The sequence below is a fragment of the Solanum lycopersicum genome, chromosome 3, assembly GCF_036512215.1.
Source record: "Solanum lycopersicum chromosome 3, SLM_r2.1".
NCBI classification, from domain to species: domain Eukaryota; kingdom Viridiplantae; phylum Streptophyta; class Magnoliopsida; order Solanales; family Solanaceae; genus Solanum; species Solanum lycopersicum.
Genome location: NC_090802.1, coordinates 22721094 through 22782041, shown reverse-complemented (window position 1 = coordinate 22782041; position 60948 = coordinate 22721094). Strand labels below are relative to the sequence as shown.

At 35.4% G+C, this 60948-nt stretch overlaps 1 protein-coding gene across 1 annotated transcript; it reads left to right on the top strand.

Moving 5' to 3' along the window:
• The first annotated feature begins 23710 nt into the window (after positions 1-23710).
• LOC138347475 (nudix hydrolase 16, mitochondrial-like) lies at positions 23711-50773 on the top strand. The gene is made up of 5 exons (XM_069295768.1): positions 23711-23725; positions 24047-24303; positions 32306-32420; positions 43388-43471; positions 50246-50773. The coding sequence occupies exons 1-5, from the start codon at positions 23711-23713 to the stop codon at positions 50510-50512; spliced, it is 738 nt and encodes a 245-aa protein (XP_069151869.1). The 3' UTR covers positions 50513-50773.
• The last annotated feature ends 10175 nt before the right edge of the window (positions 50774-60948 follow it).

Genomic DNA, 60948 nt, shown 5'->3' with positions numbered 1-60948 from the left:
AGGTTGCACCTATAAAACCTGTGGTCTCTCCAGAAACCTTACTACCTGAAGCACATCGCAAATGCTTACACTCATGCTTGTCTCATAAATGAAGGTCATTTTTGGGAACCCTCAACTATGTTTATCTAGTAGATATCCTGTCCTCTAGGCCATCCATCTGTCTATAAAAGTCCTACACAAATTGCTTAAATCAAGTTCTTACGAAGGTCTTAGATGCCTCAATTGAGATTTTATCCATGACTTTTACTGTTGCAATAGTTGAACCAAATATTGCACTAGGTACGCTAATCACTTGGCTAGCCCAATCCCTTATAATATACTCTTTCATCATTTTGACCTAAATCAGTTAGCGGTAGGAAACTCAATATTTTTCCTCGACATCAGTCTATCATTATAATCCAGCCAAAGAAGGATAAGAGTGTCAACCCGCTCTCTACCTTCTAGAACATCTATCAATAACAGTGAACTAAAACTATGAGTTTTTTCCTCAAACTCTTAATATTGGGTTTAAATAATCGCAATTAAGCTCACATATTTTACCTGGTTCACTTGGATAAAGTGATCAATCACCTTCTAAAGCTTCTCGACAATTGACCACCAAAACGTTTTAGCAAAATTTAGCAACGTTTTTTGTTATCATGTTTCTTTAAGTTATTCACTAATCCTCCTCGTGTTTTTCAACTATTACTCTAGTTATCCTCTTCAATTGTCACATCTTATTATCATACGAAAGCCTTTTCACATTCTTCACTACGTCTACTTTATATTTGTACTCGGCGGTCCACTTGGGAGCAGTAAGCTCAAGCCCATATAAAAAACATTGGATCATTCACTTGGATATAATGACCTTTCCACCCCATACTTGTAACACTTCAAAAATTCAAGACGTGTTCTAGATCCTAACATAAGTGTCATAAGGTCTAGAACTTTTTTAAGGTCCATTTTGATGAATATAAGTCATTTAGGAAGTCTATAAACCAAAATGTCCATAACATCCGGAAACTAGTTTAATGAGGTTCTAGCGTGCCTTAGCCTATTTGAATAGCTTTTAGAAGTCAGAATGTGTTTAAGTTGATTCATGGTCAAAAATTCTGGGTAAGACTCCCCAACGACCAACCAAGGTCCCTTGAGGAGGACCTTTGCAAGAATGGGCAAAAGTTGTCAAAAGATTGTGTCACCAATGGATGCCACATACGGGCCATTGGTGAATCCATAGGGATTCGATGCCACCGTCGATGGTCATTGAGACAAAATCCTGGAGGGGGTCACTTTTAATAAACTCTGACCAAAACGATGGATCAGCTCGGAAGGGAATAGTGACCGTCGATTGACTCACAATCCATCAATCATGGTGTCGTCTGTGATCACTGTAATTTGTTACACGTTTTCACATAACTTCAATTAACCATGATATGAAGATGCTAATGTGCTAACCTCACCTATATGAATTATAACGAAAGGACAATACTCATGCAATTCTTATTGAGCTATGATGATGATGAATATACAAGGGTTAGACCGTATGACCTAAATTATGTTATAATGATTATTAAAGACATTTCAAAAAGGGACTTTAGCTTAGCACCGAGTGAACATGAAAAAAGGAGGTGACGACTCTCCATATAGAAAGATCCACCCTATAGTTCCACATGTGGTGTAGACTCCCCAATGAGGGAATCTCATCCAATGTATTCCCATGAAAGGAGGCCCCAATTGCCAAGTGGTATGTTGAGAGATTATACCTATCTATTAGTTCTTGAACTATGTTTCCCCCATAGAAAGAATATCTAGTGGATCTACCTAGAAAGGTATGTTTATGTTTGGTTTTACATTGGCCGGTAGACCACCTTCCTTCAGTGTAAGGTTTTACAACACCGGATCCACACCTAGCTCTTGTGGTCAATGTCGGTTAAGGCAAGTGTTCCCTAAACTAAAATGAAGTAATGGAGTACAAACCAACAAGGGTAACCTAAGAGGTTCGACTTAGCCTAGGTAGGGGTATGGGACTCTACCTATGCCTTGCACTAGTTTGCCTTGAGGGAAGCCTTAGGAGGTTGTTCTTATGTATGAATATTTTTATGATGATATATGATTTCTATATGATGAACTTGAACATAGTTGATAATATATGATGATTAGTTTCACTTATGGATATGTGTTGTTCTTCATTGTCAAAGTAAGATGATATATAGTCTTAAACGGTATTTTATGAGAAGTAGGATGTTGATCATGATTATTGTTGAGTTACTTGATTGAGTAAGGTTGTGGGGCTTTGCTTGGTCATTGCACTTGTTGATTTGATAAGGGTTATGGGTAATTGTCTTGATTTGGTTATATTATAATGAACTTTTATTCATGCTTGTTGAGGTTATGACTTGATGGTAGAGTTGCTTGGACTATATTTGTAATTTCATGATATTCATGATGACTTGACTAAGTTGAGATGTTGTTGATTTTGTGATGTACATGCCTATGACTATGAATATGTTTTATTGATGTGATATGGTCTTGTTGAATGTGCATGAAGGTCTTCAAAGTAAAATGCATACTTATTGAGATGTCCTTTTTTAGCATGATTTCCAAGTATGTGTGCATATGGTCTCATACTTAGTACAAGTGGCGTACTAACCCCATTTCTTCCTTTTCCCCAACATTTTAGGTTTCGGTATTTGAAGTGCTTTTGAAGAAGACTTGAAGAAGACTTGGATCTCTTGATCATTCAAGTTGGATAGGTCCTTACTTTCCGAGGGCAATGCCACTATCAAGATAATGTAGTTGTTTTAGTATTAAGCTATTATGTTTCTTTCTTTTCATTTGAAGTAATAAATATTGTATGACCTATATGTGGTCTTATTTCATTGATGTATGGGCTAAGCCAAATTTGATATACTCTTATTAGATGGTTCTTAGATGATATGACTTTTTTGAGACTATGTTATTTTCTATATATCTATGTGCCATAAAAGTAGAGGACTAAGTAATCTTCCTATACGAAGGGTCTATGTATACTTGATATATACACTATGTGTATGTAGAGGCCTATGTAAACATCCGAGTAGAAGTAATGAAAAGCTTTACATATTCCGGTAAACTTGACCTATGAATGTAATGATGTAAGCTAAGAGGCTAGTCTTAGTCCTCAAAGAGGATGACAATGTTGGTTACGTCTAAGGACTATTCTCGGATGTGATAGTACTTATGCAATAGATAATACCAGTTGAGATCTCAAGCTTTCCCTTTTTGAGGTTTTACTTTTCACTATTGTTGCGTATAATGAATGATCTCCCGTCATATAGATTGTTCATCTACTCTAGCTAGTATTTTTAAAACATATATGCAATGTTAGGAAATTCACTCAACCTGGCAGTATGGATTTGGGGTTCCTTTAGGATGTTCTGCTTCATTTTTCCCTTGATATTCAGGGCTATGTTCCGCTTATAGATTTATGGATTCTTGGAGTTGTCATCCATATCTTTCTAGATTTGAGATTTTTTATTCTAGATCTTTTGTTGAGGCTACCTCTATTCCACAAAGTTAGAGGTCTGTGAACTCTCACCTTATGAACCACTTCAAGAGTCATATTCATTGGACCCCGAAATACTAAGTATTGGGGCGAAAGAAATCTCTTCCTTCAGAGTTGTTAGTGTTATTGTTAGGTCTTTCTCCTATGCCTATATTTTAGTTTTCTTTCTAGTAGCTTGAGTCAATAGTTGGACATTGGAAGTACTACTCATCTCATCCTACATGCGTGTTTCTATTTCCTTTCCCTTCCAGCCCGGTGTCTCTTTGTTTATGTTTTCTTGGAGGCATTGTACTTGTGAGAAACACCGTTATAGCTATGATTCATGAAAATGATTAAGAAAAAAATAGTATTTGAGTTACTGACTTGACTTCTACCTATTAGACTACAGATCGTAGTAGTGAAGTATGAACTGTAGAATGAATCGTGAAACTAATATAGGAACTATTACTTGTGAGCTCAATCACTACAAGTCCATTTAAGATAGGTATTTAAGATTTATAAACTTTCATGAGGCAAACTATGGGTCGTGTATATAATGGAATTTTCGTATGAAATCTTTAATTTTTAAAAATGAAATTTATATATTTGTAAACTACGTAAAAACTAGAGAAAAGACATGAAGTGACACCTGAAATTGTTCCAAATTTTCAAAAAGACACCTTAACTATGCGGACATCCTATTACCCCCCTAAACAATTTTGATAATATATTATTACATCATTTTTCGATCAAGCCAGATTTTAAATAGCAAGTGGTTATCACACACCAATAATTGTGTGACACGTGTTAATTGAATTTGAAATATATGTATATTTTTAAAATTTTATTTCTTTATTTCTCTCTCTCAGTTTTTGAATTATTTTAATGTTATTGCTTTAATTTTAATTATAATTTTACTTTAAATTCTTTATCTTTCACCCCTACTTTCAAGTTATCCCTCCCTTCATTTTTTTATTCTTCTTCACCTCCCACCCTCACCTCACCCCACCCCTTCATCAAATTAATCTCTCTAAAAATTATACTATTTTTTAGTATTTGTGACATTGATAACAATTATTTTCTAAGAAAATTAGAATTTTGAAGGTATCATCGATTAATATAACTTCAAAACTAGAAATAATAATTTTGTAAGAATCAAAGTTCTCCGGAAATTGAAAAACTCTAAGTGAAATTTGGATTTTCAAAAATAAATAATACCTACTAATCATCTTGATCTAGTGGGTTATCAAATTGTTCAAAATTTAATAAAATATTTAGATATAATTTTAAAGTTGAAGAGAGTTAAACTAATAGTAGTAAAAAAAGGAGGTGGAGTTGTGATAAAAAATGATATTAAAGGTGAAAAGTTAACATGAAAATGATAATGAATTTTTGAAGAAGAAGGAATAAGAAAAAAAGAAAATTAATAAAAAGAAAAAGTTAAAATAATAAGAATAACAAGAAAATATATTTTATAAAAAAATACTTGTAAAAATAAAATTATATTCATTTTTTTAGTTTCTTCATGCTCTTTAAGAGAGTGCATACACTCTACATGCCAATTGGACAAAAAATGATGTAATAATATCATTTCAGGATTGTTTAGGGTAATAGGACGTTTGCATATTTTAAGTGTCTTTGAAAAATCGGGACAACTTCAGATGTCATTTTATGTATTTTTCTCTAAAAACTACTATAAGTTACAATAATTAATAATTCAAAATGTTGAAAGGATCTATGAAAAACTTACAGTCAAAGATAGACTTATTTGAATCTCGAAATCTGAAAAGTGTCACATAAAATGGGACAGGCAGAGTTATACGCCCAAATTACACCTCCCTAAAGAAGTTTAAGCGGTTGAATTCAAATAAAGAACCTAACATTAGGTTAGAGTCGATACCAAGAGGAATATGGTCTAGACTTAGGCTTAATTTATGGTCATTTATAATTTTCATCAAATTACTTCTGCAAAAGGGAAAAGGGGGGATTTATCATTAAAGTAACAATTTGTTAATGTGTAGCAACAAATAACGAGTAAAGACGAGTTGCAGTTTGAAATATTATTTTGAGGTGAGAACTATGACACCTAATAATAGTAACTTTATCATGGTGCTAACATGCAAGTTAGTAAGTTATATATCTCCTATGCGAATGGACCTCCAAATAGGGAATTTCACCATCCAACTTGGTATGTATACGGTAGATGCTTTACTAACGCCTACCCGTAGCCCTAGATTAGCCCTCACAATAGATGGGTCAGGTAAATATCCATTGTTCAATCCCTTTCTCATTAATAACTTCCTTGGTACGGCAAGAAGGAAGGAGGAGAGTTCTAACATTTGTCATAGATAAAAAGCATTCAAAATTGAAGGATTAACAATACATGCATAAGCACTATTCAAGAATTACTTAATTTTTAGTTTTACATCGTTACTTATTCATGGTTCGCCCAACCCTAGTTGTGAATTTAGCTATTCATTCATGAATAATGACAATTGATATTAGGATTTGTAATATAAATCATGAAATTATAATTAGAACAGATTAAATCTAAGATCTTGATTTGAAGAACAAAAACAAATAACATAAATCAACTTTAAGAATTAAATGTCGAAAGTGTTCGCAAAATAATTCTTAAAGTCAAAATAATGTATCCCAAAAAGTAACTAATATTTATAGAAACTAAATCCTAAACCAAGTAGGAAAAGATAATTTAGAAAATTTAACTTTGGGCAGATTTGCCAACGCCTGGCCACCTACGATCATTCGAAGGAAAGACGGCGCATGGTCTTCCACCAGTAGAAAGCAGTTGACCAAAATTTATGTGGATGTAAATCGAAGAGCATGACTTACGACCCATAGGTCTAAACATGGTCCGTCAATTTCACTTGTGGTTCAAGTACTGAAACTCCTCTCTCTGAAGTCATCGATGATCAATCAACGATAATGATGGTCTGTCAATGGACCTACAACCTGTTAGTGGCTTCCTTGATTCCACACTTAGTCATACTTCCTTGAACACTCTATGCACGCCTCCACCTACATCTCATCATCTGTACGATGACTCATAATGAGCTCGTCTGTTGCCATTTTACTACTGTTTCAGATACTTTTAATTGTAACCACTTCAAACCTATTTCCTGCAAAATTTGATCAAAATATTGTCACATCTAATAATAAAATTCCTAGACACACGCAAAACTCCAAGTTTAATGCATAAAAAAATGTGGTAAACTCATGATACATCAGGGAGTATGCCTCACGATACTTCAGGGAGTATGTCATGCCCCGAGTCTACGCCCTGGGTGTGGCTGGTACTCGAGAACCATTGCTATCCCCAAGCGAACCTTTACTATGACTTACTTACTTAGTGGAAGACTTATATCAATAAACATAAAGTTATGAAATAAATTGGAATCTTATAAAGGAAAATTCAACTTGGTCATTAAGGCAAACCCAAGTCTCAACATAACATTTGACGGTCTATGGAGCCTCTAAAACAAGTGAGATGGATGTCGGGGAAAACCACACGACATCCTCATAAACTAATACAATAATTGAAAGCAATAAAAGGAGTCTTTTGGATTGAAAAGAGGCTTACACTATGGAGGGCTCACTGCATAAGCATGCGTTGCATGCTGATTGTGTTTACCTACGTATGTATCTAAGACAATGTAGGACAACAGGCATCAGTACATTGAATGTATGAGTATGCGAGTTGGAATGCTAAACACAACATAGGCTTGAAAGGATATGAAGAACTTACCTGGCTCAAGTGAACTCAACATAATTGAACTCATTTTTATATAAAACAGTTAAAAACAAGTGCAATATAAAGAAAAGTTGTTTAAAACATGATATCAACTCTGTGTTTATGGAAAGATATATGTGATTCTGATATGTGAGTAAAAATACAATAAATTGTGTATATAAGATACAATTACTTCTATGGGAGTTTCTTTAACCGACAACCACTACGTAAGAGTTATTGTGATGATACAATATTTTGTCTCATGCTGTCAGGGATGTCATATACCTTGCCATGAGTATAGAACTTGAACTACTAAGTGGATCCATTAGTCTATTCTAAAAAACTCTAAAGAAATCATCTAAAAAGTGTGATCCTTTTCTACTCATCAAGGCTACATGGTTTGTGGGAGCTGTGAGTTGTTGAACTCTCCTCAATATCAGTGCTCAATACTACCTCCCAAAATAGGATACTAGATATTATGTTTTAAAACATACTTCTTCTTTTATTTTAAAATCAAAGTTTCCTCTCTTGCTTTATTTAGAAAGCGATTACTCTTTTTTGAAAAATATGTCAAAGGTTCTTTGGAATATTCATTTTCGATCTTATTCAAATGTGAAAACATTTTAAATTCTTTGGAAATACACACTCCCCATATATTTCTTCTGAATAAAATGAACTTCAAACTTTACTCTCTACTCAACTTGAACTTTAAGTCTTAAAACAAAGTTAAAAGCATTTGCAAAAGAATTCTTGAAAAGACATTAAGAACTTCCTAGACTTGGCTCTTAACATTTCTTGAATTTAGGTTTATGGATTCAAGGTTGTAATTCATGATTATGGATTATTTCTATATGTTTTAAAGTCATTTAAAGTAGTTAGAATCAATAAGAAGTGTTAATACACTTTAGAAAGGCTTAAACAGACTAATGACGAAAATTAGGCAAAACGCTGATTAGGGCGCGTCAAGGGCATTCCACGCCATGCCTCAAGTTTCTGAAGCTCCATTTAGGCGAACTGTAGATGCCCCGCCCCAGACCCTCTGGCGCTGATGGGGCGGCGCTGCACCTAGCCCTCCCAGGCGTGTCTGATGAATGTTTCAATTCATCTTCTAATCCTAAATCATTTTAGATCGATTTCTTTTCTCAAATTTTTTTTAGATTCAGATACCCAAAAAATATACACTAAGAATCTAACTCGAAACAACTCTTAACAATGCTAAAACACCTCAATAAAATCCATCAATAACATGTATGTTCAAGCATGAAAAAAAATTCTAGAACACAACTCAAGAACATCAAAGTCTAACTCTTTTAGGACGAAAATAGTTGAATTAAACATGATTAGAGCGCGGGTAAATGAACCCAACGCTTTGTGATCTCACATACCTTGTAGGGATCACCCTTTGACGAAATTCACAAGCGATTCGTGAAGATCTTGACCATTCTTGCTTCATTTCTCCTCTTCTTTGCTCTTTTGTTCAAGTTGTAGCGTGAATTCAACTTTTCTAAACTAACTAAAATTCGATTTTCCCCAATTAAATTCCTAAAAACAAATTAATTATGTTCGGTTAGAAAAAGACTAAGGTACCCTTCCAAAATCCGGATTGGCCTTTTCTTAATTGAATATCCCAACTTTCAAAGGGCATAACTCACTCATACAAATTAAGAATTGCGCAAACTTGACGGTGCTGTAAAGATTATTCCAAGATATTTTCATCCATATCTAGAATTACACCTGACTCATCATGAGCTAAAATTTATGGTCATTTGAAGTTTGTCAAAACTCAACTTATTCTAACATGACAGATTTCCAAATTTTCATTCTCCCTAAAAATGACTATTTCCAATTTTTTAACTTCTTCCTAATTATTTCAAATTGTGAGATGTTACATAGTAATATATAAAAAGGAGAGGAAATCACCTTTTTAGTGCTTCCTGATCATAGAGCTCGAAGTTGAATCAACATAAAAGCATTTGTTGGTTGATGCCGTACTAACATATTGAGAGGTTTATATAGATTAGGAAAAAAGACATTAAAAATATGTTTTCTCCATGTAGGATTACTGCAATAGCATATCTACTGAGGAAACTTAATTTGTTGAGGTGATGGTGTGTTCTGATTGAACTAAAACATAGGCAATAAAAAGAAAATCAATCAAATTTTATTGAGGAGAAAAATAAGCAAATTATTGAACCTTCGACAGACAAATTAAGGTAGCAATGTATTTGAATTGAACTAACTCATGGAAAATTAAAAGGAAATATATTAAATTCAATAAGGAAAAAAAGTTGATTATTGAATTTTGCAGATAAGTTTACGTGAATGAGCTATAATTTTATCCTTAAACTCTATAGGATTGTGTCATGTATATCTCACAATAACACGTGGATCTATTTACTTCAATTCTAATCTTTAAAAGATAAAATATATAATAAAATTTGAAGTAGGACATTTATAATCATATAACATTTAATGGATATAAATTCATAAAATGATTCATGTTACTATTAAATTTAAAAATGTATTAGTCTAATAAATATTGTGGATCAATATAACCGGATTAATTATTTAAATTCGATAAATATGAATTTAATTAAGATAATAAAATAATTGTGGCCCCAAAAAAAAACTATTTACAAAGTGGTTACCCACTTACTTTAATGCCCTTCAAATAATTATCAAATGACATTTTTATTTTTATTTTTATTTGACCCAATGTCTGCATGATGTCACTGTATGTTGTATTTTTTGCTTTTTTAATTTTATTTAGGGAAATGTTTTTTTCTTTTCATTTAAACGGTTGTTCTCTTCTTTTTTGACTTTTTAATTTTTCTTTTTAAAATGTAATAAAATTCAAAAAATAATATAATAACTAACTTATATTAGACTAATAAAAATGTAGGAAAATTAAATAATTATACTACTACAAGAAGTATAAAAACACAGAAAACTAAAATCAATCTTATTTAATAAATCAAAGTTGACAAAAATATGTTATAAATCTATTGAATAAGTATATAGTCCATAAAGTTAGTACATGAACAACCATTCATATTCACTAGGTTTCATGAACCTTTTTGGAGAAGAATATATCTATTTATTACGATGCTTAATATGGTTACCTTTGGAGTGATTTCTTACTCTATAAATAGGGTTGTTCATTTCACTATTGAATAATATACATACGAAACTTACATATACTTGAATAAGAAGAAAGTCTTCTCCTACATCTACTTCTCTTGTCTTCTTCTTATAATCTTGATTTTACAACACGTTATCAGCACGAGTCTCTGCCAGTTCAAGTAAAGACTTTAAAAGCCTCGAAGTTATGAAGTTCTTTTTTTTATTAAAATAATGTCTAATCTTTCTAAACATGAATTTCTTGCTCTAGACCTATCGGGAAAAAGCTATCTATCATGGGCACTCGATGCAGAAATTGATCTTGATGCGATGGGTCTAGCAGACACCATCCAAGAAAATAATCAAGCATCGAATCAAAACCATGCTAAGGCGATGATATTTCTCCGTCATCACCTTGATGAGGGTTTGAAAATGGAATATCTCACTGTTAAGGATCCTCTGGTGTTGTGGAACAATTTAAAAGATAGATATGACCACGTGAAGTTGATCATCCTTCCACATGCACATTATGGATGGATCCACTTGAGACTTCAAGATTTTAAATCTATCAATGAGTATAACTCTTCCATGTTTAAAATTATCTCACAATTAAATTATTGTGGAGAAAATATCACTGACCATGATATGCTAAAAAAACATTTTCCACTTTTTCTGCCTCGAGTATGCTTCTACAGCAGCAATACCGAGAAATGGGATTTAAAAAGTATTCCGAATTAAGTTCACATCTCCTTGTTGCTGAACAACATAATGACTTACTGATGAAAAACAATAAAAGTCAACCTACTGGTTCTGTGCCATTTCCTGAAGTAAATACGATAAATTTTCACCAATCTAGGCGTGAAAAAGGTCGTGGCCCCAGTCGTGGCCATGGTCGTGGTCGAGAAAGAAATTTTAATCGTGGTGATTGTCTTGCATTTAATAATAGCATTCAACACCGGCAGTGTAAAAAGAAGTATAAGAAACATGACGTAGTGCAGAAGAAAAATTCAGACAACAAATGTCATCGATGTGGAGGAAAAGGACATTGGTCACGTACCTGTCGTATGCCAAGGAACCTAGTTGAGTTATATCAAGCTTCCCTGAAAGGAGTTGAAAAATAATGCAGAAGCCAACTTTATCACGAAAGATACTGTTGAACCCATGCATCTAGATGTAGCGGATTTCTTTGAGAATCCCGAAGGAAAGATAGATCAGCTGATAGGTGATGGGTCTGTGATAATGTAAATATATTTAATTTTTGTCGTTTATATGAACTAGTATGAATATGTTTTTCTAGACTTGTAAATAACTAACAGGTTGTGTAATGTTTTTGTTTAGTAATAATATTATAATGTTTATTTCTTTTATATCTTTTATCTTGAAGAGTATATGGATACCTCAATGATCAATGATGAAGATATTGTGTAATTGATAGTGGAACAACGCACGCCATATTCAAAGATGAGAAATACTTCTCCTACTTGCTTAGAAGAAAAGCAAATGTTACTACAATTTCTGGTAATTAAAACTTAGATCCAGAAGAGCTACTATACTTCTGCCTAAGGGGACAAAACTTGTCATAGAAGATGCTTTGTTCTCTTCTAAATCCCCGAGAAACCTGTTAAGTTTTAAACATATTCGCCGAAATGGATATCATGTTGAGACAATAAATGAAATAAATGTTGAATACCTTGGTATTACCAAGATTGTATTAGACCAGAAATATGTGTTGGAGAAATTATCAACTTTATCTTCTATCTTGTATCATGCAAAAATAAGTACTATTGAAGCACACTCTATCATAAATCAGAAGTTTACTGACTTAAAGACTTTTGTGTTTTTGGCATGACCGAATAGGTCATCCTGGATCAATAATGATGAGACGAATCATTGAAAACTCAAATGGACATCCATTAAAGAACCTGAAGATTCTTACAAATGATGAGTTTTCATGTGCTGCTTGCTGCCAAGGCAAATTGATTACTAGGCCATCACCAATGAAGGTTAACATTGAATCCTCTCAATTTTTGGAACGAATACATGGGGATATTTGTGGACCTATTCACCCATCTAGTGGGTTGTTTAGATATTTTATGGTTCTAATAGACACATCTTCAAGATGGTCTCATGTGTGTCTCTTGTCATCTAGCAACCTGGCGTTTGAAAAATTATTGGCACAAATGATACGATTAAGAGCACAATTTCCAAATTATCCCATTAAGATAGTTCTCCTTCATAATGCTGGCGAATTCACATCCCAAGCTTTTGATGCTTATTGCGTATCGGTAGGGATAAATGTTGAACATCCTGTAGCTCATGTTCATACTCAAAATGGCCTTGCTGAGTCATTTACTAAGTGCTTACAATTGATAGCAAGACCTCTACTTATGAAAAGTGAGTTGCCTACTACTCTTTAGCGTCATGCTATCTTACAAGCAGTATCACTTGTTCGTCTCAGACTGTCTCATTTTAATAAATACTCCCCATCACAATTGGTATTTAGCCATGAACCAAATATTTCTCATCTTCGAAATTTTGGATGTGCTGTATATGTGCATGTAGCACCACCTCAACGCAGCAAGATGGGCCCTCAAAGAAGGTTAGGTATATATGTTGGGTTTGATTCACCCTCAATAATTTGCTACCTTGAGCCATTGACGGAAGATTTATTCACTGCAAGATTTGCAGATTGTCAATTTGATGAAACAAATTTTCCGCAATTAAGGGGAGAGAAAAATAATCTTAAAAGTGAAATTGCATGGAAAGTTTCATCATTATCTCATTTTTATCCACGTTCCCCTGTGTGTGAACAAGGGGTCCAGAAGATCATCCATTGTCAAAACATAGCAAATCAAATGCCAGACGCATTTAATGATTCAAAAAGGATAACAAAGTCACATATTCCTGCAGTAAATGTGCCTATCCGAATCAACGTCCCAAAAAGACCATCTACAAGTGTCATAGCTTTTGAATCACAAATACGCTTGAAGCGTGGTAGACCTTGGGTTCAAAAGATAAGAATCCTAGAAAAAAAAGTACAAAAAATGACACTACAAAATAATTTCACAAAGAAATTTATGATCTGATTAATCCTTATATTCCTAAAGAGATCAGCAAACCCGAGACTCAAGTAAATAAAGAACTCTCAATAAGTTCTACAGGTGATGGGATAAGTTTAGATCAATCAAAAATCATAGTGGATAATGTTTTCGCATATGATGTTGCACTTATCATTATGCAACGAAATGAGGATCTTGAACCTCTATCTGTCGAAGAATGTAGACAAAGACGTGATTGGCCAAAATGGCAAGAAGCAATTCAATCAGAATTAAATTCACTTGCTAAGCGTGAGGTTTTTGGACCAGTAGTCCAAACGCCTAGTGATGTCAAACCAATTGGCTATAAATGGGTCTTTGTACGAAAAAGAAATGAGATTGTAAGATACAAGGCACGCCTTGTTGCCCAACTCTCAACGACCCGGTGTCGACTATGAAGAAACATATTTACCTGTTATGGATGCAATAACTTCTCGATATCTCATCGGTTTAGCTGTACATGAAAATCTTGAAATTCATCTAATGGATGTGGTTATAACTTACCTTTACGGTTCACTTGATAATGCAATTTATATGAATGTTCTGTAAGGACTTAAAATGCCTGAAGCATGTAGTTCAAAATCTCGAGAAATGTATTCAATCAGATTACAAAAGTCATTATATGGCTTAAAACAATTAGGGCGCATGTGGTATAATCGCCTCAGTGAGTACTTGATAAAACAAGGTTATATAAACGATGTCATTTTTCCTTGTATATTTATTAAGAAAACAACATTGGGGTTTGTTATTCTTGCTGTTTATGTTGATGACATTAATCTCATTGGAACTCCAGAAAAGGTTCAAAAGGCAATTGAATATCTAAAGAAAGAATTTGAGATGAAAGACCTTGGTAAGACAAAAATTTGTCTTGGACTACAAATAGAATATTTAGTAGACGGGGGTCTTCATCCATCAATCTGTCTATACTGAGAAAATCTTGAAACAATTTTACATGGACAAAGCACATCCATTAAGTACTCCAATGGTTGTTTGATCACTTGAAGTGAGTAAGGATCCATTCCGACCTCAAGAAGAGAATGAGGAACCTCTTGGTCCAGAAGTACCTTATCTTAGTGCAATTGGGGCACTTATGTATCTTGATAATGCTACGAGCCCTAACATAGCATTTTCTGTTAATTTGTTAGCAAGATATAGTTCTTCCCCTACACGAAGACATTGGAATGGAGTTGAACATATATTGAGATATTTAAGGGGAACTAGTGATATGGTTTTGTTTTATACTAACAAAGATAGTGCAGATCTTGTTGGTCATGCAGATGCAGGTTATTTATCTGACCCACATAAAACTCGATCACAAACAGGTTATTTGTTCACATACTGAGGTACTGCTATATCATGGCAATCTACAAAGCAGTCTATTGTCGCCATCTCTTCAAATCATGCTGAGATTATAGTCATTCATAAAGAAAGTAGAGAATGTGTATGGTTAAGATCAGTAATACATTTTATCAAAAAAAGATGTGGTTTGAAGTGTGACGTCAAGATACCCACAATACTCTTTGAAGACAATGTTGCATGCAAACTCAATTAAAAGGGGGCTTTATAAAAGGAGATAGAACGAAACACATTTCACCAAAATTATTCTTCATACATGATCTCTAGAAGAATGGTGATATCGATGTGGGACAAATTCGTTCGAGTGATAATCCAACAGATTTATTTACCAAATTTTTACTGGCCTCAACTCTTGAGAAGATGGTTCACAAAATTGGAATGTGAAAACTTAACCATCTGAATCGTGGTTTTTATCAGGGCATTGTACTCTTTTTTCCTTAGTCTAGGTTTTGTCCCACTGGGTTTTCCTAGAAAGGTTTTTAATGAGGCAGCAAATAATGCGTATCAAAAGATATGTGTACTCTTTTCCCTTCACTAGAATTTTTCCCACAGGGTTTTTTTCTAGTAAGGTTTTAACGAGGGACAATATCTATGGACATCCAAGGAGGAGTGTTATAAATCTATTGAATAAGTGGATAGTCCATAAAGTTAGTACATGAACAATCATTTATATTCACTAGGTTCCATGAACCTTTTTTGGATAAGAATTTATCTATTTATTATGATACTTAATATGGTGACCTTTGAAGTGATTTCTCACTCTATAAATAGGTTTGTTCATTCACTATTAAATAATATACATATGAAACTTACATATACTTGAATAAGAAGAAAGTCTTCTCCGACTTCTACTTCTCTTGTCTTCTTCTTATAATCTTGATTTTACAACAAAATATATATTTTATACTCTTTTTTTGTTTTTTCCATTTATTTCTTTATGCATTTATTTTTTTCTATTTTCCCTTTATTTTTCTCCTTTTCTACTTTTTTCTCTTCCATTTTTCCTTTTATTTTTGCATTTTTCTTTTATTTTCAATTTCTTTATTTGTTGTTCATTTTATTCAATCCTTTTTGTTTTTTTTGATTATTTTTGATTATTTTATTTCCTTTTCTATTCATTTTTTCTTAAATCATATTATTTTCTTGGGAAAATGCACAAGTACCCTCTCAAACTATGTCCAAAATCTCAGAGACACACTTATATTATACTAAGGTCCTATTACCCTCCTGAACTTATTTTATAAGTAGTTTTCTACCCCTTTTCGGCTACGTGGCACTAGCTTTGAAAAAAATCAACCAGCATTGAGCCCACAAGATAGTGTCACGTAGGCCGAAAAAGAGTAGAAAATTATTAATATAATAAGTTCAGGGGGTAATAGGACCTTAGTATAGTATAAGTGTGACTCTGAAATTTCAGGCACAGGTTGAGGGGGTACTTGTTCATTATCCCTATTTTTTTATATTTCACCACAATTTAATTTCATATATGCTGTTATGATATCATTGTTTGTTATTTCGATTCTTCAGTTAAAACTTTCATGATATCATCACAATATATCTGTATACGATTATATCGTTAGTGCATGTTTCGATCTTTCAGTCATTTATTGAAACCTCTATAGTATCATTAGACACAATATTATGACATCATGAATATTATGACAAAGAATCAAGATACTCATAGAAGACCCTATTCAGAAGGTCCATAAACGCGAAAAGTGCTTTAGTGAGACCAAATGACATGTCAAAAAACTCATAATGACCATACCTAGTACAGAAGGCAGTCTTAAGAATTCCCTCCTGTCTTACTCTAAGCTGGTGTTACCCTTATCGGAGATCTATTTTACAAAAGAAAATTGAACCTTGGAGCTGATCAAATAGATCATTAATTCTGGGAAGTGGGTATTTGTTCTTTATAGTGACTTTGTTGAGTTACCGATAATCAATACACATTATAAGGGTTCCATCATTTTTCTTAACAAACAACAGTGGAGCACCCCATGGGGATATGCTCGGCTGGATGAAGCCCTTATCAATTAGATATTTTAAGTCCAACTTCAACTCTTTGAGTTCAGCTGGACCCATTTTATAGGGAGGAATATATATATATATATATATATATATATATATATATATATATTCAACTCGTAATGATATAATCACATTGGTTTAGACAATTAAAATGCATAATCTTTTTTTAATGTTTAATATGTAATTGATACTTAAATAACTTATTTTAGCTAGATTTAGTACTATAAATTATGATAATTCTCATTAAGACATCAATTTACAATATTTATTTCATTTGATATTATTTAATATTTTAGTGTCATTATCAATATCATATTTTGTGTTATTTTTTTAAGAAACACTTCAGATAGATATATTTTGGTCCGACTAAAGAAATACTTGGAGCACAAATTAATTATATATTTATATAAATATTTCACCAAAAAAATCCAAGATCTACTAATTTGATTTGATTTAAAAATTTAAAATTTTGATACAAATAATTTAATTTGATATTTAAAATTATCGAAACCAATTCTATCATGTACGCATATATATATACTTACTTGGGGGTGGTCTATTAAAAAGGACAAAGTAGTTAGTCAATTAGATAAAATCCTTCAAGTTTTAAAAAATTAGGTAGAAGTGACAAAAAAACATTAGGTTAAAAGATATTTTCACAGTAGTCTCAAACTTTTAATTTTTACACTTTAGTTCAACAATTATCGAAGTTGTCTAAACAACTTTTTAATCGTCCGACAACTATCGTAGTTGTCGAAACATCTTTAGTCACTCGACAACTTCAACAATTGTCCAAGCAACTTTAGAAGTTGTCCAAACAACTTCAGTGTCCAAATAACTACGAAAAATGTTACTTAATTTAGTCTTTTTATTAATATTAAAAAAAAAAGTAAAATAAAAAAGCCCCACTTGTCCTATTTTTTTGATTAAAAAATCGGAAGGCACTATGAGCTCATTTTCTCCTACTTACCCTAATAGAGAAAACGACAGTTTTGTGATTTAACCCAAGTTTATAACTGACCTATAAACAGAAATTGAGTGACTCTACATAGAATATCACCCATGTTGCTCCTTTTCATGCGCTGCTCTTAACACCCTTTTGCTCCTTCACTGTCATTTCCTTTTTCCTTCTCCCTCTCAAAAAATGGAGCAATATTGGACAGGTTAAATTGACTAATAATGCACAATCTACAAGACGGAATTTGCAACCTTAAGGAATGGTGAAACGCTTTTTGGCACATTTGATTTAGCTGAGGATTGTGATTGTGATTAGATTTCACACAGTAGTGTAGTGATTTTATTCTCTGTAGCGTCGAACATAAATGTCTGAATTGGTGGCTCGGACTGGTCCCCATCAGTAGCGATCGCCTTATTGCCGGGTATTTTTGCTAAATTTGATTTTATTTCATTTACGCAAAGTTTGATGAATGTGCAAGTTTCGTTTAAAAGTTAGTACTTGTTTGATTTGTGTGTTGGTGTTTGTTTGATTGGTGTTTGATAAATATTGTGTGTCTCTCTTCAAGTTTACGCTTTCTTCTTTTGTTTTAATGCCACTGCTGTTAAGTTGTATCATGTGTGAATCAATGGGGTTAATTTTCCTCTGTTAACTAGTTCTTTTTCTTAGGATGTTTGGCTGTTATACGGATTGAAGGATGCAATCTCTAACCCTGAAAAACAAGATAGAGGAGGAATTGCATAAAAATCTGTAATTTCTTGGATCAAATAAGTTTTATCGAGGAGACGGTTCTAAGGTTTTTTGTATCAAAAGCAAAAGTTTAATTCAATTCAATGCTGTAAGAAACTGATGAATTTAGGTTTTAGCATCATTTACATACTCCAACCTATATAAAAAAATGTATACAATTGATTTTGATCTCCAAAATAGAGTTGACATTTCCTTCTAAAACCTCTGGTTACTTTCCCATTGTGATGTCGTTCTCTTTTATCATGCGTAGGATCTTCCCATGTCAGGATGTTTTAGATACTTTTGTAGTCCATTTAAGACTAAAAAAGTGTAAACAAAATTGTATATGATGTTTTGAGTAGTATGACGAACTGTGAAAACAAGAAAATATTGAGGAGACCAAAAAAAATGACTCACGGAAAGTTAGAGGCAAGAGTAGTATTAGGATCGAATCCACACACACACTTGATGAATAAATAACACAAGAACTTTAGAGAGAAAGAGATGAGAGATCAAGAGAGAAATCAATATTTCGTGGTAGCACCTCGTGAGTAAAATTTCCCGGCGGTGGGTTATATATATTAATAAATCAGAGTTTTTTTTGTTACAGAGAATAAACAGTTATATATATTAATCAGGCTCCACAACCTAACAATTTTCCCACTTGGAGACTGATTCAGTCATCCAAAAAATACATATTCAAAAAAAATCTCTTCATCATCACCATCTCTACCGCACCGCAACATCTATAGCAACAACTACAGAAGACCAACCGAGGTTTTGCATAACCCCAGTTTCCCAACATCAACACATTTCGTCAACATGTTTGCGGGTTCTTTGCACCCTCTATATTCTTCAAGCACATATCACCATCCTCCACTGCCCTGCGAGTGAAATGGTATCGCCTTCTGATGTGCTTTGTCTTGGAATGATAGACTGGATTTTTCACCAACTGTATGCCACTCTGGCTATCTGAGTCAAGAATCTTCTCGCTCTGCTTCTTTCCCAATTCCTCTAGATATTCTGCCAGCCATATCATCTCCTTCCCAGCTTCAACTATTGCCACATACTGAGCTTCAGTAGATGAAAGAGAAACACACTTCTGAAGCCTGGACATCCAACTCACCGTTGTACCACCTATGTTGTAAATGTACCCGGATGTACTCTTGCTCGAGTCCACATCCCCACCAAGATCAGCATCCACAAAACCCTGTAGAGTCACCTTGCCTTTGCCAAAACAAAGTGAAGTACTGGATGTACCTCTGAGATATCTCAGAAGCCACTTCACATCTTCCAAATGCCCTTTCTCAGGGTTCGCCATACACCTACTAACTACTCCCACTACATGTGTTATATCAAGTCTAGTGCAGACCATAACATACATCAAACTCCCAACTGTTGAAGCATATGGAACAAGTGACTTATAATCACGCTCCTCGGCAGTCTTGGGTGACTGCTCCTTTGACAATTTAAAGTGATTTGCCAATAGAGTAGTCCTGGGATTAGCATCATTAACCCTGAATCTGCTCAGCACCTTCTCAATGTACAACTCCTGAGATAGATTTAAAGTGTCAGCAGATATATCCCGAGAAATCTTCATCCCAAAAATCTGCTTCGCTGGACCCAAATCTTTCATCTCAAACGCTGCAAAGAACCTTGTCTTCAGATTTTTAATCTCCCTCATACTAGATCCTGCAATCAGCATATCATCCACATACAAGAGTAGAAAGACATATGAATCAGTGTATTTCTTGAAGTAACAACAAGGATCCTTTTCAGCTTTATAAAGTCCACTCTTGGTCATGAAGGAATCAAAATTCTTATACCACTGCGTTGGTGCTTGCTTTGGTCCATAAAAGCTCCAGGTGATCTTGCACATCATGTGTTCCTTTCCTGGAACCACAAATCCTTCCGGTTGCTTCATATAAATCTCTTTGTCCAGATCTCCATGTAAAAACACTGTTTTTACATCCATTTGCTCTAGATGCAAATTCTCCAATGCAACAATACTCAACACAATTTGAATAGAGGTTCACTTCACAACAGGAGAGAATATTTCAGCATAATCAATACCTTTCCTTTGTGAATATCCTTTAACCACTAAACGGACTTGAACCTTCTTTTGTCATCTGGTTCAGTCTTGATTCTGAACACCCACTTGTTCAGCAAAGCTCTCTTCTCTGCAGGTAACTCAGTCAACACCCATGTGTCGTTCTTCTCAAGTGACCTTATCTCATTATCTATGGTTTGCTCCCACTTGATCGAATCCTCCACCTGTAGGGCCTCATCAAAAGACTCTAGTTCCCCCTCATCAGTCAGCAATAGATAGTGTAATTAACGTGAATACCTAACTGGTGCCCTGATGGTTCTGTATGATCTCGTTAGCACCTGCTCAGGTGTAACTTGCTCCACTTCAGATTCTTCAGTAGGAGTTGATTAAGTATCTGCTTTGACATATCTAGGGTTACTTTTCTCCGACTCAACCTCAACTCCCACTTGCTTTGTAATCTCTAGAACCTTCTGCTCTTTGTCCTTGTATCGGACAGACTCATCAAATGTCACATCACAATGTCTCAGGATCTTTCTTTTCTTGTCATCCCAATACCTGTAACCAAACAAATCAGAATCATAACCTATGAAGTAATACTTCACGGCCTTTGCATCAAGCTTGTCTCTCTTTTCTGGATAAACATGAACATAAGCAGTGCAACCAAAAGTCCTCAATTGTGAGTATTTGAGTTCTTTTCTTGTCCATACCTCCTCTGGAATCTTGAACCCTAAAGGAACTGATGGTCCCAGTTAATCAAGTATGAAGCTGTGCTCACAGCATCCGCCCAAAATGTTTTGGGCAGCCCACAGTGTATCCTCATACTCCTTGCACGCTCATTCAATGTTCTGTTCATCCTCTAAGCAATTCCATTTTGCCTTGCCTTACCAGGAACTGTTCTCATCAATCTGATTCCCTCAGTTTCAAAGAATTCCTTAAACTCTAATTTGTCATACTCTTCTCCATTGTCAGACCATAGACATTTGACTTTCAAACCGATCTGATTCTCAACTTCAGATTTTCACTTCTTGAAAGTTCCAAACAGATCTGACTTATGCTTCAAGAAGTATACCCATACCTTCCTGCTGAAATCATCAATGAAGGTAACATAGAATCTTGATCCTCCAAGTGATGCTACTGGAGATGGTCCCCAAACATCTGTATGGACCATTTCCAACCGCACTTTCTTTGGCTCTCTAGGAGTCTTTCTGAAGCTTAGTCTTTTGTGTTTGCCCATAACACCTCTTGCCAAGACCCATATCAACAGACTTCAGACCCTCTAATGCTCCTTTTGCAACCAGCATCTTCATTCCTTTAGTACTCATTTGTCCAAGTCTGTTGTGCCATAGACATGAACCGGAAGCACCTTTATCAACAACAGTCATGTTAATACACCCTGTTGTGGTGTATAAGGTTCCAGATTTGGTGCCACGAGCAATTACCATAGACCTATCACAATCTTCCACAAACATTTCCCAAACTCTGGTGCATATCCCGTGCTATCCAACTGACCAACAGAGATCATGTTTTTCTTGAGCTCAGGAATATATCTGACATCCTCCAATGTCCATTGGTTTCCCGAGGTGGTCTTTATGCAAACATCCCCATTTCCTTCAATCTCTAAGGCTTTATTGTCAGCAAGATATACCTTTCCAAAATTTCTAGATTTGAAATTTTGGAACAGCGCCTTGCTTGGAGACAAATGTAAAGATGCATCAGAATCCAAAATCCATGATTGAACCGGGTTGTTCACACTAAGGATTAGAGCATCCCTAATGTCCTCTGCTGAATTTAACAGAATCATTCTCATCTCTAAATTTCTGATTCTGTTTCTTCTTTGGCTTTGTACAGCTCGTCCGAAAGTGCCCTTTTTCTCCACAGTTCCAACAAGTCACATTTGATCTGTTCGGGGTTTTTCCTCGATTTATTGATTTTGATCGACCATGTTGATTTTGGTCTTTCATCTTACTTCTCCACCTTCAGTCAACGCTGAGAGTACTGCCCGGTGAATCTCCCACTTCTCATTTGCGAATATTTTCACTAAGAACAACATCACAGATTTCATCAAACTTTAGTTTCTCATATCCACGGGAACTGCTAATCGCAGCAACAACAATATCCCAAGACTCGGGCAGAGATGACATCAAAATCAACGCCTTAATTTTATCTTTGAAATTAATATCCACATAATTTAGTTGACGCACAATCATATTGAACCCGTTTATATGATTAAAAATGAATCCATTCTCAGACATCTATAAATTGAACAATCTACGCATCAAATATACCTTGTTCATCGCCTATGGTTTTTCATACATGTTTAACAGTTAATTCAATAGACCATACATAGTGTTATCCTTCATGATGTTGAATGCCACGTTTCTTGACAAAGTCAACTGGTTCAACCCTAGAGCCTGGCGATCGTTGAGTTTCCACTTCTCCTCTGTCATGGATTCTGGCTTCACCCCGTCAACGATTTGTGAAGATCTTTCTGGTACAGATAATCTTTGATCTGTATCTTCCAGAAACAAAATTGGATCCATCAAACTTCTTGATTCCAAGCTTCAAACTATCCATCTTCAGTGATCGTGTTGAATCTCCTTAGCTCTGATACCAGTTGCTAGGATCGAATCCACACACACACACTTGATGAATAAATAACACAAGAACTTTAGAAAGAAAGAGAAGAGAGAACTAGAGAGAAAGAGAGAAACCAATATTTCATAGTAACACCCCGTGAGTAAACTTCCACGGCGGTGGGGTATATATATTAATAAATCAGAGTATTTTTTGTTACACAAAATAAACAGTTATATATATTAATCAGGCTCCACAACCTAACAAGTACTGGAGGCAGTTTGGTCTTAGTTTATCTTTACTAGAAGTCCATCTTAACATCATTATGATGGGAATAAGATAAGACTGGAGTTGTCTGTCAGTGGAGAAGATTTAAAGGGATCAAATAATCCTTTTATTCATAGTGTCTTCTCATGAGTTCCCTTCTTACTATGACAAGTAGAATAAACCTACTCCTTATCCTCCCCATTACATTTCCTTTTGATCCCAAAGTCTCCAAACGCAGTCCTTTTGACATCTCTTTTGAGTTGAACTCACACCCTGCTTCATGTATTTAGATTCAGTACGGGACTTATTTAGTGATCATTTCTGTTGTTTTCATCACCATGTCATAGAGTCTTTGACAACAATAATTAAGTTTTTTTTGAGAAGGTAACAATCTTGTATTATATTCCATAAAAATCAAACCTGCCACAAATTGTTACAGGTTTACTAATTACAAATGAGTATTAGGAAGATCTTCAATCCTAAATAAACAAAAATTACAAGGTGCCTAACGCATTCATTACTGATTCTAGATCTTCCACATACTCCTGTTTACACCAAAAATGAAATAAATCCAAGCAATTCATCTTGATCTTTTGGATGTTGTTACTTTTTTTAGGAAGCATTTGAGGTTCCTCTCTTTCCACACAGACCGCAAGATACAGGTGGGAATGATCTTCCATCTTTCTTTGCGACTAGAAATGTAGGCAAAGCTACTCTATATCTTCAGGGCCTGGACAATATTTCTTGGCATCACCCAAAGCAGGTCCTTCGAATTGATGAAAATTCTCCACAAAACATTAGTGATCCTACAATGAAGAAAGAGGTGGTTGACTGTTTCAGCCTCTTCTCCACACAGGAAACACGAAGGACTCAGTTTGATACCCCTATTCATGAGGATCTCCAGAGTTAAAACAGCCTGCTTCGCTAGTAGTCAAGTGAAACATGACACTTTAGGAGGTATTTTAATATTCCAGATAAGTTTCCATGGCCAGCCAGTAACCTGATGGGTGAAAGAGTTGAACTTTTTGTAAGCTTTCTTTCACTTTGAAATTTCCGTTGCAGTTATGATTCCAAAACAATCTATCTTGGGAGGTGGAGGTTTCGTTAAATTGTTCAACGATTCCAAAGAAATCTAATAGCCTTTGGATCTCCCAATCATTTAGGGGTCTTCTAAAGCTCAAATTCCATCTTTGATTTGACCAAACTTCTGTCACAATGCCTTTTTGATGTTGGTTTAGAATTTAGATATCTGGGAAGAGGGTTTGTAGGGAGTTTTGTTTTAACCAGTCCTCCCAGAAGAAGACCTTTATGCCATTTCCTACTCTCTGTTACAATTTTCTCTTAATTTTGGCCAAAGGTTTTTGATGGCCCTCCAGATGCTTGTTCCATATGTACTAGGGACCGTTTTGGTAGACCAGTTGTCCTCCATTTCATACTTCTGCTTGATAAGTTCTTTCCATAATGCTTTTTCACTAGATGCTAGTCTCCATAGCCATTTCATCATAAGGCTTTGTTCTGAATCTTCAAATTCCTTACCCCAAGCCCTCTTTTCAGTTTGCTCCCAATCAATTCATCCCACTTAACCAAGTGAAATTTCTTAGTCACTATTTCCTTCCCATAGGAAATTCCTCCTTGTTGCATCAAGTCTGTCAATGACCCCACCTGGGATAGGAAAGACAGACATCATGTAGGTAGGCATGGAGTCGAGAACACTATTGATGAGAGTGAGTCTCCCGCCAAGGGAGAGATATTGACTCTTCAAGTTGAACAATCTTCTTTCACACTTCTCGACCACCACATTCCAGATTCTTGAAGACTTGATTTATGATCCTAGTGGCATACCCAAATATACGTTTGATAAGTCACCAGTCCTTCCCCCAAGTGTACCAGCAAGAGAGATTAGATTTGAAACCTCATTCACTGGGTATATGAAGCTCGTCTCCCAATTGATATGTAGTCCTGATATGGCTTCTAATAGCACAAATATAACTATGAGTTGATTTCTGTTGGCATCACAGAAAACCAGAGTATCATCAACATATTGTAAGTGTGTGATCTCCATGACACAACCCACCCTATTTGATACTTTGATGCCCCTCAACCATAGTTTCTCTTGAGCCATCCTCAACATATCGTTGTGTCCCTCCATAGCTATAATGAATAAAAAGGAGACAGGGGATCTCTCTGTCTTAGTCCTCTTTCTGAAGAGAAGAAACCTATAGGAGAGCCATTGATGAGAACAAAATATATCACAGTATTGATACAAAACTTTATCCATCTCATCCATCTACAACCAAAACCTCTTTTGGATAAGGTCTCTAGCAAAAAAATCCAGTTGAGATGGTCATATGCTTTCTGAATGTCCAACATGCATAAAATGCCTGCCACCTTCCTTCTAATCCTAGAATCCACACATTCATTAGCCATCAAAATAACATCCATGATCTGTCTTCCTTTAATGAAAGCAAGTTGTTTTGTGTCCACTATCTTGTTCATAACCATTTTAAGCCTTTCAGTTAACACCTTGGAGATTATTTTATACACACTACCAATTAAGCTAATGGGTCTAAAATCTAAATTTCTTTGCACCCATCTTTTTGGGAATCAACGTCACATAGGTGGAGTTGAAGCTTTTCTCAAAGAAATATCTCTCTTGGAAATTTTCAACTGCAGCAATGACTTCCTCTCCAACAACCTCCTAATAGTGGGTATAGAAGGCCACGGTGTAACTACCTGAGGATCTCTATGTCTTAGTTTCAGAATAGCTTCTGGTAGAAGTCTATGATTTCTTTTCTTATTAACTCTGGATCCTTGATTGCTTCACCATCCACATTTAATTCGTCAATGTTATTGTATCTCCGATGAGAGTTAGCCGTCTTGTGAAAGAACTTTGTGTTCTTATCTCCATGCTTCAACCAATTAACACTAATTAATTTTCACATGTCCAATCACCATTATCTTGGTATTATGGTTATTCCACCGAGAAAATCAGCAATGATAGTTGAACTGGTGAATGTTGCAGGAAAGGGACTACTTGATTTGTCTACTGAGAGATTGCCTACTCTCCCATTTCTATGTCAATGAGCAATGAACCCAGGGCTAGAGGCAGCATATACTCAGGGGGTTCATCCGAACCCCCTCGGCGGAAAATATTTACTATTAATGCATAATTAAAATTATTTTTTAGGTATATATAATAGATGTTGAACCCTCTTCCACAACTTCGTGTGTTTACTTCTCAGATTTTGAACCCCCTTGGCTCCGCGACTGATTATGCACCCAGAATAGCTTCGTAGAGTGTCACATTTTGACTCTTGCACTACATTAAATAAGCTAGCTCATAGAAGTCAACACTTATGAATTGAACATTAAATCGAAGTTGTAGCTCGACACCAAAATATTGTTCTGTCATTGTTATTGTTAGACTCAAGATTATATTAATTTAAATCTATTAAAATGTAATGTTAATTGATTCCTACAAAACGTATCCAGTGACAGATTGGGGTGGGGTATAATATGTTGAACTGGGTGTCAATACTTTCGACAATATCAACATATTGATGTTTGGCTTGTTGCGCATGGCCTCAATAATTGACCTTCTTGAGTGATGTACTTCAGTTTTTCTTATTTGTAGTGCTGAATAAAGCACAATCAGATTAATAACTTGTCAGCCCCTAAGCGTGGGTGAAGTGGACAAGTACCATTGAACACATGCTATACAAATGACCTTTGTTGATTAGAGGAATCACTTTGCAAATGAATAGCCGACAAGAAACTGTATATACAACACCGGCCACTAGCCTAAAAGATAAAAATGAATAATGAAGCTATTAATACATATGACAGTAGTCCTGTACAACTATCAAATGATCGGGACAAGGCTTTACATGCCCAAAGTAAAAGTGTAACTACAAACAAAAGAGTGCCAGATTCATGCTAGCTCCAGATAAGACTGGAGCTCACGAATTGCTCAGCTGAATATTCAATAGATGCCTAATAAGGATGCGTGTTGTGATGTATACATGTCCTGCATTTTAGAAACGCAGGGCCGCCGACCATAGGAATATTAGTACATATACAACATGTATTGGCATGTAAAGCAGACAACTTAAGAAGTAACAACTCGATATCACATGAGAAAGAATCAATAATCTGGCCGAAAGTATCTTATGAAACTATAAGTTACACATGAACACTTGTAATCATTTTTCAAGTGTCTTATGATTGTTCGTCATCGTGTGGTCAAGTGATACATTATACAATTGGGCTACTATGTTTTATGTCATTTATTGTGACCAAATAAATAAATAACCTCAAGGAAAAATTTCTGGCATCGTATTGTTGTTTGTTACCTGTGAAAATCATTTCAAGTGATACAGTTCTCCTTTGGCGTCTTATACATTCTGTAGTTTCAAAAGGACAAATGAACAAGTGGTCCTCGACAACGATATAATCACATGAAATCTTTCGTGTGAGTTCCATAACACAGGAGGGTTTTCCACATATGGCGTAAATGAAATATCGTCTATAAAGGAGGGTATGCCACATCGGGCATAATGACCATATAGGTGCGCTGCCACATCGGGTATAACACATGAAAGATAGTCCAAGCAGATTAGGAGCACAGGATGACATATTTTGAGGAGCACACATGAATATACCTGTCTTTCCCTTAGTTTGGTCAATAGTATCATACTAGCACATTGAGAATTACCCTTCAGGGTGTACCAGTGGTTTGAGCATGGGACTTCCATGTTTGAGGTCTCAAGTTTGAAACCCCTTGCCAGCGAAAGAAAAAGGTTTGCCTTCTGGGTCGAGCTTGTCACACCAGGCTTGCCTAGTGCGGGTTACCTCTCCTTTGTGGTTTGTGAGCTATTGCATAGGAGCGGGGTTTTACCCTATGCGCACCCAAAAGCGTAGCGGCTGCTGGTTTTCCTTGTCGTAAAAAAAGTATCATACTAGCATATGTCTGCCCCCCTTATGGTCAAGTAGTAAATGAGCCTCATTGGGCATGCAAAATATACACAAATGAGCCATGTCCCATGGAGATATGTGGCAAGTGAGGCCACAGGGCATGTAACAAGTGAGGGTATAACAACTTAGCAAGTAATCTTACTTAACATATGGTTAATTTAAGGCACATAACTTAAACAATTCAATTGGGGAAAATTCAAATTATGGACAAGTGCATGTTCCAAGTGAAGACATATAAACTGTATAATTGAACATATAAGGACTCTTTGTGGTTACATTATAGCCTAGCACAATGGAAGTGATATCTAATGAAAGGAACATGTAGCATATGAAGTATATGATCAAATAGGCAGTTGGAGCAATTTGGGCTCACGTGGACACTCTCAATGTGTGTAATCTAGTATCTTATTAATTCATATTTTGGGCTCATGTGGACACTCTCAGTATGTGTAATCTAATATCATATTAATTCATATAAGAGAAACATGTGACCAGGATTCGTGTCATAGCAACGAAAGAGATTTTAGCATTACATACCTTATCTTTTGACAAAATGACTACATGATTCGACTTTTCTTTTAAGGTATTAATGTATAATATAAGTATATAATGAAGCTAATATTAGTAGCTAATCACCATGTGGGTCTTGCAATAAAAACTTGACGGGTAGTGAGCATGTATATCTCTCAAAACTCTTGATATATCAGCACACCCCCTTCTCCACTTCATTACAACTTCACACACCCTTCCCTTGATTGTCCAAACTGTCCCAAACAATATCACATGTAAAACAGCCCCTAAAACAGTCCACTGTACTAGTGAAGTCCAAGGCGCGCTTAAGCCCTGAAGCGAGGCTCAAAACGTGTTGTGCGCGTTGCTTCCTTTATATGTGCTTCAGTTTCGTCATCAAACTTTTCCTTGCCAATTAATCTCTTCTGAAGAAGTGACACTAAACAATCGATATTTTACTTAATCATAAATTTTTTTCAATTTCTTTGGTCATATGCTAACTATTAGTCTTGGACCAACATATATATTTGTATTTGTTTCCTCCCTTTGTGACTTTTTTAATTAAAGCCCACGCTTTATTTGCGCTTTGTGCTTAAAGCCCCAATAGACTTAAGAGCTTTTTTTTCACTTTTCGCCTTTGATAACACTGCAATGTACTTCAACATAATAGGAAAATATTGAACTCATGTATTCCAATCACCATCTCATGAGTTCTTGACAAAAACACAGTGAATTCTCCACCCAAACTTATACATGAAGAGGCGTAGGAATTGGCTGAAACTTCCTTTGATGGAGATTTCTGTTCTCTTAACTAGAACTTCCATTCAGATATGAGCCAAAAAGGAAGAGAAATCCTTTAACAAGGACAACTAGCTTTGAAGAAAGGGCTTCCCTACACTCTAAAATATGGAGACATGATTTCAATAGGTTTTCATGAGAAAATTAGGCTAAACCATGAATATACCCACTGACCTTGGTTGGATAAGAGAGCAAATTGTTAAGAACACTAAGGGATTTGGGGAAACTAATTGGGAGGAGAGAGGAGAGAACTTGAGAGCACCTTGATATATATATCAAAACAAGAGAAAAAAATGAGCTAAGTATAGGCTTTAAAAAGGGACCTTTGACCGCCTCTTGTTTCTCCAATTTAGACCACAAAATGTCTAGTAGGTGATGCAACTTCTTGGTCCTTCAGTTTATATCTTTGTTGTGTGGGCAAAGTGCTGATCGTTCAATAACTCATATGTTCAGTATATGCATGTCGCAAAAATGAAGATGTTAAAGTGGGTGTGTGGTAATACAAGGAGCGATAAAATTAGGATTGAGAATATTTAGGAAAAGATGGGGGGGAGATTGAGTTGATTTGGATATGTGAAGAGCTGATGCACAGACACCTGAGTGAGGAGGTGCGAGAGGTTGGTTATAGTAGGTACAAGAAGAGTTAAAGGTAGGCCAAAGAAGTATATTAATGTTGCAGTCTATATTCCATTGAAAACTCTAGACTTAATGGCTTCACTTTAACTTAGCACTTTTATACATTTAGCCACGTTGAACTTTTAAGCTAAACTACACCCTACATTCTCAAGTTTAATACTTTTGTCGATGTTAACTTATTCGTATACGTGTTGGAAGATATGGGTTATTATGTAATTATATCATTTCACGTTTAACTGCAACTGGATTGTTAAGTTATCTTAGTAAAGTATGAGTAGGCTTAAAGGATCTGAATCGGAGAACAGTTTTTGGAGCTTTTCACACCATGTTGGTAACATTAGGCTTTCCGTTTCTTCCTTAAGAAGGGATAGTTGGTCTTTTGGGGAAAGGGTATCAATCCCATAAGAACCTGCTCTACTTAAAAATTGTAGCAAATGGATTTTCTCGAGCAAAATTATCCGACAAGTATGTATTTAGTTAGTCGAAACAAATTCTGACTTTTAGCTTTAAAGCAAAAGTACTAGCTAAAACCCATGACATTTTGGCTTCTAAAAGTCTTTGTAAGTTCAAAGCTGAACTTATAGTTGTTTTAATCAAAAGTGAATACTGAAAATGCTCTACAAGCTGTCATGGAAAGTATCAAATTTTGCCAAAAATCTTTTAGGAGTAGAAAAGGTTTACAACTTGAAATTTTAGTATGGTCAAGGCCATTAATTTTCTCAATACATCAATGGAGGGAATGTTTTAGAGAGTTATTGTTTACCCTGTAGAAAAAGTAATTCAAGCATGAACTGTTATGGTACAAAATAGAGATGTTTAAAGTGGAACTGTTTTAGTTCACATATGGTTGTTCAATGGAATATAGACTGCAACAATGGAAATTGAAGTTAGTATAACTTGATGTTGAACTCATGCTTATATAGTTTGGTGTTCAGCTCTTGATTAGAAATAAAATACTTCTCTGCAGGATGATGTAAATTATTCTTCCTTAACCCTCCCTTGGTTTATCTGAAATCAAATCGTTCTTCAATGTTAATGAGTTGTTCACAAGGAACATTAAATGCACCTCTATCTAATTTTTTTTAACAACAGTAAATTGAAACGTCAATACCATGAAAGTTGGGCTCTAATCTTCACTGTCCATGTACTGTTTAAGCTCTACCTTAGTACAATATTTATAGGATAAACTAAGATAAAATTTAAAAAACATTAGAAGTTATCCATATTTTCTTACTGCAAACTCCTAAGAAGTAATGGACTAGAATAAACATACTAACATGACTAAAACTTTATTCTAATTGTGTTTTGTATGTCCGACAAGTATCTTTGGTTTTTGCTAGGTCACAGATCTTGCAAGGCCTCTTTCTATGTGTTTTATGTTACCTTACCCCCTTTTAAAATGGGGAATTTTTATTTTGACGGAGGTGCATTCATTCCTTGTGAAGAATTCTTTAACATTGATGAACAACAAAGGACTTCATTTTAAATATGAAATCTTGAAAATAAGAAGAATCATTTGTATCTATCCTCTCTATGAGGAGTGATGGAGCTTTAAAGTAGGATTCGGGCCGAATAATCATTATGGACAGTGAGTGAAGGAGTGGATAGAGCTGGAAAAATAATCTTAATAAGCGTTGAACTGGTTAAATATTGAAAATCCAAAAGATTGAACAACATAAAATATAGTGGAAGGCAAAGAGGGATCACAAATATTAATAAACTTGTATGTTTTGCTTTGAGGTCAATGGTTCAATCAAATTTGATGGTTTTGATTTCTTTTATTTCTCACTTGTTACTTATTAGGCATATGCTTAATTCTTTTCGCATCTAAGTTTACATCATCTTTTTGTTGCTACGACTTGCGTCTTCTATTGATTACAAAGTTATGGGCAACTATTTTAATACATCCTGGGTTTGCATGTTAAAATATTCATCTCATAATCTTATTATTTTTCAGGTGTATCCCATTAAGGTTCAGAAATATGGAAGAAAATAGTGGTGAGATATCTAAGAAGATAGTTGAAGTATTGATGATAAACTCGACAAGTGGGCCTGGTCTTCTATTCCCGAAGGTGAGAAATTATTAGAGCATTTGGGTGTTAAACATTATCCTATTGAATTGGTAATGTTTAAAGTACTTTTTTTGGCCAGAGTTAAGTGACGCCTTGTGGTTTAATCTTTCAATAGATCGTTTTATTTTTTTAACCTTTTATCCTTTCCTTTTTGAACTAATAGGGCTAGTTTGGTGTGAGGGATAAGTATAAATAGTCTTGGGGATAAAATTTAGATGTCTTGTTTGGTTGACATAGTTGGGATAATTTATCCCAGTATTTATAGAATATCCCATATACATGGTGGAATAAGTTATCCCACAATAACTAACCTGTCACGACCATAATCTAGACCCCAGACGAGACCGGCGTCATTGACCTCTCAGAGGTCGCAAACAAGCCTACATACGTCATCGTTACTTCATCTAGGTTAATTTTAGCGTAAAATTTGAACTTTTTGTTACTTAACATTCATATAAGACATTCTACTTACACTATAAACGTTCACAATCAACCATCTAATATTAAGATCATCAAATGAAAGAAATAGTTCCATACTACATTAAGCGTATATTTGCCAAAATGGCACCAATACAATGTCCGAAATAATATGAGAAAGAAAATCTAGTGGAACATACTCCATTAACTCAAACTTATATATCTAAGTTAGAATATAATTGGCAAGCGTCCTCGAAAGCATGAGGGCCTACCATGTCCGGATAGCTGCAGCGTCGTATCGTAAGCTCTAGCGTCCGCATTTGCCTGATCCTAAAAGTATACAGTTGTGTGGGATTAGTACACACTTGTACTAAGTATGGGTATATGCAAGCACACACTAAGGACAGGCCTGATTAAGAAGAGCTCTATCCTAACGATATGATTATGGAAAGTCAAGTCGGTGGACTTGCCAAATTTGGATTGGGAAAGCCAGTGGACTTGCCAAATTTTGATTAGGAAAGTCAATGGACTTGCCAGATTTGGATTAGGAAACTTAGTGGACTTGCCAAATTTGGATTAAGAAAGTAATGCCATGAGAGTAACATGCATCATCATACTTATCATTTTACAAGCAGCACATAACATATTGCACATATCATATCACGTAGTTCATATCATTCTTTCAGATGCCATGAGACCTTGAAATCATGGACTTGACATTAGGGACTTCTCAAAATGAGGGCTCAACATATGGAACCTCAACTAGGGAGCCTTCTTTAACAAACACAGAGTCAGATTCATTCGTTCATACGTACTTCATTTTCATTCTTTCATATACTAGTGCAGCCACCAATCATACCTAGTATGTAGTTTAAGACTCTCATCAGGTTCGTTGTGCAATGACCAAGCATAATCTAGTGTTATTACTTAAGTCTAGCTCACCTCTTGTTATCCTAATCTAACACCTTTAGTATCGTTCATTTTATTATGTGCATTCGTTGAGGCTGACCTCATTCTTTCTTTGGGAACTTTAACCTTAACCGACATAGATCATGTGAGCATCATGAAATCTGGTGTGTAATCCCCACATCTAAAAGAGGTGGAATCACCGGCCAAAGTGAAACAAAACATGATAGTGTATATAGAGAATTGAACCCTGCTAGATCCCTATATTAGCAGTATAGATTCCAAAACTAGGAGATGTAAGGATACCCATACCCGGCATGCCGGACAGTCTCATCTCATGAGAGTTACGTGAACCTCCGTCCTTCCCGAAGGAAGGCGTCACCGCTCATAGCTACCCTATCGGTGCTCAGTATAAAGTTTCATTGCATTCAACTCATACATCATGGAAGCTGGCTTCTAGCATGAGGACATCATAGCTCATTAGATGATTTCTCATCTCATCATTATTATTAAGTATGTATTAACTTCAGTACTTTCATTAGAGTATTCATAAAGACTAATCTCTTCATTAACTTTACACTGCATAGGTAAGTACGTTTTGGTAACATTTACTTAGGATCATTTGAAATTGTTCTCATCTTTCCATTCGTCTCTTATCATATTGTCACCTCATTCATTAACTTTAGCACATTTTTTTCATAATTACTCGCCCCTTCACGTGAATGTTCATTTCATCACATGGCAATGCAATGTTAAGCTCGCTTACTTTTAAACGTATGCTAGACTTAGGAGTCAACACATACAAGTCATGAGGCTTCATTCATAGTTTGTCTAAGTGATTCATGTTTACCCAAGATTATGTGTTACAAGACTTATGCATCTTGTATATATGCCAATATATTGATTTCGATCTTTAGAGGCAGCATTCGTTTTTCTTACGTATGACTTATGTGTCAATACGAAATTGGGCAAGGGAACCCGATTTCGAATCACTTGGACAACACTTAATCTTATTTTAAAATTGGTAATTGCATTTTTCATATTTGGGGGATCCTAGTTCGATCCCCATCAACCCCATAATATTTCCTTTCTGTTTCTCCTCTCCTTTTTCGTTTAAGTCAAGGAGGTTGTGGGTTCAATCCCCCACAAGATCATTATTTTTCTTTTAATTTATCTCTTAACTTTATCACCTATCCAAGAGGTTGTGGGTTCAATCCCCACTCTCCATATTAAATTTCTCCTTTATTTTTCTTCTAACTCTCTCATTCATTCAAGAGATTGTGGGTTCAATCCCCACTCACCACATCTATTTTTCCTTGCATTTTTCTCACGAAATTTTTATGAAATTTTCATTGGTGAGGTCATGGGTTCAATCCCCAATGACCTCACATTTAAAAATGTTTTAAAGGAAGTTCTTTTTTTAAAAAAGTTGGTCATGACTACAATTTCCAGCAAGTTGGAAATTTAGTCTCCTCTAATCCATTTATGTCTTAATCTTTTGTTGATTTTTTTGTAGCTTTCATGTAATGATGTCTTGGGTTCAATCCTTAGTGATTTCACTTATTGTACATTCATTTTTCATTGCATCTTATACCACTTTATACCACTTTGATTGACCGAACCCAACCTAACAAATGCTGGAAATTTGTTCACCATTTTCAGCTCCTTGTTATCATCATTCGTTCATTAGATCTTAGGACGTTTTATGAATCATTTGGTGCATGTTTATGTATATTTTTTTCATGGTTATATTCAGCCAAGCATTACCATTAAATCCAGCAACATTACACCACTTTTGCTCATTATGATTTACACAAACATTTGCACTAACATCACTTTTTCACATACTTTCGGTTGACATAAATTAACATGCTTACAATTGCAAACATATAATCATGAACACATTATCACGAAAATCACACTTCATACTTAAATTACCAGAAAAGGTACCAACAACATGATCTCTAACCTATTTCAGATTGAAATCAGAAGGATAGTAGGGACACGGAGTTTGACAAGAATAGGAACAACCCTAGTTTAAAAATTCGTTGAATTCGTGGAAAGGGAATTCTCTTGGAGAAAGAGAAACCCATACCTGATTTTAACGTTGTTCAACACTTGAACTTGCTACCCAACACTTCTCCAAATTCACGTCCACTCTCGAAACTCACACCTTACCTGACTAGCGTATTACGTTTTGCTTAACGTTTTCGGATTGCTTTCTCGTTTGTGTTTTGCATGCAAGTTCTTCAAGTGTGAAGAACTTTTGTTTTCTGATTTTTTTCTCACGTTTGGAAGCCATAAAGAAAGTGTGAAATGAGAGAGAGATAGACATGAAGGAGAGAGAGATATAAACGTGAAAGAGGTGAGTGACTTAGGATTAGTTGAAGTAGTTTAGTCTTAGTCAACTAGGACTCTTTCAAACTTTGAAAATCTGATTTAATTAGTTTAGTTAAATGACCATAATGCCCTTACAAGATAAGATTATAAAGTTCAATTTAATCCACTTAAATGTTGCTTCCGTCGAGGTTCGAACCCATGACGTCCCCATCGCGAAAATGGGTCCCTCCGGGTCGACCCGACCCAAACCTCCCCATTAATTAATTAATTAATTAATAATAATCTAATTTTACTTTTTCTTAAATCAGTATTTAAATATTAATTAATTATATTAATTCACCAATATAAATAATCAAGTTAAATAATTGCTCCCACCTAGGTTCGAACCCGGTTGGAGCAAGATTTTGCTCAATGGGCAATTTTGGCCCTTTCTACCCAAAATGCCCCTTGAAATTGTTAATAAAATAATTAATTACATATTTAGGGTAATTACGATACTACCCTTAGCCTAAAAAAAGACCATTTTACCCCTAGACCCTCCAAACTTAATATTTCCCCTTTTTTAAGTCTGGTAAAGACCCATCCGAGTAAATCTTCATATTTGGGAGACCTTCATGGCTGGACCCAACCTTTCCTAGCTCAACTAACTCCCCAAGTTTGTTGTATGGGCTGTCGAAAAGGTTCAGAGGTCTAGTTCTACGCGCATCAATCCGTGTCAACCCGGTCTAATCGTAGGCATTCTAGACACATTAAGCATTATTTAGCATATCCAATTTTAGTGTTTTTATGTTACCCCAGGATAGTTTATCTTGGGATAACTAGTTCCTAACCAAATGACCCCATACGTTGTGAAATGGCAAGACTGAAGCACATCTCGACTATACCACCTAGTCCCGACAAATGTGTTGAGTGGATCAGATATTGGTAGGTTGAAAATGGATCAAACAAAAATGGACAAAATACCCTTCATATTTAAGACATAAAAAATGGGCGATGTAACGAATAACATGGGTACTCATATTATCCGTGGCTTATTGAAATTATTGGAAGCAGTTGAACTTGGTCAAAGTTCAAAACTTCATGAATGTATTTTATTATTCTCGGCCAAATTTGAACAAAGTTAATTCTAGGTTGTAGGTTTGAAACAAACTCTAGAGTCTTAAGGTTTAGGTTGATTAGGACAAAAACAAAATATTTGGAGAGCAAATTTAGAATTGTGTTAGATGAAGCAGACGTGGAAGTAAAGATTATTACACAAACTATTTCCAAGAGATAAAGTTTTGAGTATTTTGGGTTCATAATCCATAGTAGTGGTGACATTGATGATGATGTCACACATCATATTGGGGCGGCATAGTCGAAATGGAAGTTTGCCTCTGGGGTCTTGTGTGATAAGAAGGTACCACCTAAACATAAAGTTGAGCTATACAAAGTAGTAGTTAGACCGTCCTTATTGTATAAGGACTGCTGGCCAGTCAAGAACTAACATGTTCAGAGGATGTATTTTGTGGAGATGGGGATGTTGAGAAGGATCTAGGGGCATACTAGCAATGACAAGATTAGGAATGAGGTTATCAAGAAGAAGGTGGAAATGATCTCTTTGGCGAAAAAAAGATGAGGGAAGCCAAAGTGAGATGGTTTAGGCATGTGCATAGGAGGTGCAACGAAGCCTTAGCGAGAAGATGCTAGAGGCTGGTTGTAGGGTGTGTGGAGGGGTAGAGGTACAAAGTTAGAAGTTAGAAGAATACAAAGTGTTCTCTCTGAAGTCCTTCTATGAGAAGCCTCTGTCTAGGATGGAGGATAGTTTTCTGTATGATTCAGCCTGGAAACCCAAAGCACCAGCTACAGCTTGCTTATTCTTGTGGTTAGCTACAAGAGGGGTGATTTTAACATCAGAGGATCTTAGGAAATTAAATGTCTTTTGCATAAGTTGGTGTTTCCTATATAAAGTGGCAGGTGAGCAGTGTTCAAGAAAGTTACTTCTTTGTCGCGTTATGCAGTGAAATGGCCCTGAAGCAGTAGAGCAGCAGTGCAAGGTCCTGAAGCAAAGCAGTTCAAGAGAAGCAAGTGTTTATATGGCTGAAGCAGCGTGTAGTGTGAAGCATCACTTTTGTTTATTTAAACCTTTTAATTTCATTTTTAATAAAATGAAGTCAGTGACAAGGGCTTTTAATTTTAATTCTGAAATAGGGGTTTCAGTCTTCTTCAGCGGTGACTTTCAGGTAAGCTTCTTCTCCTCCCTTCTTCTTCTTCCCCATTGACATTAAGGTCTGCAGGATTCTTTTTTCCTTCTTCTCCGGTGATCTCTAGCCTCTGTTTTTCGTTTCTTTTTTCTTCTTCCTTTTTTTTGGATCTTTTTGTTGTTAGGAGTTTTCTATTTAGTTATTTTATTAGTTTTGTTGTACTAGGACTAGGGTTCTTTTTCTTCTTTATATTTGTTTCAATTTTAATTAAAGTAGCTGAAATTATTTTTTTTTCTTTTTCAAATAGTCCAGTTTCAATGATTTTTTTTTTCAATTTAAGTAGTTGACTTTTAGTTCTATCCAAATAGAACATTTTCCGTGAATTTAGAAAAAATAATCAAAGTAGCTAGATTTTTAATCTTTTGCTCTTAAAGATAGTAAATGGCATAACAAGATCAAAAGAGAAACTGGGTTGAATGTATGCATAGAAAGTTAGTGATTATGACAAGACGTATATTTAATGCCTTTTCTTGCTACAAGATCAGAAAAGCGGGGATTTATTTTAACACCTCGCCATTTGAAAGAGCTAAAGAGTTAGAATTGGAAATAATCATTTTATGAAAGAATGAAAAATCTAGAAATTTGTTAAGTTATAGTAAGTTTGAGTTTTGGGTCAACTTCGAACGACCATAACTCCTAACTCAGAATGAGTCAGTGTGCTTGTTGGAAAGATCTTGGAGTTATCTTTCCAACGTCGTCGAGTTTGCATGATTCCAAATGCGTATGAGTGAGATATGCCCATTTGAAGTTGGATGTTCAAATAAGGAAAGTCTAAACTGGATTTTCGAAGGGTATTTAAATTTAATCCATACCCAATTATTTTAATTCGTTTTTAGGAGTTTATTTGGGAGCTAATAAGAATTAGATCAGTTTAGTGAATTGGAACTTCACGCTAGGGCTTATAGGAAAGAGAAAAGAGGAGAAAGGATAAGAAAGTTCAAGATTCATCGATTTCTTGGAGGATTGCGTGTGGATTTCGTCAAGGGGTGATCCCAACGAGGTATGTGAGATCACATAGCATTGGTTTAGTTCACCCATGCACTAATCGTGATTCAATTTAGCGAAGTTATATTGATTTGAAAGTAAATTCTATGAGCTCTTGATGTAAATTCGTTTGAATTCTTGTGGGTTGGTGTTGTTGAAGTTTCTTGAGTTTGATTTATGAATTTGGGTGTGTTTTTAAGTAGAATCTTACACATTGATGGTATAGTTGATTCTAAGTGTTTGGGAAAAGAACCAAGTTATAATAGGGTTTTAGAGTTGAAAAATGAAAGAGAAAAGTCGGAGTTCACCTGGGCAAGGCCTGGGGCGCCGCAGCCATAGCGCCCCAAGTGGGGCTCTATAGTTTGGGCTCCAGGGCTCCGCGCTAGCCAGAGCGCCCCAACCCAACCTCTGAAATTTAAGGGTTGGCTCCTCGCGCCTCTCAAAGTGCCAGGGATGCCAGTTTTCCCATTTTCTCCATTCCTTCCGTACTATTTCCTTAGCAACTACCTATATTTCTTAGTTGATTCAACACTCTAAGGTACGTCTAAACATGAGGAAATCATCCATAAACATGAGATCATGGACCTTTAATCCATACTCGTAGGAATTGAATTCCAACACTCGTAGGGATTGAATCATGATGGGTGCGTGGGTGAACTAACCCAATGCTATGTGATCTCACATACCCCGTAGGGATCACCACACAGTCTTTCAAGAAATCAACAAATCTTGAACTTTCTTCTCCTTTCTCCTTTTTTCTCTTTTCTCCAAGCCCTAGCGTTAATTTCCAATTGACTAAATTGATGTAATTTTGATTAGACCCCAAATAAACTCTTAAAAAGAATTAAAATAATCGGGTAAGGAAAAGACTAACATACCCTTCCAAAATCCGATTCCCTTGTTTGAACAACCCAACTTCAAATGGACATATATATCTCACTCATCCGAACTCGAAATTATGCAAACTCAATGGCGTTGGAAAGATAATTCCAAGATCTTTCTTAAAAGCGCACCTAACTCATCCTGAGCTAGGATTCATGCTCGTTTGAAGTTGACCCAAAACTCAAACTTATCGTAACTTAACAAATTTTCAGATTTTTCATTCTTCCCTAAAATGATTATTCCAATTCTAGCTCTTCAAATGGCGAGGTGTGACTTTTGTCGTCACAAGCATCATCTTATTGGTGGTAATCCAAACGTTACCATTTGTCAAAGTTGCCCAGATCATGTGAAAGATGAATTGCTAAGTTTATGTTTTACTATTGATTTTACTAGTACTATGGATGATTTTTTGCTATCTACTTATTAAGTATTTAAATTGAAATTTGCTTAAACATATAATATCGTTGTTGAAGGATTATTTTTGTCTTCTCTTCAAAAATTGCGCTTCACGGTAGGTGAGATATCTTAGAAGGGTTTGATGTTTCTTGGGCAAAACCAAGATCAGGTGAAGGAATTGGAGTCTAATTAGAATAGTGGAGTTAGAAGAAGAACATACAAGGCTCGGAATGTTACTCCTATTTGCTTTGATGTGGCGCATTTAGAAGGAGAAATAGTAGAGTTTTTGAAGGGGTGGAGCTGACCTTTGCTAGATAGAGGAGTAGTCTACGATCCCTTTTTTTCTTTCGGTGTACTTCCCGTGTTGTATTGAGGATTGAGTTTTTTTTGGAGAGAGTCATACTTGTAGGTTTCTCTTTTTTTGGTTTATCTCTTGTATACGACCAAGTTAGTTTTGGTAGTATAAATGCAATTTTTTACTTGATCAAAACAAAAACAATAAAGAGTAGCCTTTTAAGAGGGCAGAGTAGCCTTTTCATACTAGCATAGTTAGCTTTTTTGCCCCTCAAGCAAACCCTTGCATGAGAGAGAGAGAAATATCATCTTCACTTGTAAGCTAAAACCATTGAAAAGATCTGAGAATAGAAAAAATTCAAGATCTACTTATTTCTTGTTATTCTTACTTGTCCTTATCTTTGCTCCTGTTCTTTGTATAATTATTACTCTCTTTCATTCTTGCTTTATCAATTTAGCCGAAAAAGAGAGAGGTTTGATCGATATAGTACACTTCCCTTTATTCCCATTTTAACTAATTTAACTATTATTGCATAATATCTATTTTTCCGGCAAACAAATATCAGTCGATCCATTGTTTGAGAGTGGATTCCACCACAGTGATTGAACTTTTTCCCTTTTCAAGATGTGGGACAATGCATAGGTACCTCCAGGTAAGTTGAAAGGCTGGAAAATCTTGATGTTACTCTGTTTCCCCTTCTTCCCCAACTGCTACCGTTATTGCCCTGTCTATTGGTAGCACACATGAATTGACATATCCTAAAGAGGGAATTGCTAATAAAATTTTGACTAACAAGTCCTGGTCTTCTTTCAATCCATTCAACTATGTCCATTTATGTACTTCTTGTTGTCTAAATAATCAGTTATACCACACCACGTAGCATCCAGTTGGCTCAAGCGAAGGGGAGGTAAAGAAAAATCAAAGATATAATGATCGTGCCATAAGACCTTGTTCCTTTCTAGTTGATGTTCTATATTTTCCTCCATCTTACTGCTTGTGAATGCCAAGAGTCTTTCTGCGTAACATTTTTAAGAACAATCACAAACAAAGACCTATGATCCATTAAAATAGAGGAGAGAAAGATACAGTTTTTAGATAATGAGTCCACCAAATAAGTGATCACCTTGCCCCCAAGGCCTAGCTCTAGTGGCAAAAGGTGGAAGATTTGTGACTTATGTCGGAGGTTCAAGCCTCACACCATGCAAAGCGAAGCCCGATATTTAAGTGGAGAAAGGTAGAGGGGCAGGCCCATTATCCACCGAGTTTAGAAGGTTGTGATTGGTCCGAAGGGCGGCGGCTCACATATGGATTTCTCAGTTATTAAAAAAAAGTGATCACCAAAAAACTATGAGAGAGAAAACTGAAGAGAGGAAAAAAGAAGAATCTAATGTCTAGATTCTAGAAGAGAGAAGAGGGAGGGAGAGAGAAGAGGAATTGAGGAAATCAAATTTCTGGCAACTAGAAGAAGTATGAATGAGGAGAAAGCATCTCTCTCTAAAAGTTGTGTTTCCCTTATGTTTTATATGTCTAAGTATGAAGTTTTATTACATATTAGCTAAGTTGTTCCGACTTGCAGCTGGTGTTTGGTACAAGTACAGATTCAAGCTTTTTGATCCTTCATGATATAGTTGATGTTTTGATTGACTTTTTTTAAGTAGCTTTTGACTTTTAAGCTATTTTTTATTTTTGGAAGTGTTAGAGAAACACAAGAAATGCTTAGAACACTTTTTTTGGCTGAAAAAGTACCCAAAAAAAGAAGCCAAAAGCCAAAATGTTGGGTGTGCCCAATTTATGACTTTCAGCTTATAAGCTGCTTAAAATAGCCAATCTGAACACCCCCATGAACTTTAAGATTCAGGGATTCAGATCTAGATATGGATACAGATGCGGGAATTTGGCTAAAAACAATTCAAATGTCTAAAAAATAGAGTTTAAAACACAAATAATGAGATATTATGTGGAAACTTGAGGAGAAAATATAAATCAAGAGGAGAATCTCAGGAGACTAAAGGAAAAGGAGTGACATAAAAATTTCTATATACAAGGCATTTTATCATCTTTAATTTCACCTTTAATGTTGTTTTACTCACATAAATCATTGAAGTTGTCCACAATCGATTTTGGTTGAAGTACCCAAAAACTGATTGACCAGATCGGTTATTGATCCCACACCCACACTCATGTCATGTCTACGCGTGTGCGATACCGGAAGTGAAGAGTTCAAGCTACTTAGCATATTAGTACTTTGTTCGATCAAAATCAACATTGAGTGCATACTTTTGTTTTTCTCGATTATTTTTTTAAGCATGTGTCAATTATGACATGTTGGTTGTTGTACTTGATCTTTTATATAACTCGTCTTCCTAGTGTCTACTTTTGGGCTTTCTGATGTTAGGTGATATTGCTGAATAAGTTTGACTTAAATCTTTTGGTTCATTTGATCACAAGGATGAGTATCTTATGGGTGCTGCATATTGATATCTCTGGCATATTTGTATAAATAGGGTGGTTGGGAAAATGATGAAACAGTCAAGGAGGCAGCTATCCGTGAAGCCATAGAGGAAGCTGGAGTACGAGGGGATATAGTGGTAAGTCTCTTTAAGTATCTGCGTTGTTTAACTTTTTTTCAAAAACACAACTTAGACTTTCCTACTGGAACTTGGTGTATGTTTCTGTGGCTTATGTGATTGCTTAGTGCTTGTTTAATTTTGTACCACTCGAGCAAGGACAATACGTTGAATTCAGTGACTACTTACATGCAGAAGTTTTAGACCCTTTTATGGAATTTAGTTCTTATAAATTCATTTATCAAAATGGTCTTCATGTCTTCCTTTTACAACAATAATATAGTCAGTGTAATACCACAAAGTGGGGTCTGGGGACAGTCGAGTGTATATCGACCTTACTCGTATCTTGGAGGTAGAGAGATTGTTCCCTATCTTTTTTGCATAAAATGTATTTTTTATTGATATAATGGGAACCTACACAACATATCAGGTGTATAAAAGAAAGTAGATAATTCTATACAAAATGTGATTTTCTACGACATCCAATCATCAAAAGTAGATGGATTTAAAGTGTCCCAAAAGTATACAAGTAAAAGAACACTCACTAATCTATCTATCTATATTATTATAAAAGCGGGAACCTCAAAAGTCAAAGTTAAATTACTAAAATTCCCTTCTAATTAACCTATTTTTACATTTAATAATAATAATAATAATAATAATAATAAATAAAAAACTAAAATCTATTATTAGTAAAAGTTGTCGTACATTTTTAAGGGATGCATGTATTTTTAGAAAGGTGTTAAATGTGGTTGTTATTCTTTCACTGCTTATACATATCTAAGTGGAATAAAGAAGTTTTTGGCAAGCTTGATACACGAAGAACCAAAGCACTAGAAGATCTGGCAGCTCTAGATCACTCCAGTGAAGGGAGAGACCTTACTGTGGAATAGAAACAAATATTATTGAATCTGAAAGTTGAATTAGAGGCACTTGCTAAAGCTGAAGAAATTTCCTGGAAATAAAAATCGAGATGCAAATGGTTGAAACATGCGGATACTAACACAAAATACTTTCTATCTATAACCAATTCTCATAGAAGATTAAACAAGATTGATAAGCTTATAGAGGATGGTGGATATACATAGAGGAGAAAGCCAAGATAAAACAAGAGATTTACTCTTCTATCAAAACCTTTACTCTGAGGATGAGGAGTGGAGATCCACATCAAACTGTGAAGAATTATCTAGACTATCAGAGGAAGATAAGCTGTCACTTGAGAGAGCCTTTGAGGAAGAGGAAGTCCAAACTGTGTTATTATCTTGTGCAACAGACAAGGGTTCTATCTAGATTCCAGATGGATTCACCATGGCATTTTTTTCAGAGATCCTGGGATTTTATAAACGCAATTGTAATGGGGACTCTCAATTATTTCCATCAGGAATGGTAAATGGTGAGATTGTGCAATAAGCACTTTCATTGCATTGATTCCAAAAAAGACAGATGCAGTAGAACTTAGATACTACAGTCCAATCAGTCTTATAGGGAGCATATATAAGATTGTGCCGAGCTACTAGCAGAACGATTGAAGAAAGTTATTGGCAAGCTAGTCTCCAACTTTCAGAATGCTTTCATTAAGCAAACATAGATCACTGATGTAGTACTCATAGCTAATGAAGCTCTAGTTTGATGGATAAGATACGTGATCCCTATTGTGCAAGCTTGATATAGGAATTGTTTTTTGACAAGCTAAATTGGTCTTTCTCATCTCTAGTTTGAGGAAGATGGGGTTTGGTGAAAAATGGATCAGTTGGATAAGATTCAGCATTACAACTGTAAAATACTCAGTGTTGGTGAAGAGGAACCAGTTGGATTCTTCTCTCCTCAGTGAGAGATCAGGCAAGGGGACCCTCTATCCCCTTTCTTGTTCATATCAGTGACGGAGGGTTTAAGCAAGATGATGGAGAAGGCCAGGGATTTACAGTGGATTCGGGGGTTCATAGAAGGGTAAGTTTCTGAGAAACCGAGTCATCATTTCACATCTATCGCATGTTGATTACTCACTGATGTTTTGTGAGGCGGAAGAGTAACAAGTTTGGTACCTAAACATAACACTCTCTCTGTTTGAGCCTCTAGCGGGACTACATGTCAATGTGCTAAACATAGAGGAACTTGCAAGTATTTTTGGGTTGTAGCATCAGGGTTCTTCCTACATCTTACCTAGGCCTACCTTTGCTGCAGAGTACAAGAATTGTAAGGTGTGGAACGGTATTATTGAGAAATTTTAAGAGACTAGCTTCCTGGCAATTGCAGTATCTATCTATGGGTGGAAGACCTACTCTTATCAATATCGTTCTTGATAGCCTGCCAACTTATTACAAGTCTTTCCTTCCTATTTCTAGAAAGGTTCTAAGGAAACTAGACAAAATTAGGAGGGACTTTTTCTATGAGGGGAACAACAACACTCGGATTTCACTTGATTGAATAGGATAGAGTCACACTACCTAAATGCAAAGGAGGTATGGGAGTTATAAGATTTGGCGTCACACAACAAGAGTCGAAATAGCTTTGGAGGTATGGCAACTGGTGAACCAAGCCTATGGAAGGAGGTGGGTAACAACAAGCATGGTGAAAGTGATCACTGGGGCACAAAATGCTCCTTATGAAGTGGGCCCTTAGAAATTCATTACAAAGTTAGGGAGTGATTTCTTCCGGTGCACCTGTTATATACCAGGTAAAGGAGCTCATATTAGATTCTGGAAGGACAAATGGCTCAATGGTACTACCCCGCATGGAGGAGTTCCCTTATATGTATCAGATTGATGTGAATAAGAATTCCACCATAACTCATAATAGAAATGGAAACAATTGGGATATTCTATTCAGAAGGGCAGTTCAAAATTGGGAGATGACCAACTGATGGCATTGCTAGCAGATATTGAAAGATATAATACTGATGTAGCCATGGCAGATAATGTGGTGGGGAGGAAGAACACTTTCACAGTGAAAGAGTGCTACAGGAAGATTGGTACACAAAACCAAGTAGTTAACAATTAGTCCTGGAAATTGATTTGGAAGACAAAGTTGCCTCCTAAGTTTATTTTCCTTAACTGGATTGCTCTCCATGAAGCTAGGTTGACACAAGACAATCTCAAAAGGAAAGGTCTCCAATTAGTGAAGAGATGCTACCTATGTTTGGACAAGTTGGAAACTGTGAATCATCTGTTTTTTGCTCTGCAAGGTGGCTACTAATCTTTGGAACATGTTCTTGTGCACTATTGGGTTGAAATGGGTCATTCCACATATCACAAAAGAGGCACATACGAACTGAGCATGTGGAGACTTGATGAAACCATCAAAAAGATCTTGCTAATGGTTACTGTTGCTATCTTTTGGAGTATTTGGAATGAGAGGAATAGGAGATGTTTTGATGCATTCTCAGCTCCAGAGCACTCTCTCACAACCAGATGCCTAGTCTTACTTTTTTGCTGGACTAAATTGGCTAATTTATCTAGCACCGAACAATTAATGGAGTTTATCGGTCCCCTTGTCTTATATTGACGGACTATAAAGGAACTTCCTTTTTCTTTATCTCAGTTTCTTTTGTCAATTTTCTTTCTTTTTAAGTTGTAAATATGCATCTTCTTGATGCCTTTTGTGAATGAAAAACCCCATTTTATCAAAAAATTTAAAATATGATAGAAATTTTTTATGCAATTTCTGATACTTGAAAATAACTTCAAGCGTTAACTTATTACATGTTTTCCTAGTTTCTTTAGTTAATGTACAATTAGATTATTACCCTCTGGGTAAGATATATAACATCTTATAGCATAGTTCTGGAATGTTCTTGTTGTTTTATTGTAGCTACAACCAGTATAGTTTTGATTTATCATTCCATGATGTAATTATAATATTCCTCATGTTAAAATTATAGGTCCATCTTCATAGAATTGGTGAAGGTCCGCATTTTCAAATTTATTATAAAGGTAAAAAGATCACATATAGAATGGGTGAAATACTAATACAACCCGTGTGAATACAAGTCAACAAATTACTCTACTTTTGTGGAACATATTCTCTATATTTATTTTTTAAATTAATTAAATAAGATTGGCATTCATTATTTTGAAGATCTTATATTTTTTAATTTAATTTTTTAAACCCAAATATATTGCTAATAATATTTATGTAACTAATTAAATTATATGGATAACATTGATATGGGATAAACGCGCAACACGCGTACGGATAGATTAGTATCTATAAAAGAGTTTTAAGTTCTTTCATATGCTCTCCTATTCTTTTACATCCATAGTGTCAGAATGGGCGTTAAATGTGTTACATCATCGATTCAATCCCTAAGGCATTTCACCACAACTTGTATGTAATTGGGCGATTAAGAAGTTTATGAATGAGACATAAACATACTCCATTGTTTTATTCATGTAAACCACCAGCAAATGAGAGTTGGCTTTCTATTTGTCATTCTCAACTGTTAGAATGACTTTACATGTTTCTCTAGGAAGACATTTTCCTAGGTCTCTAGGTATCCAAACTAACTTGCGAGGAAGTTCCTTTTTCTCCCTCAACAATAGCCTATGTTGAAGGACTTGATTGTTAAAATCCCTTAGTTCTGACCGTTCCTTTTTCAAGAGGCCCTATATGTGCATCTCTTTTTCTTTTTGCAACTGGTAACTTGTTATATGTGCATCTTTTTCTTGTACAGGATATTCATCATTTCAAATAGTTCATTCATCTTCTTATCTTGCAAGTTTTACCTGAACTCTAGTCCTATAAGAAAGATCACCTCTCCCTGAATTTGTAAACCCCGGAAACAACAACTATCTTCTAGTTCGAGTTGTTAAGATGGATGGGAATGATATGCATAAGGGAGAATCCCCATACTAACTATGCTTTCTGAAGCTAATTTTGTTTCTATTTCTTATATTGAACTTCATATTTTTGTTGAAATCCCTATAATACAACTGTGCTTTATGTGGTCTGTCCTTCATTCTCTCCTTTGAACTTATATTTGTCAATCATTACTTTCCTAATGGATTTATTACTCTTTAATTTTCTCAAACCACATCCTTTCTACATGGAACTGGGTTATATGGTTATATTAATTTTCCAGTGTTAACCTGGATGTATATTTTGCGTCTCCACCCATTTATCCTGGAGTGAACCACCTCAATCGTAAACAAGGTTGCATCCAATTTTTTTCTACATCCCATAAAGGCATTTTGTGACATTGAGGCCATATCTTCCAACACCTTCTGTAGTCCAAGAAAAAAAATACAAAAATATGAAGATGCTCCCCAAAAGACATAGTAGGTCTAAAGTCCTTGATTTTTAACTTGTCAACGAATAAAAATAAAGGTCCATTATATTTACTGTGCCTTTCTTTTTTGGTATCAACATTACAAAGGATACATTTATACTCTTTTCAAATTTCCTGGTGGTGTGCGTTTTAAGATGCACTTGAAACTCTTGCTTGAATGTGTTTCTGTGGGAAAATGTGATTGTAATCCATCTGGGCAGGAGTATATCACACCTACAATATTCCTCCTCCAGGAAGTCTCTCCAAACCACAACCTCATCTTGACCCATCCTTTTCTAAAATTCCTTCCAACCTAAAGTTGGTCTTCATTCCAGATCCTTGTTACAAAACTGTGTGTCAAGTCCGTCAATAGCCCCCCCCCCCAGCCCCCTCCTTCCCCCCAATTTCCACTTCTCTTTCATAGTCTGATCCTCCACCTGTATTACTTTCACAAAGTTCCTCCTATAGTAAGCATTGCTATTAGGTGGAAAACGTTTCTGTTGAAACCTCCTTTCGATGGAGAACCATCTACTTTAGTCTCCAAAGTCCGAACTATTTGCTATGTTCACCAGTCATTTTTTACTTTTTCTATTTAAATTTTTTTTATTTCTTTCTAGCTTCTAATAAATGTCTACAGGTTTTCTTGATAAGACAGTCAAACTTCTAATGTTTCTCTCTGCCAAAGAGACTTCATTAAAAAACCTGTAACAAAAGAATAGAACAAGATGGGCGACATCAATATAATGCCATATATTAGTTACATTTTGAAACTGAATTTCTTTCCAAATAACTAGATTTAAAAGTTATTTCATTAAATAATTAGTCCTGTTACACCGTCATTGAGATTCTCTTAGTTAATACAAATAAGTGTCTTACTTTACCCTTGAGTTTTGCTTTAAGTTTGTTACTATTTCCTTTGGTAGTTTAAAGTTTATGTTGAACTGTTAATTATTTTAATATTTTGAGAGATGAGAGATCTTTTATAACATGAGCTGAGATTGGGTAGGCTCTGATGATAACATTTCCTGTTTCATTTGTCTCGTGTTAAATATGATGTTATGTGGAGCTATGTTGTCTCCTCTTCATTCCTCTTTTTTTCTTCTTCTTTTCCCTTCATGACTTGTACATAGTAGAAAATTTGAAGTCTCAAACCTGGGATTGGTAGAATCATAAAAGTTACTTCTAGGTTCATCCGGTATTTACACTGGTGAAAGATAGCAAGTAAAATTAGTCAAGGTGTGCAAAAGGTGGGCAGAGTTGCACCATCGATTTTAAATAGAAATATATTCATTACGATTGTGAATATTATGCATCTCTAATTGTGCATATAATTGCAGTACCAAGAATTAGGGAATTTTCCTTTAGATTGACTTCATAACTCCTATCCTAATAAGGAGCCTTCTTGTTTGTTTACCCACCAATTTCACGAAATGTTTTCTCTTCTTTTCTTTTTTCATGCAAATGCTTTTATTTGTTTAATTTCATTGTTTTTTTTCGTCTATTGATAAAATTTTATGCATTTTATTTTGAAGCACTTTCTGGGTCACTACCTCTTTAATAGTAAGACACTTTGGGACGAGTTCAGTCCAGAAGGCTTGTGTAAAGCTACCATGTTTGCTTTGTTGGTGAAGGAAGAGCTTGAGTGCTGGCCTAAACATAGCCTTAGGAGAAGAAGTTGGCTGACAGTTCCAGAAGCAATTCAATGTTGCCCGCACCCATGGATGCGACAGGCCCTGGAGGAAGGTTTTTCTAAGTGGCATGACAATGGTATGACAAGCACAACGAATTGTGAGGACTAGTTTATTTGTTTGTTCCTCTGACCAACATTGAGGTTTCTGTTTCTTAACGAAAGAAGGCAATTGTTTAGAACTGGACGGTGTCATGGTGTGTATTAGCTTCAATTTCATTTTAGGACTAGGAAGTAAGTAAGAGAAGGTTCATTTTAATTGGTGAATAGACTTGATGGTGAATTGGAGGATGAAGGAACAAGAAATCTCCATCATGTCTCATCACAAATGTTATGGGAAACAATAATGTCAGTTTAACAAATGTTGGTAGTATTGTAATTCCATTGTCATTTCTCATCACAAATGTTATGGGAAACCAATAATGTTAAAATCTTGAAATCCACCTATGCTATTCTCATAATAATGTAGTGCAAAGAGCTAATCTAATTGAACAAACAATACGTCTTTGGATGCATGTTATACCTGTGTGTTGGAACCCTAAATCAATGAAAAACCTAGCTGCTGAATTAGGATGTAGAAGCCACATATGGGTCGTATTCGGACATACAGTTTATTATGTCTTTATTGTTCTTGAGTTGTATTAGTTAGATTGGTGTAATTTCATAACAACCCACATACAGAGATTTGGCAAAAAGTCGAGTTGAAATCTGACATTCATTTCAAATGAACTCACACAAGGTGTAACTTTTTAACAAGTATATCTCCTCGGATGTAAAGTGTTTGGTGGTGATTACGTATCACATAAAATTTGTAAACTAACGTAAATCACTATCTATAATACACCAGTTATCGTAAATTTATATGATTGAATTACCCTTAGTCTTAATGATAGCTACTCACAGAGTCATTTTTGTTTAGGTCATATGTTCATTCTAAATGTTTCAAGCTCAATAAGTCTTACAAAGTCTCTGATGATGTTTAATTTCTATGTATGGAGCAGGTTCATGCTTTTACCTAAAAAGGTTTATTTGATGTTTCAAAAGTTGTTATACTTCGATTATGTTTTATAAAAGGATATTAAAGCCTTATGGTAGTCTATTCAATAACATAACAAATTTGATATCAATTGAGTCATAGATTTGAAGTTGATATGATTGTCATGATTTTATTTGTGGGATCGTACGAGCACCAGCTCTATTTTAACTAGATCGGCAAATCCTTATCACTCCTTCCCATTTTTGCAAGAAAATTATTTTAGGAGTTATATTTAGGTTAACAAAAGAAAAAACAACACAAGAAACCTACTCAACTTTACAAAACATTTAACAATTCCTAATGACCTAGTCTAGACAAGTACAAGCACTTTTAATAGAGTAAAGGCATGAAATAAATGAAATGATATAAAAGATCGAAACAACTTTTACTTGAGGAGGAAGTAGGTATAAGCTTATAATGATAAACCATCATCCACACTTCAAACAACCTGAAAAACTTTGAAGTAACTTATGCCATCAAAAAGTGTAGTAAGAGTAGTATCTATACGCCACAAGTATTCAGTGGTCATCATAGGCCGGCCCGAATTAGCTTTACATAAAATATCACATAAGCAATAATAGCATATGAATACAATATTATATGACATTTAAATTTAACTCCTCTTAAAGTATCCTTTCTGTTGTATCGATCATAAAATGTTAGAAGTTTATTTTTTTTGACATGATCCAAGACTACTTCTTAGTCGTAACATGGTTTTTAAAGTCAATGTAATACCAAACAACCCTTGATACTGGCTTACGTCATGAGCAACTAAATATAAACATGTTTAAGAATTAAAATGATTGAGTAGAAGCATCATATCATATATTATTATAAGTGGGAGGGAAAAGACGTAAATTTCCATCTGAACCTATCCCGAAAAGTCAGTTACACGCTTAAACTATTGTGTTGACCTATTTACACACCTAATCTAATTCAAAGTGATTTTAATACCCCCGTAGAAGGTGACATGACAGATAAAGTGTCTACACCTTCGTTAAGGTGCGTGAGAAGAAGAAAATTCATGTTAAAATGACAAATTTAAACATGTGGTACTATTTTATTGGTCATTATATAATTAAGTATTATAATTTCTAATTACATTAATATATGTAATTTTTTTTCTTCTTTATTTGTGACCCCAGTTTCTTTAAAGTTTTACATTTATTTGTTTGAGTTCTTCTTCTTCAACAATTCATTGTTACCACAAATGATTTCTTTACACTAAAAAGGAAATTAAAAGTAGTGGGGAAGATGTCAATTTTCACCGGAAAGTTAATAATTTTAATATAAAGTTCATGATTTCTACTCGAACTCGTCCTAGGATTCACCGGAAAAATAGGAAAAAGATAATGACTTCTATTGAAAATCCTATCACACTTATGCATAAATTTCATGATTACATTGCCTAAATTTTACAAAAAATCCATGAAGAAAATGACTTTCCATCTGTCTTTTTTTGTTCTCGTCGGATACCACCAAGAGTCATCAAAATGTTATTTTTTTCTCAAGACATCCATATCATATTTGACTTTATACACAAAGGATATCAATCAAATACTTGATTTTCATCCAAACTATCAAGATTTAAAAAAAAAATTATAACTCTGAAATTTTTTTATTTGTTTCACCAGAAATAATGGTATTGTCATCGTCTATCATCGCCATCAACATCATTAAACTTCATAATCTCTTTATTTTCTCATGTTCTCTCTTTAATTTTATTATTTTTCCTTAAATTTATGAATTGTGAAGAAGAAAGAAGAAATGAGTTTTAAGAAGAAAGAAATGTATGGTGAAAGGAGGAAGAAAGCCAAGATTTCTTCTTTTTGTAAGAGTCTAAGAAACTATTAAAAATAATTTTTAAAAATTAAAACAATATTATTTACATGATAAAACGTGTGTACACCACATTTACTCTTTTGAATCATAAAAATATAATTAAATCTATAGAAATAATTTTTTTCCGTGTAAAATAAAAAATAAAGAGAACTATAGAAAAAGAGTGCAACATTATTTTTACCCTGCTTACGGTCCTAATCATTAAAAATAAAAATACATACGAAATGAATACACAATCTTTGGTACTCTTGTCTGACTTCCATTTCCACAACTTCATCACCATTCAATAGTTTTGTTCTTCGAGTTAAATTAAAGGATGAATAAAATATGTACCGAAAACATAATAATTTAAAAGATTAATGTGATCATTTGTCCAAAGTCTTGCAATGCATTTATTTATAGGACTATAATATGAATAACAAATAATGCCAAGAATATGACTATTAATTATTTAGAGATTATGATCGTAAAATCATGAGAGTAATGAAAATAATGATCCTTACGTTATTAACTAATAAAAATAAATAGTTAATTGAAATATTTACTATTCTACAATAAAAAATATAGAAATTGTAAAAGTAAAAAAGAATAATAAAAATAAACAGAATTCTTAGCAGAAAATTATAATAAAGATGAAAAACTTAAGAAACTCAACATATTATTGTGTAGAACTAGTGTTATTTAAAACTTGTAATAAAGTATTTTTTTTTAATTGAAAATTCATGGAAAAGAACTATTTAGACATTTTTGAGGAACTAAATAAAGACCTGAGATAAATTAATTATGTTAAATAAGTTCACAAGTTACTATTTTGAACCAAATAAAATTATAAATTTATAACAATCAGGACTTTATATAAAATATAAAATAAATAGAAATCATGCGTTAACTATAATAAATAAATAAATAATACAACATCAATCTTATTATCTTAATTATTAAAACATTAAAAAAATTAACTACGTAATAAGCACTATAAACTTGACACTTAAGTGAAGTATAAACATGACACTTAAGTGGAGTAGTAATAATTAAAAAATTCAAGAAAGTGTCAACCAAATATATAAAATATGAAGAATAGAAAAATGAAAATAAAATAATCATCATAATTTCCCAAAAGAAGTTTTTATGAGTATGATTTTAAGGAGTTATAAATTTATATTAAAATAAGTTAAAGGTTATGAATAAGAAAGGTTAGGAGTTATAGACATTATTAAATTAATTAAAATTTAGAAATATGTAATTGAAGAGGTGTAAATTAAAGAGATCATTTTATAAAATAAAAATGAAAAATTAGAGGAATGCCAAAAAATTTCCAAAAAAATAAATAGGATCATTGGCCATTGAAATGTGTCACACCACTTTTTATCATCTAGCTTTATATATAGAGTCTCATATTTTAATTTTGAATAGTGTGTGTCATAATAATTCAAAATAAATGTGTAATAAATACCGAATAAAAAGAGCAATGGAAGACTATTATGCCTAATTTACTATAAATATAAATTATTTAAGTAAATTTCTAAGTAGGATAAAAGAAACCAGAAAGAAAAAGCAGAATTAAGCAACGAAAGTGTTATGGTTTTATATCCATAATTTAATGAGCAAGTAAATATTTATAATTTAATGTGCAAATAAAATAACCAAATGAAAAAAAAAGCTATATCATAACTTTGTGCTAGCGTATATGACTTTTGTTAGCAATGATTAAGCAATTAAAATTATCTATGGCCCGAAATAACAAATCGTAAATAAAGAAAAAAAAGTTAAAAAAAAATAAAGGGAAAGAGTAAAGGGGCAGTAAAAAATATCGAATATAGAATAATCTATTTAACTGTGTTTAAATAATTTATAAAAATATATTTTATTTTAAACTTTTTCATTATGTAGTTTTAGGCCCGTTTGGATTGACTTCTTTTTAGGTATTTTTGTGTCAAAATAGTTTTTAAGCAGTTTTAAAGTGTATGAATAAAATTAAAAAGTGTTTATAAGCACTTATTTTAAAGTCAAAAATCATAACTTAAAACTTATGATTTTTAACTTATAAGTCATTGTAACGACCTGTTTAGTCGTTTTGAGTAGCAGACTTCAATTCTGGAAAAACTGGCAGAAGCGACAGACCCCACGACGGACCGTCATGGGCACGACGGACCGTCGCAGGGTCTCGTTTCAAAACACTTAGAAAATCTGAAATTGGGTACTGAAAATCGACTCTCTAAACTTCGTAACGAAATGGCAGGACGGACCGTCACAGGTGTGACGGACCGTCACAGGTGTGACGGACCGTCACAGACCCTTGGTGAAAATTTGGGTCTCTGAACTTTGCGACGACCTGCAGGACGGACCGTCGCAGGCACGACGGCCCGTCACAGGTTGCGCAATCCCAATCCGGGTCGGATTTCTTTATACGTTTTAAGGGACGTTTTTGACTATTCCTGCTTTAATTATAAGATTTGTGGGTTAATGTTAATAAGTCTAATTACTTGGGGGCTAAAAGAGGTAACCTTAAGTTAATTAGTGGGTTATTATTGTCATCTTTTATTCTTAATTATATACTAATTAGGGTAAAAGAAAGAGGGTTTGAATAAAGAAAACAGAAAGAACAAGAGAAAGAGAGAGAAAGTCGAACGAAAAAGAGGATCGAACGAGAGGAAAAAACACAAAGCTTGGGAAATCACTTGCTTGATCACGAATCTTCGGTGGAGGTAGGTTGCTTTTCATGCTTTCATAGTAAACTCTTAATAGAGAATGATATGTATTGGTAGTATTGTAAACCCTGCTATGTGCTTAATGGTATGCATGCATGAAGGTAATTATATAATTGTGATTATATTAAGCATGACGAAGTTATTGAATCCCAAATCTTGATAAAAACCTAATCTCTTTTTAATGATGAAGCCTTGGTAAGGGAGAAGGCTTGATGAACTAAAGTAATGAGATTGATGATGCCTTGGTAAGAAAGAAGGCTTGATGAATTGATGGAAGGAGATTAGGGGATCGGGTGTCACGAACCGACACGTAGAATTAGGGGATCGGATGTCACAAACCGACACGTAGTATTAGGGGATCGGGTGTCACGAACCGACACGTAGAATTAGGGGATCGGGTGTCACGAACCGACACGTAGTATTAGGGGATCGGGTGTCACGAACCGACACGTAGTATTAGGGGATCGGGTGTCACAAACCGACATGTAGTATTAGGGGATCGGGTGTCACGAACCGACACGTAGTATTAGGGGATCGGGTGTCACGAACCGACACGTAGATTTAGGGGATCGGGTTTCACGAACCGACACATAGATTTAGGGGATCGGGTGTCACGAACCGACACATAGATTTAGGGGATCGGAGTGTCACGTACCGACACAAGAGGATTAATGAATATTGAGGGAGCGGAGTGTTACGTACCGACACAAGAGAAATAAAGATAATGAATCTTGAAGGATGTTAATATACTCAATCTAATGAACATGATTTCCAAATGAGTATGGTATCGAGGCTTGAGTCCTCATGTGTGAACTTGACGGTAATTGTTAATGATATAGTATTTGTTGTTGCTACATGTTGAGTATCATAGTTGATTTTAATATATTACTTGGTATATATTGATTTCTATTTTGAGTTGGCCGATGATATCTACTCAGTACCCGTGTTTTGTACTGACCCCTACTTCTATGTTCTCTTCTTGTTTATTTGTGGAGTGCAGCAAACGTGCCATCGTCTTCAACTCAACAGTAATTCAAGCCAGTCTTACTACATCGGAAATTGAGGGTGAGCTAATGCTTCTAGCTTGGACTGGATCTTCTTCTTCAAGTCGTGATGCCTTGAACTTCCGGCATGGACTAGCTTCTTATGTATTTTTAGCTTTTAGAATACTCTTAGTTTAGTCGTTTGATCGTAGATGTTCTTGTGGTGCTGACTTCCAGATTTTGGGGAATAATAGATGTTGAATTTGAGAAGTTAATGAATTGGTCTTTATTTAATGAGTTTAAGTCTTCCGCATTACTTTCTGTTGATATTATATTGAAATGTTAAGGTTAGATTGGTTGGTTCGCTCACATAGGAGGGTAAGTGTGGGTGCCAGTCGCAACCCGGTTTGGGTCGTGACAAACTTGGTATCAGAGCATTAGGTTCGTTGGTCTCATCACACAAGAACGAGTCTAGTAGAGTCTTAAGGAACGGTAGGGGGACACCTTTACTTTTCTTTGAGAGGCTATAAGACTTTAGGAAAATTCCATTCTTTCGTTCTTTCTTTCGTGCTACTACTTGAATCCAATTGGTATCTAGGTGATACAAATTGGTATCTGACCATCTTCACTCTATTTCGCGGATGGTTAGAACTAGAGCAACGAGTGCGCCAACACCAACATCGGCAAGACAAGAAGCGTCTGAGCCAGCCACTGGGGCTGTAGCTCGAGGAAGAGTAGCGGCAAGAGGCCGTGGTAGAGGTCGTGGGAGGACGTCTTCTAGAGGAAGAGGACGAGCACCTAGCCCTTCTGATACTAGGGAGGTGACTCCTCCACCGACTGAGGAAGTAGTAAGAGAGGGTGAGGAAGGGGAGAATGAACAAGTGCAAAATGAGGAATTGCCACCCCAACCTACCCCAGAGATGATCAATCAGGTTCTCGCTTATCTTAGTGGGTTTTCTGATCAGGGTGAGGCACCTCCAGTGTTTTCTGCACCAACACCTCCGATTTCAGAGGTACAACATGCAGCCACTATGGCTCCTCGTATGGATGCCTCATTGGACATAGGCACGTTTCCACGTCTGACTACTGGGCCTATAATGACAAATGATCAGCATGAACTTTTCAGTAAGTTCTTGAAATTGAAACCTCCAGTCTTCAAGGGTGCTGAATCTGAGGATTCTTACGATTTTCTGGTTGACTGTCATGAGCTACTACACAAGATGGGTATAGTAGAACGGTTTGGTGTTGAGTTCGTGAGTTATCAGTTTCAAGGGAACGCCAAAATGTGGTAGCGGTCATATGTTGAGTGTCAACCAACAGAGGCACCACCTATGACTTGGGCCTCATTATCTAGCTTGTTTATGGAGAAATATATCCCCCGGACTTTGAGGGATAGGAAAAGAGATGAGTTCTTGAGCCTAGAGCAAGGTAGGATGTCGGTTATTGCATATGAGGCTAAGTTTCGTGCATTATCAAGGTATGTCACCCAACTTTGTTTCAGTCCACAAGAGCGGATTCGCCGTTTTGTGAAGGGGTTGAGATCAGAGTTGCGGGTTTCAGCCTTACAGGTAGCGGCTACAGCGAAATCTTTTCAAGAAGTGGTAGACTTCGTGATAGAGGTAGAGGGAGAAAAGCCATATGACTTCACCATGGCAACTACATAAAAAAGGTTTCAAAAGGGAGTTAAAAGTCCAACTTCAAGAGTTGCTAAGCAAAGGCTTTATTAGACCAAGTGCATCTCCTTGGGGTGCTCCGGTTTTGTTTGTGAAGAAGAAGGATGGGAGTTTTCGAATGTGTATAGACTACAGACAACTAAACAAGGTAACCATAAAGAACAAGTATCCTCTTCCCCGCATTGATGACTTGTTCGATCAGTTACAAGGTGCTTGTGTCTTCTCTAAGATTGACTTGAGATTCGGTTATCATCAATTGAAAATACGGGCAACGGATGTGCCAAAGACTGCTTTTCGAACGAGGTATGGGCATCACGAACTTGTAGTGATGTCTTTTGGTCTTACGAATGCCCCTGCTGCGTTCATGAGCTTGATGAACGGGATTTTTAAGCCATATTTGGACCTCTTCGTGATCGTATTTATTGATGATATATTGGTATACTCAAAGAGCAAGAAGGAACATGAAGAGCATTTGAGAATGGTATTGGAAATGTTGAGGGAGAAAAAGCTTTATGCCAAGTTCTCTAAGTGTGAGTTTTGGCTAGATGCAGTGTCCTTCTTGGGGCACGTGGTTTCTAAGGATGGAGTGATGGTGGATCCTTCTAAGATTGAGACAGTGAAGAATTGGGTAAGACCTACTAATGTGTCAGAAATAAGGAGCTTTGTTGGGTTAGCTAGCTACTACCGTCGATTTGTCAAGGGATTCTCTTCTATTGCTTCCCAATTGACAAACTTGACTAAGCAGAATGTTCCATTTGTATGGTCGGACGAATGTGAGGAAAGCTTTCAGAAGCTCAAGACTTTGTTGAGTACCGCACCTATCCTTACCTTGCCAGTAGAGGGTAAGAACTTCATTATTTATTGTGATGCATCCTATTCTGGTTTGGGTGCAGTACTAATGCAAGAGAAGTGTGATTGCTTATGTTTCAAGGCAATTAAAGGTGCATGAACGTAACTATCCGACCCACGATTTGGAATTGGCTGCGGTGGTGTTTGCATTAAAGCAATGGAGACACTATTTATATGGGGTTAAGTGTGAGATCTATACGGATCATCGTAGCCTACAGTATGTCTTTACTCAGAAAGATTTGAACTTGAGACAGAGGAGATGGATGGAACTACTGAAGGACTACGACATCACTATTTTGTATCATCCGGGGAAGGCGAATGTTGTAGCGGATGCTTTAAGTAGAAAGGTGGGAAGCATGGGAAGTCTAGCTCACTTGCAAGCTTCTAGACGCCCATTGGCTAGAGAGGTTCAGACTCTAGCTAATGACTTGATGAGATTAGAAGTAAATGAGAAGGGAGGATTGTTGGCTTCTGTGGAGGCAAGATCTTCCTTTCTTGACAAGATTAAGGGAAAACAGTTTGATGATGAGAAACTAAGGCGAATCCAAGATAAAGTAATGCGAGGGGAGGCTAAGGAAGCACAAATCGATGAGGAAGGTGTTTTGAGAATCAAGGGAAGGGTATGTGTACCCCGCGTCGATGATTTGATCAACACTATTCTGACAGAGGCTCATAGTTCAAGGTATTCTATACATCCGGGTGCAACCAAGATGTATCGTGACCTAAAACAACACTTTTGGTGGAGTAGAATGAAGCGTGATATTGTTGAATTTATTGTCAAGTGTCCAAACTGTCAACAAGTAAAGTATGAACACCAAAGGCCCGGAGGAACACTTCAGAGAATGCCCATTCCGGAATGGAAGTGGGAAAGAATTGCAATGGACTTTGTGGTTGGTCTTCCAAGGACAATGGGTAAGTATGACTCCATTTGGGTGATTGTTGATAGGTTAACTAAATCTGCTCATTTCATTCCGGTAAAGGTGACTTACAATGCAGAGAAGTTAGCCAAGATCTATATCTCAGAAATCGTTCGATTGCATGGGGTTCCACTATCCATCATATCAGATAGAGGTACACAGTTTACTTCTAAGTTTTGGAAAACATTGCATGCGGAATTGGGTACTAGGTTGGACCTTAGTACTACGTTCCATCCTCAGACCGATGGTCAGTCCGAAAGGACGATTCAAGTGTTGGAGGATATGCTTCATGCATGTGTGATAGAGTTTGGTGGCCATTGGGATAGCTTCCTACCCTTAGCGGAGTTTTCATACAATAATAGTTATCACTCAAGTATTGATATGGCCCCATTTGAAGCATTGTATGGGAGGAGATGTAGGTCTCCCATTGGTTGGTTTGATGCATTCGAGGTTAGACCTTGGGGTACTGACCTTTTGAGGGATTCGATAGAGAAAGTGAAGTCTATTCAAGAAAAGCTTCTAGCGGCGCAAAGTAGACAA

Coding starts and splice junctions, on each gene's coding strand:
- LOC138347475 (XM_069295768.1), top strand. Junction 32,421..43,387: donor CTGGTCTTCTATTCCCGAAG/GTGAGAAATTAT, acceptor TTGTATAAATAG/GGTGGTTGGGAAAATGATGA. Junction 43,472..50,245: donor GAGTACGAGGGGATATAGTG/GTAAGTCTCTTT, acceptor TTTATTTTGAAG/CACTTTCTGGGTCACTACCT.